At 39.1% G+C, this 59283-nt stretch overlaps 1 protein-coding gene across 1 annotated transcript; it reads left to right on the top strand.

Annotated features, from left to right (window-relative positions):
- Positions 1-3648: 3648 nt before the first annotated feature.
- LOC132094856 (dynein, cytoplasmic 1, intermediate chain 2a-like) lies at positions 3649-46419 on the top strand. The gene is made up of 16 exons (XM_059499487.1): positions 3649-3772; positions 9895-10006; positions 10473-10587; positions 11425-11515; positions 16893-17008; positions 31813-31899; positions 32400-32562; positions 32648-32747; positions 38544-38669; positions 41360-41506; positions 41613-41726; positions 42052-42185; positions 43499-43643; positions 43728-43868; positions 45430-45555; positions 46041-46419. Exons 2-16 carry the CDS (start codon positions 9899-9901, stop codon positions 46152-46154), a joined length of 1827 nt encoding a protein of 608 aa, XP_059355470.1. The 5' UTR covers positions 3649-3772; positions 9895-9898; the 3' UTR covers positions 46155-46419.
- Positions 46420-59283: the final 12864 nt, after the last annotated feature.

Below are 59283 nucleotides of genomic sequence, written 5' to 3'. Positions count from 1 at the left end.
CTAGTATAAAACTGGTCAAAAGAAGACAATTCATATGAGTTTGTTCCTCTTTTTTATCCTTTAAGTGCCAGTTAGTTGAAGCTGAACATTTTCTAGTGGTGTGAAGCATTTAACACTCTCAAACCCTTCACACTACATTCTCACACTTCATTAAAGTAAGAAAAAAGATGTAACACATGGGACTTCACAAGGATATTATATCCCACACAAGCTTGATTTCCAAATCAAAATGTGCAAGTTTAAACAAAAATTATTAATACAAATAAACATACTGCAGACTGACTTACACATTCAAATGTAAGATGAAAAAAAGTCATGAAACACATACTGGATCGCATTTAAAAATAATACACACTCAAAATACACCAGAATAACAAAAGCGCTAGCTTTTTTTAGATATGTTTAAGGCACTAGCTACACCTGTGCTAACTTACAATACTGGTGGCACACATTGTAAAGGGCAAAACTTTTCCAGTAGAACAAACTAGAAACATGCAGTGTTCCAGCATGCCCTGTTATGTATTTCCAGTCTCTCTCGTTACTCTTCTGTCCTCTGTCCTGATCTACACGGGGCGGACAAATGAAGGTGAGATGTTGTTTGGGGTCTGCAGAAGCAGGTGCGCTGGTCATGTCCTTGGGCTCTTTGCTGGGGACACACAGTCATCTGCTTCATGGACAGTGTTATAATGCTTCCAGGTGGATTTGTTTTAAACGGGAAGCCTCTCGAAGGACTCAGTGGGCAAAGCCTTCAGGGATTAAAATACATTATTAGAAATGGAATCCAGAAATGAGAAAGAATATAAATCAAGCATTATTTCCATAAATAAAATAAAAATATTATTATTCTAATAGTTTTACTGCTGTCAAACGATCAATCAGAATTAATCCCATCCAAAAGAAACGGTTTTGTTTACATAATATGTGTATATAAACACAGGTGCGTCTCAATAAATTGGAATATTGTGGAAAATATTGTGTTTTTTTCAGAAATTCAACTCAAATTGTGAAACTCATGTATTAAATTAATTCAATGCACACAGTCTGAAGTAGGTTAAGTCTTTGGTTCTTTTAATTTGGTTCGTTTATCATATGTAGCCCAGTGATCTATATACATACTTTTTTTTAAGGAGGATTTACAATGCCGAGGATGTGTAAAGGGTTCATTAGTTACTAGTTAGTTACACCTCTGACTGCCTTAGCTTTTTGATTGGTAGTGGGGACTTTAATTCATCAGTGATCTTTTGAATCTGTTCACTTAAAATATTGTTTAATTTTGTCAAGCACCCCATCATCTAAACATAATAATATTGAGATATAATCACAATTTTAATTTTTTAAACATAACAAAGAACAAGTGCAAATTTTGCATGAAAGTTTTAAGTTTGCAAACGGCTGTTGATTCATTACTGATTTATGTTTTCTATCTGTGAATTTGCACAAAATAGTGAGTCACAGCATAACAGGGTTGGAAAGTCTAGTGTTCTGAAGAGGCAGCTCCTTAAAATTAAATTAATAAATTAAAGAAGATCAACAGAAGGACTCCAATGAGCTGGTTCTTTTTAGTGAATTAGTAAAACTGGTTACTGAGTTATTCTGACTAAGCCAACTAGACATGAACCAAGAACTGTTACAGTAAACAAGTATCACTATAACAATGGTATTTTATAAATAATAAAAGAATAAAGATATATGTTTAATGTTGTTGAGTGTTTTTATCTAAATCCAATTGGATTTATTTAATGTCACCTCTAAAAAGTGTAAAGTCATTAAAAAGTCAGCCTAAAACAACACAAATTTGCCTCACATTTTTATATTTATTTGTTTTGTTTTGTTTCATCAAGTCTCATTAAGCAGCTGGGACTAGAGTAGTTAAATTCTTTGTACTTCCCATTTTAGACACACCTATTTTGCACAAGTATCTTTGACCGGGAAACTGTTTCAGTTGTTCAGAGAAAGTGGAACTTCAGTGCTGTTGTGCTAAAGTTTGTTTTTCTATCTGAATGTACATGCACTTAAATGGCAGAAACCATTTTTTCTCAGGATCAGTTCAGATGTCCAGTGTGTCTACTGAAGGAGTCAGTGGCTATTCCCTGTGGACACAGTTACTGTATAAGCTGTATTACAAGCTACTGGGATCATGAGGATCTTAAGTGAGACTACAGCTGTCCTAAGTGCAGACAGACCATTACTCCAAAACCTTTATATAAAAATACCATGCTGACAGAAGTGGTGGAGCAACTGAAGAAGACTAAGATCCAGGCTTCTGTTCCTGCTGGACCTGAAGTTGTGGAGTGTGACGTCTGTACAGTGAGAAAACACACAGCTGTCAAGTCCTGTCTGGTGTGCCTGAACTCTTACTGTCAAAATCACCTCCAACAACATGAGAGTTTCTTTAAAGGTAAGAGACACAATCTGATAGATGCCACTGGACGACTTCAGGAGAAAATCTGTTCAACACATAATAAACAACTGGAAATCTACTGTCATACTGAGCAGCAGTGCATTTGTTATCTGTGCACGATGGATAATCACAAAAATCACGATACTACTACAGCAGCTGTAAAAGAAACATTTATGTATTTACAGAATATACCGTCTTTCTACAGTGTCTGTATTTAATGCACTAATTGGAAAGTCACTCTCAAGATACTAATTACTTTCTAAAGCTGAATAACTGTAAAAGCCTGTTCAGACCAAGGATCATAGGTTTCAATGGCAACAACATAACGTTACTGCGCATGTGTGCTTTTGTGGCCAAACTTAACTTCTGGTAGACATCCACAAAGAATCAATAACAACAGCAAAGTCCCTCCTAAAGATATGTTTAAAAACCATGCTGTGTATTGTAAATAACAATGTTTTATAGTTTTAATAATTGTGTAAGTGGTAAAACAACACAAATGGGGCAAAAATGCATTTTAAGTTTAGAAACATTTTGAGTTTCCCCCTCCCTTGCCTCACAGTGCTTTGGTTCAAATGCCTGCTTTCCTCTATTGCATCACCTACACACACACACACACACACACACACACACACACACACACACACACACACACACACACACACACACACAGACAGACAGATGCAAGTCCAGTGAGAAAGAAAAAATGTCAATAGTTGTGAAGCTTTATTCACTTAAACATCAGATGAAGTGATTATTTTCTATTGAAGAGACAAGATATGAGCTACTCCTACCACTCTGTGTAACAGGAGCTTTGAGTGGGTCTTGAATCAAGTGCAGAATTATTCTTTTCAGCGGGTATTTAATTTTTTACATTTTAATTATTTATTGCAAAATCTGCACCTTTTTTTAACTAATATTAATTTCAGAATTATCCTTACTCCGCGAAGTCAAACAGCAGACCCATTTTGGGGTGAACTAAATATGCAAGAATAGTCTTAAGTCACTAAAGATAAACCACTGCATAGGCTATAATGCATAATATGGAAATGAATACTATAATATATTGTCCTTGTCCTTTGCTGTAGCATTGCTGAGACTGAAAGAGCAAGGATGTTCACAGGGAAGCTATAATAATCGAGAGGATACAACTAAAACATAAAGTTTACAGATACAATATATGTGTAATTTTGCCAACTTTATCATCAACGTTCCTTATTTGATGTATTTGAGAGAAAACAAAATCGCGTTTTTGACATTGGGTTGTTTGGTCCTCCTCGGCACCCGTCGGACGCGCCTCTGCATTCGCGCACCCGGAAACTGAGCAGAGCAACAAAAGCAGCGCTTTCCGCAGGCAGCAAACACCCTCAGGTCTGTTCACAACATGCTTTCACATTACAGAAAACATTCTAGTCGTGTGTTCATGACACGAGTCAACTGTTCATCCGTCAGTCTGTCACTCTTTATGTGTTGGTGGAGTCCAGCAGTAGATTTCTACTGATCTGCTAATGCGTGAAGTCATCAAATAGCAATGATACACATCACACTCTTCTGTTTCTATATGTGTGTGTATACACAGTTCTGCTGTGTGTTGTGCCGTGAGAGGGCAAAAGTTAATCTCATTCAGATAAAGTCCGTTAAATCCGATTTGAGGAGCTCTACAGTGACTGTTTTCAGCTGATCTGCTCTTATAGACAGAGAAGAGAGAAGTAACGTTTAGTTATACACACAGACCTGAAATAGAGGATTGGACTGAATGTTTGTGCTGTGTGTTACCACTGTGTGTGTGTGTGCGCGCGCGTGCATAGCATCTGATGATGATCCCATGAGCTGCTGAAAGACGGCTCTGTGTCTGTATTTTGTTTATTTTTCTGAAAATGCCCTCGGAATCTGCAGAAATATTTCTAAGTCTGTTTTGGAACCAATCAGATTCTGATTAAATCTTTATTTTGGCACAATAAAAGAAAGATTCTCATTGCACTAGTAGGCTAACAGAATACAGACTGTCACACTTGAGCATTAAATTACATTTACATTACATTTTACATTTATTCATTTAGCAGACGCTTTTATCCAAAGCGACTTACAGATGAGGACAGTGTAAGCAATCAAAAACAACAAAAGAACAATGATATATAAGTGCTATAACAAGTCTCAGTTAGGTTAACACAGTACACATAGCAAGGGCTTTTAAATAATATAATAAATAAAAACGAAATAAAAATAGAATAGAGCAAGGTAGTGTTAGAGTTCTTTATACACACACACACACACACACACACACACACAAACACATACACACAATTGCATAATAAATTAAAAGAAAATAGAAAATTAAATTAAACAAAATATCTCAAACGGTCTTTGATCAGTTGTCTTTGAGTGACGTACAGTAAAACAATCCATTAAATTACACATTTTAGGTAAGCTAATGTAATCAGACTACTTTTTGATTACTTTTAGAAGACTTTTGACCTAACTTCCTACAATCTTGTACCATTTTGATAAAAAAAATAAAAAGAATAAGAAAATGCGTTCAATTTGTCAAACAGAAGTTGGTAAATGAACTGCAGGGGTTTGTGAGTTTAATGAAAATGTAATTAAATCATGAAAATGTAAAACTAAAATAAACCATTTTAAAAATAAAAACCAACATCAGAAAACGTACTCGGTTACTAAACGTAACCTCGGTTCTCTCTAGAAGAGCGAATGAGTACTGCGTCTTAGCTAAGACGCTACGGGAAAAGTCTCTTTTCACGAAATACTGAAGCAAAAAATTATCCTTAATTTTGTATTTTTGTAAAGCGCATTTACAAAGTGCACAGTCACCTGAGGGACTCACAGAGAGTCCAGGACAGGAAGGGGGGAAGCCCTCCGTCCCATATCTAGCAGCATCCGTAGATGCAGCAATATGACATCACACAGCCGAGGCAAGGCCTGACCAATGTGGCAATGCGGGTCTTACACAATACTGCCCATATAACAGTCAGCAGCGCATAACGCTCACGAACTCAGAGTTCCCTTCAGGGCCCTGATTCGACTATACCGACAGCAGCCTTGCTTGCAAGGCGGGAACCTCCAGGTTATAGAACCTGATAAATGTAGACGGCGAGGCCCAACCTGCCGCTATACATATATCCTGCAAGGAGATCCCAGTAGACCACGCCCGCGACGAGGCGACGCCCCTTGTGGAGTGTGCTCTGATGCCCAGCGGGCACTGAAGGCCCCTGGAAGCGTAAGCTAACGCTATAGCGTCAACTATCCATCTGGATAGAGTCTGTCTCGAAACAGCCATTCCCTTTGAACGTCCACCGAACGAGACAAACAGCTGCTCCGTCTGCCGAAAGGCAGCAGAGCGAGAGACATAAGCTCTTAAAACCCTGACAGGGCAAAGAAAACTCGAGTCTCCATCCTCCCCTGACACCGGCAGGGCAGACAGGGCAATAACCTGAGCCCGACACGGCATGTTGAGGGATTTCGGCACATAACCGTGCCTAGGTTCGAGTATGACCTTTGAGTCATTAGGCCCAAACTCCAAGCACGACTGGCTCACCGAGAGCGCGTGCAGATCACCCACACGCTTCACTGAAGCGAGAGCCAACACGAATACTGTCTTGAAGGACAGATGCTGAAGGCTAATTGATTGGATAGGCTCAAAAGGGGAACCCTTCATGGCCTCCAAAACCGCCGCGAGGTCCCACATAGGGACTGACGGAGGTCTGGGAGGATTCAGCCTCCTAGCTCCTCTAAGGAAGCGGATGACCAAATCGTTCCTTCCTATTGACTGACCGAGCGCTGTTTCAGAAAACGCCCCGATGGCCGCCACATAAACTTTGAGCGTGGATGGGGCTCTGCCCTTATCCAACAGCTCCTGTAGGAAGGAGAGAACCTCCGTCACCTCACAACTAAGGGGTGAACATCCTCGAGCTGTGCACCAGCTGGAGAACACCGACCACTTTGAGGCATACAGACGTCGTGTCGACGGAGCTCTAGCCTGAGTGATGGTATTTAGCACTCCCACTGCGAGATCAGCGGGTAACCGTTGAGCGCCCACACATGGAGGGACCACCACTCCGGTTGAGGGTGCCAAATCGAACCCCTGGCCTGCGAGAGGAGGTCCCTCCTCAACGGTACTGGCCACGGGGCGTCATCTGCTAACTGCATCAAATCTGGGAACCATGGTTGGTTCTTCCAAAGAGGTGCTACAAGCAGTATTGAACATCTCGTTTCTCTCACCCGTTCCATCACCTGCGGAAGGAGGGAGACGGGAGGGAAAGCACAAAGCGGGCAGCACGGCCATCTCCGTGACAGCGCGCCTTCGTTCTTGGAAAAGAAACGTGGGGCAGTGAGCGTTTTCATGGGACGCGAAGAGGTCCACCTCCGCCCTGCCAAATCTCTCCCACAACAGCCGGACTGTTTGCGGGTGTAGAGACCATTCGCCCGTAGGAACATTGCCTCTGGACAGCCCGTCTGGACCCAGATTCTGCAGTCCAGGCACATGCATTGCTCTCAGCGAGCGCACGTTGCGCTGAGCCCAAACCAGGAGGCGTTCCGCCAGCCTGTAAAGGTTTCGGCGCCCGAGACCGCCCTGGCGATTTATGTAGGACGCCACAGACATGTTGTCCGAACGGACTAAGACGTGGTGGTCCTTGATTTGGGGACAAAATCGCATCAGCGCGTTCTCCACTGCCAGCATTTCCAGACAGTTGATATGATGGAGCTTTTCCCGTTCTGACCACAGGCCAAAGGACGATCTGCCCTCGAGCAGCGCTCCCCATCCCGAAGTGGAGGCGTCCGTCGACACCATCTTCACATTCGGGGAAGTCCCCAGGCTTACACCTGATTGGTACCAGCCGTATGCTGTCCAGGGTTTCAGGGCTGTGACACAGCTCTGATTGACCTTGAGACGCAGTCGGCCAGACACCCACGCTCTGCGCGGCACCCGCGCCTTCAGCCAGAGCTGCAGGGGGCGCATGCAGAGCAGGCCCAGCTGCAGAGCCGGAGATGCTGAGGCCATGAGGCCATTGAGTGAAACGGACGCGCCGCAGTGGAAAGAACTCGCTGCGCGCTGAATGCCCAACGCACGCTGTGGTGACAGCCGCGCCGTCATGGAACACGAGTTCAGAACTATACCCAAAAACAGAATCGTCTGACTGGGATTCAGCGAACTCTTCGCCCAATTGACACTGAGACCGAGTTTCTCGAGGTGATCGAGTAAAACGGCAGCTCCGCTCGTGATCGAGCCAGAATCAGCCAGTCGTCCAAATAATTCAGCACTCGCATGCCTCTGAGTCTAAGAGGAGCGAGCGCTGCATCCATGCACCCCGTAAACGTACGAGGAGCCCGGACAAGCCGAACGGCAGGACTGTAAACTGGTATGCCTGGCCCCCGAAGGCGAATCTCAAATATTGCCTGTGACTTGACGCTATATGTATTTGAAAATACGCGTCCTTCAGATCTATTGACATGAACCAGTCCCCTCTGCGAAACTAGGCGAGGAGCTTCCTGGTCGTAAGCATTCTGAAACTGCGTTTCATCAATGCCTTGTTCAGCTGTCTTAGATCCAGTATGGGCCTGAGACCCCCGTCTCTCTTGGGCACCAGAAAGTATCTGATGTACAGCCCCCCCTCGCTTTGAGCTCGAGACACAGGCTCTACAGCCCCTTTGCTCAACAGTTTTGATATTTCGGCCCGAAGTATGTGTGCTACTTCTGTTTTGACCGTAGTTTCGACGCGCGCTAAAAAACGCGGAGGACGTTGAAAAAAAACTGTAGCGAGTAGCCTCTCTTTATAATGCCTAGCACCCAATCCAAAACCCCTGGAAGCGCTGACCATGCATCTGCATGAATGGCTGAAGGCTGGATGCGAAGCGCTCTCTGCCAACGTAAGCGCTAGTCCCGGCTCCTTCTCGATGTCAGCTCGTCTGCTGGGCTTCTGAGCAGAAGGCGCGAGATCCTCGGAGCTCGCCCAGCCCTCACTGCCCGAAGCTAGCAGAGAGCGCGTGTCCTCTTCCCCCGACGCGGCCCTGAGATCGACTTCCTCGGACGACGCGCCGGCAAACAGCGGGCGCTGCCCACCGGGAAGCGATGCAGGGGGGGCCGGTGAAGCAGGGCGAACCGGCGAGCTCGGTTGAGCTGAAGACGGTTCCGGAATCCGCTGGAAGCGACGCTTTTACGGCGCCTCAGCGCAGCGGAGAATGCAGGCTCAGAGAAAAAGGCCAGGGGAGTCCTCAGAGTCACCATGGCAACAGCTCGCAGTGGGGGCATCCGCCGTCAGCGAGCGCGAGCGCTGCATGATCTTCACCCAGGCAGGAGACACAGATGACGTACCGGTCTCCCTCGCTGAGTGGGGCTCTGACGAGGTGATGCATCAGGACTCCTCGGTGAGAGATCAGTTTTTTCAAGTGCATGTTTTGATGTGGTCATTAAGTCTGTAGTGGCAGACAGATTCGAGGAGGACTCTTGGACTGATCCTGTAGCTCTGTCTGAAGAGACTGGGACGGGCGACAGTGAAGGGGTCCTGGGACAAGGTGAAGGGGCGCTCTCTCTCCCTCCGGGGTTTATGGTCCTCTCTGAATGTGTTTTACTATCAGCTGAGGATGTTAACAGAAGTAAGACACTCAAGGTTGTGTGCTCCAGTAATTGTGGTGTTGATAGAAGAGCCCAGTAAGCAGTCCTTGGCTAGATATGTGTATGTAAGTCAAATATCTGTTCTGCAGATTTTTTTGTAGATCTGTTTTGAATCATTTTATGATTCAGCAGTCGCTTTGATACAAATCAAGTTATAAATGAGCAACAACACTAACACAAGTTTTGTCATAATGAGATGCAATGAATAACTCAGATTATGCGGATCAGCTGAGTAATGTTTATTGTATGAGCTGGGATATTATTTACGACAGGTGCTTCTCACTTACTGTATCATATTTGATATTTGCTATATTGTTTGTGAATTTTAAGATGAAAACTTGATGAACTGAAGCAACTTTGGTACACTTAATTATACATACATCATTTGGAAAAAAAAAATATTTGGAGGGTTTATTGGTTAGTCTCTCAGTTATTATTGAATTGTATTACATTATATGTTTAGCCCCGATAATAAAAACTACAGATCATAAAACTAAGCATTTGATTATCTTAATACAAGGGAGATGTATTATGTATAAAGTACTGTTATATTGTTATTAAGATCATTGATTTAGCTTACATACCTACTACAACTTACTTTTTGGCCATATCAATAACATCTGCACCAAATTGATTTATTTTGCTCAGTTTAGGCTTTTGATTTTTGTGTTTTTCTCCTTGAGTATGAGCCCCATATTTCTCATTTAATCAAGTTTAGTTACATTTATTTCTGTAGCTCTTTAGGAAATACAGATTGTGAAAGCAGCGTCACAAAAAAACATACAGAGAAAATAAATACAGGAAGATCCTACATGATGAAGTCTTCCTGACATTAACTTGAGTTTTGTCTGTGTGTTTTGTGAAGCATAATGTCGGATAAAAGTGAGCTGAAAGCTGAGCTTGAGCGAAAGAAACAGCGCCTGGCTCAGATAAGAGAGGAGAAGAAGAGAAAGGAGGAGGAACGCAAGAAAAAAGAGGTGAAAACACACAATACTCCACTTTTTTTTTTACTTATATTAATAATGTTTAAGTAATCAATCCACCAGAAACTTCAGCTCTGTCTGCAGATTTCATGAATGGAGTACAAAAGAGCCTGAAATTATGGTTTTTTTTAAGTTCTGTCAAATAACCTATTAGCTTTTATGATTCAAGCTTATATAATATTAGCTATGTTTTGATTGTTTTCTATTCTTTTCATATGAGGTTAGGTATTTTTTTACTCATTTGACATGTGCAAAGGTCCTGATAGTTAGACAGTAATTGATAAACTTGCTTTTCCTATTATATTTATTATATATGTTCAGTCATGCAGTCAGCACTACAGTTTGTGTCAGCACTGAGTAAATGCAGTAGGAACTAAACGGAGTCAGATTGCTGGTTTTTGTTCTTTGTGAACAATAGAAAGTTAGTTTTTTGGTGAAGTGTTTGTTCTGTTTGTGTCAGGCTGAGCTGAAGAAGGAGGCCGTCCCGCCGCAGGATGATTCAGACCTGGAGAAAAAGCGCAGGGAGGCTGACGCTCTGCTGCAGAGTATGGGCATCACACCAGACACACCTGTGGGTAAGACATTACACACTCGATCCACGTCCAATGTAGTGTCAGTCAGACAGCTAATATAACACATCCCTGGAACATGAGATGCCTTTATACATCCGCAAGACGACCCCTTGCAGTCAGAGTCAGTCATGTGCTATGTGGACCAGATCTGAAGCTGATATTTAACAGCTCTAGTTCCTTTGAGAGTGCTACCAACCAATGGAGAAACCCAGTGTAGTGTCCTATACTGATTGAACACAAGGGGGCAGAAGTGCACCACTGTAGATTTGATGGTGGGATCTAGTATTTATGACATATTTTACATCTGAATGCTGTACATATAAATTCTATGTACAGCATTGTTTATTATTGCTAATTCATTGTGTTATTTAGTGTTGCATTAGTGGTTACAAATTTGGAATAATTTAAATTCTTAGAATATTTTTTAAAGAAGTGTCTTTAATAATTAATGAGCAGTGATTTAGAATATTAGAATGATTTGTGAAGGTTCGTGTGACACTGAAGACTGGGGTAAAGTCAGCTTTTCCATCACAAAAATAAAATTTTAAAATAGAAAAATGGTCTGAAATTGTAGTAATATTTCTCAATGTTACTGTTGTTATAATCAGATTATAAAAGAAATATATTATTTATAAATTTTGACCGGTAATGTGCGTACATCTGCTGATAATCATCGAAACACAAGTTCATCTGACAAAATGTGTCAGAAAAGTGAAGTTAGTGAAGAGAAAAGCTCTAGAAACATTTGAGTGCACATGTATTAAGTGTGGTTGAATTGTCCAGATGTTTTGGAGGGCGCTGCGTGTAGATAAAAGTATGTTTATGTCTTTCTTTCTTCAGGTCCTACACCCATGTCTCCCACGGCCAAATCTGCAGGCTCTCCAAGTGAAGCAGGGAGCCAGGACTCAGGAGACAGTGCCCCCGGGCCACGGTACTCTCTCTGTTTCTCTGTCTCTCTCTCTCTCAGTCTCTCTCCCTCCCTCCCTCTCTCTCTCTCAGACTCTCTCTCTCCCTCCTTCCCTCTCTCACTCTCTCTCTCTTTGTCTCTCTGTTTCTCTGTCTCTCTCTCTCTCAGTCTCTCTCTCTCCCTCCCTCTCTCTCTCTCTCTCAGTCTCTCTATCTCCCTCCTTCCCTCTCTCACTCTCTCTCTGTCTCTCTGTTTCTCTCTCTCTCTCTCTCTCTCTCTCTCAGTCTCTCTCCCTCCCTCCCTCTCTCTCTCTCAATCTCTCTCTCTCCCTCCTTCCCTCTCTCACTCTCTCTCTCTCTCTCTCTCTCTCTCTCAGTCTCTCTCCCTTCCTCTCTCTCTCTCTCTCTTTCGAGAGAGAGTTAAATAATATTGTCACTGTATTATTGACAGTCAGTCAGAAAATAGAGAGGAAACTGGACAATGTTCTGTAGGGACACAGGCTAGAATTGAACCTCCGTTACCTGCATGAGCCCCAGGGCTCAACTTTTTTTTTCTGGAGCACATGAGCTAAGCACTAGGCTCCAACTAGTAAAACAATAAGAATATAGAAAGCCTATAGAATAGGAGTGAGTTTTAGCTCACAATAAGACCTGTGGGAGCAGTGTAGAGGGAGTGTTTAACCTCTGATTACAGCAGAGACACACACACAGACTGTGTCCACTCATATCCGCACTGCTTCATCACTTCCTGCACACACACACACACACACACACACACAGGTCATGCTACCGGCTGCACACACACACACACACATTCTCCCTCATCACAATCACACTCTCATGTAATGCACTCATGACCACACACAGCGGTTCAGTGTCATCAACTGTAAGGGTTTCATTGCTATTTTAATATATGCCAGCAGTCGTCTTTTATTTATATTTAAAATACATTTTCTTTTATTTGGTAGATAAATATTCCACTCCATAGAATGAGAAGACTGGAAATATTTTAACGATGCATTTGGCTTTGAAACTAGATTGCTTTGTTTCATCAGTTTTCGCTTGTTGTTTGTTATTATTATTTGGAGTATTTGAGCGATTGAAAAAAGACATCCCCCTGGTATCACAGACAAGGCTTAAAACTAATCCCAGACTAAAATCTAGTCTGGACTGTTTCAGCTGAAAGAAACTTGCTCTGACTGTATATCAGTTCCTTTATTTTGTCTCAAAATGCACACCAGTAATGTTTTTTCTTTTTTCAAAGCACGTTTATAATACTTAAATGTCCTAATTGATCCTTGGATTAATCCTGACGTAGTCTAAACCCTGTCTGTGAAACCAGGCCAGTTACATTAATTTAGCCTCCATGTTAAATCTGTCACCCGTCCCCTATGTGGTTACTTTACTATTTTACAATTTAATCCTAATCTAATCAAAACAAACTATATATCGTTGGAAAGGTCTAAGACTCCTAATTAGATATTTTAACACCTTTTTTTGTTAAAATATTATGCAGGAAAAGTAATAGATTAATTTATGACAAGAGTGCACCTAAAAAAAAAGATCTACATCAGTTCTGACCTTTGTCAAAGAAAGTTTTCTTAGTTGCCTTTTTTTTTATCACACTTTAGAAATCATCAGAAATGATATATAAGTTAAAATCGTACAATTCATCCTTTGAAACCCATGTAAAAATCAGACATTGCATTACCATGAAAATGGTACATCATAATCATGTTACAAAATGAAGAAAAAAATTACCTAAGCACCTAAGTATAAGTCGCATCAGTCCAAAAATATTTCATGATGAGGAAAAAAACATATATAAGTCGCACTGGACTATAAGTCGCATTTATTTAGACCCAAGCACCAAGAGAAAACATTACCGTCTACAGCCGCGAGAGGGCACTCTATGTCCTCAGTGTAGACTACAGGAGTTGTTGAATGTTTTCTCTTGGTTCATTTCTCTCGGTTCATGTCAAATTAATTTTGATAAATAAGTCGCACCTGACTATAAGTCGCAGGACCAGCCAAACTATGAAAAAAAGTGCGACTTATAGTCCGTAAAAAATACGGTAGATGACTAACTTTTTAAGACTAGTCTGAACAGTTTATGCACCGGCCCTCAAGCATTAGTGTACTAAAGTTGAGGGGACCTTTCTCATTAGAACAGTTTTAATGGTTGGGAATCTGACTCCACCCCAGGCCACCTCTGTTGCTGCAGTCACCACCCAATTGAATTGGGTTATACTTAAAAAATGAATCAAAATCCTTAGACTGTGGATGGGCAAAATAATCAAATGAAGTATAAGGAAATATCAAGGCATTCGCTGTCTCTATCATCTTTCCATTAATCCCCCTCTCTCTCACTCTGCACATTGAGTTTCTCTGCAATGTGAAATAAGCACTTTCAATAATCTATATTAATTATGCAGCCATCAGTTGTATGTCCCAATGATCACAGTCCTACTACTGATGACCTTATAAATCATAAAAGCACATATACTTAAGAGTATAGCCAGCATGTTTAGTTTTGCTTATAGCTTAAACTTTAGCTGAAGGTTTCCTGCTCTGACTCAAAAGCTGAACTGTCCACCCTCTCTTGTTCAAAGCAGGAGCACTAACAGCACTAGTACTACTGTTGCTTCCTTCGTCACCTTCAACATAAATAAGCATTGTACCTAGGCTACATAGATGGAAAATCAATTTCTGGTCAATTAATTTTTTTTGGCACTTAAAAAAATACTGTATCTTCAAATGTAAAACAGTGTGCTAGTTTGTCATTAAGATGCTCTTTTAAAACATCTATCATTATATACATGTTTTATATATATATATATATATTTTTAAATAGATTTTATCTATTGTAAGTTGTAAGTTACAAATGATTATGTAAATATTAGGATGGAACAGTTCAACTTTTTCACAGTTCGGTTTGTTTCACGGTTTTAGAGTCACGGTTTCGGTACTGTTGTATGTGCTATGTTTATGGAAAAACTATACTTTCAAAATATATATATATAAATTATCATATTACTAAGAATATTCTAACTACAAGCAACAGCACAAATAAATACAACAGAGTAAAGAAGATACAAATAAATTAACTCACTTCCAGGTTTTTTTTTAGATCGGTCTTGCATTAGTTTTTAGGTGCAGAAATTAAATCAAATGTAAATCTCCCGTTATGCTATATTATCAACAACAAATCTTGGATTCAGTCTTTTTATGCACTTGTTTTCTTTCAGTTAGCACAGGATTTATATTTCTCTTTGGAACTGATTGGTCATAGGCCTCATTGATCTGAGCTTATAATGCACTCAAATGATTAAATATGCGTACAATATTTGACAGTAAGAACTTTTTGGTAGGCTCGTCATTCTGAACAATTAAAGAATTTTCATCTAACAGTTTTTTGGGGGAAGTTGCTATTTCCTATATGAGAGAAGTCAGTATATGTTTCAGCCCGGTGCGATAACATTAACTAGTATTTTTGGGGAAAAGAAAATCCTCTCTGGGTCAAAACGGTCAGAACACAACATGAGGGTTAATGAAGTGTGGAAATCGCAAAACAATGTCTTTTTGTATCAGAAATGGTGAAAAAGTGCATCAGTCTGTGGTTCTCTCCACAGATGAAGGCTGTTTCATGCTCCACTAGAGTCTTCACAGAAGACAGCAGACCTCAGTGTCTGGAGAAACAGACAGCACATTGCTGCTCAGCTAGTATTACACACCAGCAAAACTGATTCTCTATTTTTATAAATATAGAGTGTGTAACAAATTGTAGAAATTTGTGTTTTAAACTAAAAAAGAAAAAAAGAATTCTAAAAAACCCCTAGTGGCTGATGCACTCTTATTTTTACCTGCAAATAGATGTTTATACCTTCAAATTCCCAATGAAGCCCAGCCATCCTTTTTTTTTTTTTAAACACCCTGTTTGACCCAAAAGATAAAAAGGTTGCGAATGAACCGTATTTAAGTTGGCATGAGCTTGGTTCACTTTAGGGAGGTCTCAGACACTTAAAACTAACCAACTGTGACAAACCCCTTGTAACTGTAGCTCACTGGTACGTTTTTAACCACTGTGTAGAGCTTACTTGTTTATGTGGCAGGCAAAAACATTTCCACAATTTAGTGACTAAATAATACGCAGCACTGTATCTGTTGATATATATATAACGCATGCTTTCCATGTCACTTCTAGTGTTCAGTTAAAGTTAAATCTGTGATGGTGTGATTTAAAGTATGTGTGGTCTTCTTAAGCAGCAGTGATCAGGTGATTATGTCTGGTCCTGTACTGGAGAAGATCAGAGCAGATAATTTCCTTTAGGAAACGGAGCACCACATGGACATCTGGTTCTGTTTCTGACTGCGTTGTGTTTGTCTCATGTCTGTCAGAAGAGGCTTTTCTGCTGCTCTCTGACTGCTCTGAAGAGCTATAACACTGTTTTTAACCATCTTTTATATAACAGCAGCCTCTCTGTCTCGCTGTGTGTGTGTGTGTGTGTGTGTAACCGTGTCTCGTGGCTGTGACACTAACAGGACTCTGCACTGGGACTGTGACCCCTCCACTCTTCTGCTTCACTCTGAGCCGGGGTACTGCACACTTTCTGCTCCTTCTCCTTAACTTCTGCTCTTTCAGACCTCCAGAGAACGAAGTCATGAGTGATTGTTGTCGATCATGAGAAGGGATTCATACTGTGATTCATGCTGAATCAAGTGCACTGCTAGACAGCAAGGCATATGGGTTTGCAAAAATAGACTCGGTACGTAAACGATCGCTCTTTGAACGCACTGACGGACCGCAACCTCATGCAGTGTGAACGCTGGAATCCGTTAACATGGGTGCGTAAAAAAATATGCACCGCATACGCACTGCAGGCGGAGTATGTGTGAAACAGGCGTTATATATATATATAATATCGTTATATATCCGTTTGAAACAGAGTCGCGTGGCCGCGGCGCAGCATAACGTTCGTTCCGAACGCTGAGTAATTAAATACACCGGTATGGCGGTATATTAAAAATTAATATCGTAACGAAAATATACACCGGTTTTCGGTATGAACCGGTTTACCGCCCAACAATAGGTTTTTGTTTAAAATTCATTTATCGCAATTTATATGCATCTACAAACTACTCGGGCACTTCCTGGCAAACGTGTCCTTTTTCTGACCAGCTGTGAATGTGGTTTGATTGATTGGATCACAGTGTGTTTCTAAGACTTGTGACTGTGTTTAGTGCGGTCCTCTTGTGATCAGCTGATAGACATGTTACCAGAAGTGACTGTGGCCTCCGTTTGTTATCTGCTAAAGAAAGATGCAGCATGTGTGTAAACGTTTAGATGGTTTTAGGAACATCGTTTCTCCGTATGATTTGTGTGTGTGTGTATGCTCTTTCAGACGGGGTCCTCTGAAGTTGGCCATGGTGAAGGTGACCCAGGTGGATTTCCCTCCCAAAGAGGTGGTGTCCTACACGAAGGAGACACAGACGCCCACCGTGACAGAGCAGAAAGAGGGTAGGTGGTCATCAGACCCATACAGAAATACTGACTGATACCATTTACAAGATTATTTTCACGTTATGGAGCGCAATCAAAGAAACACACACACACACACTTACAACCTCCCGAATTTTAAGTGCTGTAGGATCAGAGTTACAGATGCATGATATATCCATGACCGTATCAGTAATGGCAAATATTGGTGCTTGCTTTATTTCTTATCTTATTTTATGTAAACCGCAGCTCAGTAAGATTTTTTTTTTATTGTTCTTCTGCTCAAAGCTACATTTATTTGATAAAAAATATACAAATAAAAAACTGTAAAATTGTGAAATATTATTGCAATTTAAAATAACATTTTTCTATATTAATATCCTTTAAAATGCAATTTATTCCTGTGATCAAAGCTGTATTTTCAGCAGCATTACTCCAGTCTTCAGTGTCACATGATCTTCAGAAATCATTCTAATATGCAGCTTCATAATCAGTTATTAAAACAGTTGTGCTGCTTAATATATATATATATATATATATATATATATATTTTTTTTTTTTTTTTTTGGAACCTGTGATACGTTTTTCAGTTTTATTTGATGAATATAAAGTTAAAAAGAACAGATTTATTTAAAATATAAATCTTCTGTAAAAATAAGTATTTTCTATCAGTTTGTATCAATTTATCACATCCTTGCTGAATAAAAAACATTTACTGAGCCCTAACTTTTGAACAGTGTATATTGTTACAAAATATTTCTATTTTAAATAAATGCTGTTCTTTTTAACTTTTTATTCTTCAAAGAATCCTGAAACAGTATCACAGGTTCCAATAGAATATTAAGCAGTTTTAATCAATGATTATGAATCATCATATCTGAATGATTTCTGAAGGATCATGTGTATCAGGATCACTGGAGTAATGCTGCTGAAAATACAGATTTGATCACAGAAATAAAATCTTTAAAAAACAATAAAAATCGTACTGATCCCAAACTTTTGAGCAGCGGTGTATGTATGTATATACATTTTCTATAAAATTTTAATGTTCTTTTTCAAAATTTCATAGATTATTTCTTTCTGATTCTCTGTTAAATGCTGTTAAATGTAAAAAAAAATTAAACGGCAAAAAAACTGTATTGGTTAAAATTATCTTTTATCAACAACAGCATAAAAACTAGCATTGGCTAATTATATTGCAGAGCAGCCAGTGACTGTTTTTAGAATTAGAATTCTAGAAATAGAATTGAATTGAATTTGCAAAAGGTTATTATTTTACAAAGGTGGTTTGGCTTATTGCAAAAAAAATCTCCCAAACTAGTAGAAACCAATTTTTTTGACGCTGAAGATGCAGGTCAGGGTAGAAAGGAGCGTGACTGACACATGTCAATCATCAGGGAAGGAGGCAGGTGAGTGCATCTGCATCAGAGCTGTTCAGATGTGTGTGTGTGTGTGTGTGTGTGTAACCCTTATTAGAAATGATCTGAGTGTAGTAAACATGGAGATGAAAGCAGAGGGAAAATTGCAGAGACTCGAGAAACATAAGACGTCGAGCCAAGATTAAACTCTCTCTCTCACACACACACACACACACACACACACACACACACACACTCTCTCACATCCGATTACAGAGACGGAGCGAGGGGGCACAGGAAATGAGCATCAGGTAAGTGAAGATATGAGAGTGTGTGTCCAAAGGCAGGTCAGGATTTGTGTGATTGCAGTTGAGGACAATCACTGCTTTACTGTGTGTGTGTGTGTGTGTGTGTGTCTGTGATGTCTATTCTGTTGATGTTTGTGCAGGGATCGTTGTAATGAAAGCTTTTTAGGGATCTATTTTTAGGGATATCATGACTATATCAGTACTGGACAGTTTGGTCTGAGTGTTGTAGATATTATCACAGCCTGTCTTTAAAATCCTTACTGTAAACTTCTTTCTCTTACAAAACACATTTTTAAAGAGGGAAAACAGTATAGATCTTATAGAATGTGATGTTAGTGATTATCCATAACAATATAATAATATTAGCTTTTTATTCATAAATAATTGGGACTAAAGAGTAGAAGTGTGTAAGACGCTACGATCTAAACTGTGGTCACTGGACTGATTTTTATCACACAAATAAAGTTCAGAGAGATGTCTTCCAGTGTCCCCCATCATCTCTCTGTTCTCTTACTTCCTCTTCGTCTTCCTGATCTTTCAAGGGAATCAGTCTCCAGTGATGTTTCTGTATTGTAACAACTGAAAAACAGGATTACGAAACCAAAGATGAGCAATTAAACGAATTAAAAACCATTTGAAGCAGAAAAGTATGTGGACTCATCCCACATTAGGATTGAGAAATAATCATAATTTATTTAAAACTGTGTCATTTATAAGTCCCTTGTCTTGTGTGTATCAGCATCAAGTTATCACATTTGATTGGAGTAACACAAAAACGTTGTCTCGGTTGTGTGTTTCAATGAATTCATTTCAGCTATCAAATATTCACTGATATCCCCACATCACGTTTCATCTTGCAGTATTTAAAATAATCGCTAATGCTAATGATGTTAAGTGTTAATGTAGTATTTTACATTAATAATCAGAAATGTTTCTTGAGCAGTAAATCATCATATCTGAATGATTTCTGAAGGATCATGTGACACAGAAGACTGGAGGAATGATGCTGAAAATACAGCTGCACATCACAGAAATAAAATACAGTCTAAATATATGTAAAAATAATTATATTATTATTATTTTATTTTTTTGTAAATTTTACTAATATTTCGCTGTGTTTGTTTTAATGTGACTTAGTTAAGGTTTAACCCCTTAACTGTCACCCCGTCCCGAATACAGGACGCCTAGGTTTACTTCACTATATTACAATCAAATCTAATCTAATCTTGACAAACTATATATCGTTGGAAAGGTCTAAGACTCCCAAATATATATTTATATATGTATCTCCCAAATATATATATATCTCTTTCCATTCCTGCCACTGTATAATCATTTCATAAACTCTCACCCGCTCTCCTCCAGCACATGTCAAATCCCTCTGGGTGACATTGGGAGGTTTCCCATCTCCCTCGCTCTCTTTCTCACTGATGGAGTGGTTTGTGGTGAAGAGGCTTGTTGAAGGCTCAGCCCTGTGTTGGTCATGAGGTGTATGCAGCAGGACACACAGGTGTCAGTGCTGTAGCTGAGGGCCAGATACGGTTACATTCAATGCATTCTATAAATAAAGTGACGCCCTTAAATTTTCAAGATACATATTTGCATCAGTGATGTGTAAACAGAACCACACCATACAGTCACGTCATACAGTGCAATTGCTGCTGTGCATTGCTTGAATTGTGTTGCATTTTTTAATGTGGCATTCTGACCTGATATGACCGTGTGTCTGAAGGTTTTTAGATTTAGATGCTGTTGTCTTGTGCTTCTTCCATTAGGTTTATAGTGTGCTTTGAAAACATTCAAAAAGACGTGCGATGTGCGGATGGGAATCACTTGTGTTACTGCCCGATCCACAGCTCTGCTTGCTGGAGCACCAGGGGTTGTGAGAGTGTGAAATTGAATTAAAAGTGATTGTTTTAATTGCCCTTGTGCTCTTCGCAGGGTTAATATCCCATGCTAATCACAAGAAACCTCTCGTATGGAGAGCATTTCTCTTAAAGTGAGGAACCCTCAGCACAGCTCTTCACACATCCAAGCATTTCTAAATGAATACTATTGTCCGTCATCTCCTAAACACACTTATTTCATCATTCATCAGCTATCAGTCAATTACACACATTATATATATATATATATATATATATACACAGTACAGTACAGACCAAAAGTTTGGACACACCTTCTCATTCAAAGAGTTTTCTTTATTTTCATGACAATGAAAATTGTAGATTCACACTGAAGGCATCAAAACTATGAATTAAAACATGTGGAATTATATATGGAATTATATACATAACAAAAAAGTGTGAAACAACTGAAAATATGTCATATTGTAGGTTCTTCAAAGTAGCCACCTTTTGCTTTGATTACTGCTTTGCACACTCTTGGCATTCTCTTGATGAGCTTCAAGAGGTAGTCACCTGAAATGGTCTTCCAACAGTCTTGAAGGAGTTCCCCGAGAGATGCTTAGCACTTGATGGTCCTTTTGCCTTCTGTGCGGTCCAGCTCACCCCTAAACCATCTCGATTGGGTTCAGGTCCGGTGACTGTGGAGGCCAGGTCATCTGGCGCAGCACCCCATCACTCTCCTTCTTGGTCAAACAGCCCTTGATGCCTTCAGTGTGACTCTACAATTTTCATAGTCATGAAAATAAAGAAAACTCTTTGAATGAGAAGGTGTGTCCAAACTTTTGGTCTGTACTGTGTGTGTGTATATATATATATATATATATATACATATATAAAATGTAGTTATCTATTTGCTTGTTAAAGGTCCAGTCATATTAGCAACATTTATGCTGGGTACACACCAAAAGATTATCGGGCTGATTTTGGGCTGATTTCCCCTCTTCTGAAAATCCTAGCTATGCCCCGATTATCTTGATGGTTCTACAGATTATTTTATCAGATTTTCTCTTGGTGTGAGGTGTGTTAAGAGTGTACGAACCTGATCGCGAATCGTAAATATTCAACATGTTTAATATTTATGATCAGAAATCCTGATGTTTGGGGGGAACCCCGAGGACAAACGCTTGCACGCTCTGGAGATTATCACGTGAAACAAAACAATATTACATTTACATTTAGCTGATGCTTTTATCCAAAGCGACTTACAATTGCTATATATGTCAGAGGTCACACGCCTCTGGAGCAACTAGGGGTTAAGTGTCTTGCTCAGGGACACATTGGTGTCTCACAGTGGATTCGAACCCGGGTCTCTCACACCAAAGCCATGTCTTATCCACTGCGCTAACACCACCCCTATATCCAGTTAGAAAGTGAGATGATGGAAGATGGAAGAAGTCATGGCGCAGCAAAAAGGGAAATTGATGTGGACAGCAGAGATGGAGGATCAGCTTGTTGATTTGTGGCAATAGCACGAATGTTTATATAACGTGTCATGTATAAAATCATTCCAAACACTATCATTGCTATTTCTTCCTGCATATCGTCTGCCATGCTTATTCTGAAGTCTCACGAGATTTTGCGAGATTTCCTGTGTTCACAGTCGAGACTGGTTGAAAATCTGTTCGTGTGTGGTGTGCTGTCTTTGTCACATCATGCCACACCATACACTATAGGAGTAAAACGGTTAAATCTAGGATTTTTTATCCTTATGTTTGTGGTCTATCACATTTTTTAAACCTTATAAGATAAGTTATATTCGTGGCACGAACTCGGATCTGTTGCAAAATCTACAATGAATTTGGAAAAATCTTCCCGATCTTGTAGATTGTCATAGATTCATATTGAGCCTGTTGTGAAATCTTTTGCCCATACAGTATGCAAAATTCCCATAGACTCCAATTGACTGGAATTTGACTGTGAGCATTAACCAGACAATAGTAAATTTAACCACACTTTAAGACCGCATTTTGATAACTTGTGTAAATTTCTTCACTAAAAATAATGGGACATAAACTGACTTAATCTGATCAATTGCTTGTTAAATGTGCAGTCACATTACCAAATGTTGGCAAAATTTCCTAGGCAGAACGTATGTAATGTATGCAATGAATGAAACACTGAAGTCACATTTAAAATAACCAACTATCTGTTGGTCAGCTGGCTGATTTCATGTGACCAACTGAACCTTTTGCAAAATCTGCAGGAAGTTTTTCGCCTGTACGCAGAACTGAAATATCTGGATGTTAACTGCCGCACCTGAAGACAGTGTTTTTGGGCATTAGAGGTGTATTTGTTTATAATGCCTTCACAGAAAACAATGGGGCATAAATTGTCTCAATCTGCTCAGTTGCTTGCGAAATGTACATTTCACATTAGCTAAGTTTTGGCAAAATATAATGTATGCAATGTAAGAAAGACCAGAAGTTACATTTAAAACAAGCAACTATCTTGCAACTCTCAACCTGCCGATTTCGTGAAACCAACTAATCTGCCTGTACGTGGAACACCAAATCTTGGGGACTCCTATTGAAATAAATGGATTTTGGCATTGAAAATATGCTGAATAGCAGTGGTTACAACTTTATGCTTTAGAGGTATATTCAATTAATCAAATCCAGTGTCTAAATGTGCCTCTGAAGCTCAGAAGCGCTGTTGAACATTGATCTTTATTGATCTGTTCAACTGAACTTCCTCTCTGGATGAGGATGCAACTGGAGGAGAGCTGCGCACATCTCTTTGTTTTGTTTTCCAGCTCTAAAGCCCATCACGAAACCATGGGCTTTAGGTTGCTCTGGAGTACCGGACTGTTATTCACAGAGCCGAGGTTCGCCTGGGCCTCTTTCACAAGCACAAACATGGAAGTCAGCGTTCAGAGGTCTCTCTGCGTCTCCTTTTCTGTGGGCGTCCGACGGACTCTGTGCACCTGCAGAGGACATCAAAGAGCATTAGTCTTGTTCTCGAACAACCTCTGACCCCATGTGGTGCTTGCATTAATACATTGTCCTTTGACAAAGCCTGCCGATTACCGGCCGCTCTCTTTCTTTCTCTGCTTATGCCCTCCCCCGCAAAAAGCTTTTATTTCTTGAGGGATACAAAAGCTATAATTGCTGCTGGTTTGAGATGAGGTGTGATGGGAAGGGGATCTGCCATCAGGGTGAATTCTGTTAAATGTTTTTCTCCTTCTCTTTCTCTCTCTCTCCTCCCCTCAGCGGGGTCACCAGGATCACTTGCTTTTTTCCAAATGGGCATTTTTGCTGGCAGGTGCATTACACCCCTTATTTTCAGATTGTCTTTCCGTTGCTAATGCCTGGCAGGTTGATTGTTCGGGTCTGGCTGGCGGAGAAAGGGCTGCGTTGCGTTCGGTCCCTGGACTGAAAGACACTGATTACTGTTTTCCTCCGAGCCTGATTGAGGCCCTTGAAAGGAGAGATTTTAACCTTCTCTCCTCTGTCCTTGCTGAGTACGGGCCCGGCACGGCGAGATGGCCCGTGTCATCAGAACGACTCCATAAACTCATCAGAGCGAACCCCCACCACCCGCTTCTCCCTCCTTCTCTCTCTCTCTCTCTCTCTCTCTCTCTTTCTTTCTCTCTCTCTCTTTCTTCAAACCCGGCCCTTCCTGAGAGAGCCGTGGACATGTTTCTGATGTAAAATCTGACAGATGACATTATCATTTTGATTATTGCAGGAAAGGGCAATTTTACTCTCTATTAAAACAAGTTTTTTTCTGGTCATGCTAAAAGCTGCCATTAGTATGGACGAACCACATTTTGATTATCGAATAGGACTGCTTGTTGGGAAATTAAAGGAATAATTTTAACAAAAATTTAAATTGATTTCATTATTTACTTATCCTCATGTCATTGGACGAGATCTTTGATGAAAATCCTAGATGCTTTTTTTCTGTATAGTATGATGTATAAAAGTCTTCAACTGTAGCATTAAATTCAAAGTGTCCTGAGGTCAGTTTTGTGTGAAGAAAATATTGAAGATGTGTCTGATACTTTGCCCATTTGAAATAGACTACAGAAGTTACATTAAAGGGTTAGTTCACCCAAAAATATGAAATGTTTTACTCACCCTCAAGGCATCCTAGGTGTGTATGACTATCTTCTTTCTGACGAATTGCTCTTCCAAGCTTTATAATGGCATGGTTTTTTTGTTCAACAGTCCAAAAGTAGTTAAAAAAAGTGCATCCATATTAAAAAACGCATCACACGGCTGTAGCAAAGGCCTCCAATGATGTCCAAAAATATCCATATTTAAAAGGATATAAACTATCTTCTCTCACTTCGAGGTCCCCTCGAAAACGAGATGTTACATCTCAAGGGGTTTTCCTCTTCACAATAAATTTGACAGATTTGACTTCCGCTAACTGTCATAGGTGTAATCCATTCTAGCGGATGACATAGGACGTCTGTGTAACATAAGCACGATGATTAGTGACGAATGCAGAAGCACAGAGGACAGACAGCAAAACAAAACGCCTGTCACAAATTAGAAGTACAAAACAAGGATTTTTAAAGAAAATTAACAGAAGATTTATATAGGATTTATATTAATATTTGTATAAGCCAAGAGGTTTTCCTTTGGTAAATGAATGAGCGCGTGCATGATAGTTAGCGGAAGTTACACAAAACTGTTTAAATTGGTTTAAATATGGACGTTTTTTTTTTTTTACAAAAACACATCAATTTGCTACAAGATGCATTTATTCACCCCCGGGAGCCATGTGTGATGCACATTTTAATATGGAAGGATGCTTTATTTGACTACTTTTCGACTGTTTAACAAAAACACCTAACCATGCAATTATAAAGCTTAGAGGATCAAGGACAATTGTTAATATAACTCTAATTGGATTTGTCTAGTCATATACTTGATAGTCATATACACCTAGGATGCCTTGAGGGTGAGTAAAGCATGGGCGAACTAGCCTTTTAACTACAAAATGGTTCAAGTAATTCTATCATGACAACTCAAGTTGATGTATATGACAATGTTAATGTATTTAGTCTTGGTGGGATAGATCTGCTATGCTGCTGTTGGTTATTGCTGCTGCTGCAAAGCAAGTACAGGAACTTGCTCCTGCCAATAGATAAGGTGATATGGTGCTGTGAGTATATAAGACATACTGCTGCTGCACAAAAAGCATATATAATAACCCGTAGCAGATCTACACAGGTGGAGCTGGGGAAGGTGGAGGGTTTCAGAGGAACTCTGAAAGTGCGTTGCAAAATGCCATAGTGAACGCTACCCAGCCATTTAAATGTAAAGCGGTAAGCTTATTGGGTACATATGAAAAATGAATCGGCTTGTGCCAAGTAGTTATGAATATCATCAGTTTGCGTTAATGACCTATCAATCTGTGCCATCTAGAGTTTCATGACCGAAGTTGGATTTCTCTCGGTCAAACGGGATTTTCGCCAGTGCTGCGGTACTTGATTTGTTTGTCAGTTTCAAACAGATGAGCTAATATATAATAGGGATAGTTCACCAAAAAATGAAAATTTCTGTTAATTTACTCTTTTTAAGTTAATTTACGCTCAGGCCATCCAAGATGTTGGTGACTTTCTTTTCTTGATTAGAACAATAAATACGATTTTAGCTGAAACTGTGGTCCTTGGTAATTCATAAAATGCAGGTCAATGGCTAATCAAAAATAAATCCGAAATCAGGTTATGTATTAGTTGCACTAAGAATGCAATTTAATGATGAACATGAACTGCATATTTCAGAGTAAAGCATGGGAGTGTATTGTTTTACGCCTAAGCAGCTCATGACCTGTTGCTTTCAGTGTCTCCGTTTGCAGTAAATGCTGCTCCACATGCATTTGTGTGCTGTGAGTTGTGTGCATAGATAGAAAATGCATTTGGAAACACAACATGTGCCGATCATCTTCCAAAACTTGTCATGAGAAGTGCTTATAAACCAGCTGTTGTCAATGTCAATGTCACCTTTATTTATATAGCGCTTTAAACAAAATACATTGCTTCAAAGCAACTGAACAACATTCATTAGGAAAACAGTGTCAATAATGCAAAAATGATAGTTAAAGGCAGTTCATCATTGGATTCAGTTATATCATCTCTGTTCAGTTAAATAGTGTCTGTGCATTTATTTGTAATCAAGTAAACGATATCGCTGTAGATGAAGTGTCCCCAACTAAGCAAGCCAGAGGCGACAGCGGCAAGGAACCGAAACTCCATCGGTGACAGAATGGAGAAAAAAACCTTGGGAGAAACCAGGCTCAGTTGGGGGGCCAGTTCTCCTCTGACCAGACGAAACCAGTAGTTCAATTCCAGGCTGCAGCAAAGTCAGATTGTGCAGAAGAATCATCTGTTTCCTGTGGTCTTGTCCTGGTGCTCCTCTGAGACAAGGTCTTTACAGGGGATCTGTATATGGGGCTCTAGTTGTCCTGGTCTCCGCTGTCTTTCAGGGATGTAGAGGTCCTTTCTAGGTGCTGATCCAGCATCTGGTCTGGATACGTACTGGATCCGGGTGACTGCAGTGACCCTCTGATCTGGACACAGACTGGATCTGGTGGCCACGGTGACCTCGGAACAAGAGAGAAACAGACAAATATTAGCGTAGATGCCATTCTTCTAATGATGTAGCAAGTACATAGGTTGTTATGGGAAGTGTTTCCGGTTCCGGTTTACCTAATTAATGCAGCCTAAAAATCCTTTAACGGATTTGGATAATAAAAGCATATTAGTATGTTATGTGTATGCCAGGTTAAAGAGATGGGTCTTTAATCTAGATTTAAACTGCAAGAGTGTGTCTGCCTCCCGAACAATGTTAGGTAGGTTATTCCAGAGTTTGGGCGCCAAATAGGAAAAGGATCTGCCACCTGCAGTTGATTTTGATATTCTAGGTATTATCAAATTGCCTGAGTTTTGAGAACGTAGCGGACGTAGAGGATTATAATGTAAAAGGAGCTCATTCAAATACTGAGGTGCTAAACCATTCAGGGCTTTATAAGTAATAAGCAATATTTTAAAATCTATGCGATGCTTGATAGGGAGCCAGTGCAGTGTTGACAGGACCGGGCTAATATGGTCATACTTCCTGGTTCTAGTAAGAACTCTTGCTGCTGCATTTTGGACTAGCTGTAGTTTGTTTACTAAGCGTGCAGAACAACCACCCAATAAAGCATTACAATAATCTAACCTTGAGGTCATAAATGCATGGATTAACATTTCTGCATTTGAAATTGAGAGCATAGGCCGTAATTTAGATATATTTTTGAGATGGAAAAATGCAGTTTTACAAATGCTAGAAAGGTGGCTTTCTAAGGAAAGATTGCGATCAAGTAGCACACCTAGGTTCCTAACTGATGACGAAGAATTGACAGAGCAACCATCAAGTCTTAGACAGTGTTCTAGGTTATTACAAGCAGAGTTTTTAGGTCCTATAATTAACACCTCTGTTTTTTCAGAATTTAGCAGTAAGAAATTACTCGTCATCCAGTTTTTTATATCGACTATGCAATCCATTAGTTTTTCAAATTGGTGTGTTTCACCGGGCTGCGAAGAAATATAGAGCTGAGTATCATCAGCATAACAGTGAAAGCTAACACCATGTTTCCTGATGATATCTCCCAAGGGTAACATATAAAGCGTGAAGAGTAGCGGCCCTAGTACTGAGCCTTGAGGTACTCCATACTGCACTTGTGATCGATAGGATACATCTTCATTCACTGCTACGAACTGATGGCGGTCATATAAGTACGATTTAAACCATGCTAATGCACTTCCACTGATGCCAACAAAGTATTCAAGTCTATGCAAAAGAATGTTGTGGTCAATTGTGTCAAACGCAGCACTAAGATCCAATAAAACTAATAGAGAGATACACCCACGATCAGATGGTAAGAGCAGGTCATTTGTAACTCTAAGGAGAGCAGTATCAGTACTATGATACGGTCTAAATCCTGACTGGAAATCCTCACATATACCATTTTTCTCTAAGAAGGAATATAATTGTGTGGATACCACCTTTTCTAGTATCTTGGACAGAAAAGGGAGATTCGAGATTGGTCTATAATTAACTAGTTCTTTGGGGTCAAGTTGTGGTTTTTTGATGAGAGGCTTAATAACAGCCAGTTTGAAGGTTTTGGGGACATGTCCTAATGACAATGAGGAATTAATAATAGTCAGAAGAGGATCTATGCCTCCTTGTCAACAAAAGCTTTAAGGTGGTGATTTAAATAAAAGTTTGGTGTTTTAAACTTTTAATAATTAAGAAATTAAGATAAATATTAGTATTAGAATTTTTTAGTTGTTCTTTAAATTACAATTATTTTTATTATTATTAAATTATTTTTTTTGTATTTTTTTATGTTGCGATTTTTATTTTACATTTACTACACTCAAACAAAAAAGTAGAAAACTGTAACTGGGGCGTTACTTCTTAAAAGGTACACCTTTACGCCTGTTAGGTATTTATTTTGTTTCATATTTTAAGTTATTATTATTAGTGGTCGACCTATATATATATATATATATATATATAATATTCCAAATTATCAGTTACCAAAAAAAAAAAAAATATAATAATATATATATATATATATATATATATATATATATATATATATATATATATTATTATTATTATTATTATTATTATTATTATTATTATTATTATTATTTATTATTATTTTTTTTGATAACTGATAATTTGGAAAACAAGGGGCTGATAGCCGATATGATGCCAATATAATGTGACAATGGATTAAAAAAATAAATTTGTAAAATAAACATACCTATACTTTAGATGACAAAGTATTTTTTCACAAATATTTAATACAAATATAATTAAAAAGGAAGTAAACACTGTAACCAACAGGGCACTGAGTATTCTGGGAAGTTTGTGTGCATTGGAAATCATATTTTTCAAATAAAGCCAGAGTAACCCTCATTTTACATACAGCACACTGAGAAAATGACATGAATACGTGCAGCATAATTTGAAATTATGAAGTTTCAATCCAGTTTACTCAAACCGACAGTCATGCAGAGAACATGCGATCATGCTTGATACACATGCACACTTCACAAGATCTCACAGCTGGATTCGACTGAGTTTCCAAGGTTTGTGAAATTAAATGTTCATTAGTCATTCGTTGATTTGTTCAAATGAATCCAAACTAATAATATAAAAGCAATCGTTATAACACTTTTTGTATACATTAATTCCTTTGTTTAATCATTCTATCTGATTGTTAGACAGACTTCTATCCATAATAGACAGAACTGTTAACGATGATGACGAGCAAGAGGGGAAGGTTAGCACTGTTTGCTCAAGAGCTGCCGCTCTCAGCCACCGTCAAAATAAAAGTCCCATCTCGAACACCTCACCCAAGCAGAAAAACCTATTGGCCGATATGATATTTGCAAAATGCCAAATATCGGTTAATATATTGGTCTTGCCGATATATCGGTCGGCCACTAATTATTATTATTAGTAAAGCTCCAAACCTGTACATTTTTCAAAAATTTTACTTTTTCCCAAAAGTGCCATTTTCACACCGGGTCCCTTTTTCTTTTTTTGTTATACTGAAGAGAGGGGCTAGAATTTTTTTCAGTCGTTCTCCTATTCTGTTCCTCTGAGAAAAGAAAGTCATACGGATTCAGAACGGTATGAATGCAAATAAATAGAAACATTCCATTTTGGGACCTATTCTTGTAACATCCTTTTAAAAAAATGTTTCCCTGAGCCTTACATTTGTTCAGGCCTCATTGGTAGAGCATTGTCAGAGATGAGCCGTGTGTGGCTTACAGCTGGTCAGGGCAGCAGCTTCATTTAGCTGCTCATGTTTGGGGGTGAATAGAGGTCCCTGGACCCCCTGCCGACTCTCTAATTGCATAGACTTGTGTATCCGGAGAGAGTCTTGACTAAGAGCAGTCAGGCAGAAACCCCTGTGCCATCCCTGTGCCACCACACACACAAACGCAGCAAAACCATCTGCCTAACACACACACACACAGCCGTCATCTGTCTCAGCCGCTGGCACCTGCTGCCCTGCGTGTGTGTGGGATGCGCTGCTCAATAGTCCCTCTCTCAGTTACACCAGGAGTCTGTTGGACGGGCTGTAGGTTAAGACCTCGGTGACAGTGTAGCCCCATGTAGATTAGAGAAAGGACGGACTCTGGGATGTAGATATGTCCACACACACACACACACACACACACACACACACACACACACACACACACACACACACACACACACACACACACACACTCACACTCCAGGCTGTTCTTGGGCATTTGAACAGACTAAACAGGTTGTTAGCAGTCATTGACTTGTCACTTATTCACTGGGTTTCAGGAATTTGTTGGCTGGTTTAATTCAATTTTGTTCCCCCACTTATTCTATTTATATTAATCAGATCCAGTGAGATGAAGCAATTCCTTCCACAGTCCTGATTATTTTATGTTAATGGGGATTCAGGGTGAAATTAACACCTTTTACCTGCTATAAGGTTGGTTCTTTTAACACAATGATGGTCATTTTTTTTATCTTACAATCAGATATATTGTGTTTGTTCGGTTTCAGGTACAGATGCTCTTATAAGAATCAGTCACATTTTAAAAATGCACATTGCATGTTTTTTGATACACTTCATATAGTAAGATATTTTATATATATTTTTTATTTAGAGAAAATGGCAGGTAAATGTTAGCTTTAATTTAACCTCTATGGTTGATAAGTAAAATGAGAGTAAATTTCCCACCCTTTAGATTACAGTGACTTCATCAAAAAAAAACCTCTCTTTTAAATGTTTCTTTTAATCAAAAACTACATAATTATTGTTTTTGATGACGTGTATTAGAGATAAACGCCATGAAAATCTAATTCTGACCCTTAGAATTAAAAAGACTGCTTTTGCTACTGTACCTTTAAGAGGTTATTTACATATGTTAATGATTTCTATTTCTATTGGCTGACTTCATGCAGAATAGTTGGTATTGTGCTCAGGCCACGTTGCTGAACACTGAATAGGTGTGGATGCGTAAATGTGGATTATACTAACAATAAATTCTGGATCCAAATTGTAAAATTAGAAGGAATGCAGTGCTGTGATGTTACAAAGAGTCGTTTAATATCAGTTAACCCACAGTTAACAAATAAATCTTGAAAATACTATTAACCCATTGATAGCCCGAGTAACATGGGCCCTATAATAAGAGTTCAGCAGCTCTGGTGTGAATTATGTTGATGTTTGTGATCTTCCTCTTGCAGAGGAAGATGAGGAGGAAGAGACCGCCCCCCCGCAGCCCGAGGTCGAGGCAGAGAAAGAGAAACCAGCAGAGAAACAAGACGAGGAAGGTACTGAACACACCTCATGTACAGCATTCTGCCGACTCCAGTGTAATTCATCACTGTTACTTTAGTGTCATCTTAATATTTTCTAATACTGTCTATTTGAAACGTTTCAAATAGACTACTCAATACTCAATACCTAAACTTAACTATTACCTTATTATTGATGAGCAGCAAATTAGGAGTTTATTGAGGCAAAAGTCATAGTTAATGGTTTTTAATAGGACCTTAAAATAAAGTGTGTCCGTTTTTAGTGTAATGTTAGGAATATATGCAAGGAAGAACAGACCACTGAAATATTGACAGTTTAATACTAGATAGACTGGAACATACCTGGAACTGCTTCACAGCCATGCAGTTATGGAGAAATAATCACTGTTTAATGAAACGCTTTGGAACATTTGTCAACCACTAGAATCAAGAGTGTAATAACTCTGATGCATGAATGCAGTTAGTTTGATCCAGTGACACACCTGGGGTTGTTTCCTGTCTGTCTGTGAGTGTAGCGCCCCCTCATGAGCTAACAGAGGAGGAGAAGCTGCAGATCCTGCACTCGGAGGAGTTCATGGAGTTCTTCGATCACAGCACACGGATCATGGAGCGCGCTCTCTCCGAACACGTGGATGTTCTCTTCGACTACAGCGGCCGAGACGTGGAGGAGAAGGAGGGGTAACAGTCAGCTCTATTCACCTAAACGAAACCACAAACCAGCTCATGTGCACTGCTTGATGTTTGTGTGTGTGTGTGTCTCTAGTGAGATGCAGGCTGGGACCAAACTGTCTCTAAACAGGAAGTTTGTTGATGATCGCTGGTCCAAACAGCGAGTGGTGACCTGTCTGGATTGGTCCCCACAGGTACGTGACCAAACAAAATTTCAAATATAAATATTGATTCTCATGAAATATTTTAGCGTGGTTTAATTTATTCTATTAATTTTTTTGAAAAATTTGAAGCTTTATATTAATTGCATTTGTGACGGGAGGAGCACAAGACAGACACAGTGGGCGTGGCGTCAGGCCTCGGAGAGGCTTTTATTAACAGAAAATCAAATAAAACGGGATAAAGGTGGCCAAAGGGGAAGAGTGTCCAAAATAAACAGGGAATCTGGTGTCCTCGTCGTGCTGCGGGGTTCGTGTGGGTCGGGCAGTGTTCATGGAGGCTGGCTGCCGCACGCGCTCCCCTCTTCGGTCCGGGGCGCGAGGGGCGGCAGCTTCCTCTAGCGGCTGCATCACTCTCGTTGGCCGCGGCTCTGGCAGGGGATGGACAGCCCGGCATCTTGGCCCGACGGCCGTGTAAACGGGTGCGGTTCCCATCCGGATCGCGGGTCCGGCAGCTCACGTCTCTGGTGGCGCGGGAGTCCCTCAACGCACCCTTCCTGGACCCACGAGGACACCAGTGTGCATGCACGGGGAAGAGACCGGTCTCCCGAGGAGAGGCACGTTGGGCTTTTAAACAGCGGCGGTGATGAGGCTTCATTTCCTTCAGGTGTGCCCCATCACACGCCGCCAGCCCTGACTCGTCCAGCGCTCCTCCTCTCACACACCCACTGCAGTCGGGAGCCTGGTGAAGGGCGGCAATTTAGGACGTGGTGCCGTTGACAATCAGGGAGGAGGCAGCTGACTCGTCACTTTGTAACATATACAATAGCGTTCAAAATTGGGACCAGTTACATGTATATATATATATATTTTTTAGTGATGCACCGAAATGAAAATTCTTGGCCGAAACCGAAAAAGAGAAAACCAAGGCCGAAAACCGAAACCGAAACACCGAAAGAAATTATGCCAATTATTCCATTGCATTTATTGCTATGACCATGTACTAACTTTACTAAAATTAAGACATTGCAATTGCATAAATTAATATTAAAGTTTCAAAGATAATTACAATTACATAAATTATAAAAAACATAAAAATACATAATTACAATTTATGCAAATATTTATTAAGCACATTGCAACAATGCACAGTATAAAATAAAATTCAAACTAAAAATGTATCCCACTCATGTGAATATTAAATAATAATGTACAGGCCTACTGGCCTGCAGAAAGGTTTTAAAATGAACTGTTCTCTCATAAAAACAAAGTGCATTTAGGTCAAGTGCATTTGAAATTGTTCTCTGTAGGACTAGAAAGTGCATTACTTCTCCAGTAGGCAAGAGGGTTATCACTTCTGGGGATGGGGACTTCAGACAGATAACCATCTAGCTGTTGAGCAGTTGAGCTTGTCATCTGCCTGACATTTGAGAAATATTTGAGAGAGTGTATTTAAATAGGGCCAGGGCATAAATAAACATTTTTTATCAAATTAAAGCAGAAATCTAGCAGAAAATCTAGCAGAAATATGGCTACAATCTGATATTATGTATGTATATATATATATATATATATGTGTGTGTGTGTGTGTGTGTGTGTGTGTGTGTATATATATTATATATATATATATATATTATATATATATAAAACTATATATAGGCTACTGTAAATAAAATGTCACATATATAGTAGCCTAAGAACTAGAACAATAGCCAATGTATTATTATTTGAGGCACTTTCTTGCAGAATTTCACTGAAAATATCAGACAACGAGGGTGAATGCCCAGAGACGAGTCTTTTTTCTGCGCTCTGATCTCAGTCTCCTTCGCTTGGCGCTTCTCCGTCTCCACGTGGGTTCTCCACATCCAGCACGGCCTGGATCATTTCTCGTGCGCGCTGCCTTATTTCCGGATCCAAGTAATGATCTTTATAACGCGGATCAAGCACATTCGCGATGAAGTGCAGAGGATCCGAAAAGATCTCAGTGAGACGTGTGCTAACAGACTCTATAAGACTGTACTTTTCTTTGTTTTCACTTCGTGGTCCGTCTCAATCTCTTTGTTAGGAGACGCTTTAGTGCTGCGAATAAAGGAATAAGAAGAGAGAGAATGTTCTCACTGGTGTGAAGTGAATGTCGCGGGGAGCTCGTGGTCTGCGCTATGCAGGTGCACGTGCAGGTCACGGTTTCTGTTAGCGTCATCATCACAACATTTCGGCCGTGTTGCAGTGGCGCCCCCAGAAAATGTTAACAGGGGTGGCCAAATGAGGCCACAGTAAATTTTGGGGTGGCACATTAAAATAAAGAAAAAAAAATTAAGGGTTTGCAATATAGACAAAAAGTTATATCTGTGAGTTCTAGGATTTTATTGATAACGATAATTACACTATTGTGCTGAGTGTAATTGTGCTGATATCTTATTTTTAATTGTGCTGACACCTGATTTTTTTTTATTTATTTTTTTTTACCTTTCCAACATTATTTCTAAAAGTGTGCACCATATTTTAGGTCAAATACTTGCATTTGGGCTGTTACCAAGCAAATGCAATCAGTATCAACAAAATTGATCTTTGCAATGTAGATAAAACAGAAGCTGCATCTGAAGTGCCATTTAGATGTTTTTACACACTGTTTAATGCAGCTCCGTGGAACATGGAATACTTTAACCTGCAGTTACAAATGAATAAATTTGGATATTTTAAAGATAAAACATTGAAAACTGATGTTTGAAATTATTTAAAAAATGAAAAGGTTCCATAAAATGTGAAATTAAAACCGCCAATAGGTGGCAGCGAGTCACTGTTAATAAGTGAGTCATTGCGATTGAACCGAATCATTTAAACGGTTGATTCATTCAGGAACGAAACACTTTAGTTTTGCTCAGAGACGCAAAACTCTGGCTGCTGCAGCTGCTGCACTTTTTTTCACTTCTTAAACTATTGTGAATTTACTTTCTGCATTTAAATTAATAGGTCCCACAGCAAATAATCCTAGGGGTGGCCACAGGGGTGGCCGTGGCCACCCCTGGCCACCCCTTGGGGGCGCCCCTGCCGTGTTGTTTCGGTGATAAAAGTCTTTCGGCCGAAAACCGAAAATGCTCTTTTGGGCCATTTTCGGCCGAAAATTTTCGGTGGCCGAATATTCGGTGCATCCCTAATATTTTTTTTTTTTATGAGACTTTTGAGCAGTGACACAATAAATGAGTCAAAAGTACCATATAAGACATTTGTAATTTGTAAAGGCAAAAAATTCTGAAATGCTGTTCAAAATCATTCTTAGGCAGCAAATCAGCATATGAGAATGATTTCTGAAGGATCATGTGACACTAATGATGCTGAAAATTCTTTCAAGCCTTGTCTATTAAAAATAATTTTAGTCAGCCACCAGTTGTGCAAATTCTCTCATTTAAAAAGATGAGAGGCCTGTAATTTTCATCATAGGTACACTTCAACTATGAGAGACAAAATATTAAAAAAAAATCCAGAAAATCACATTTTAGGATTTTTAATGAATTTATTTGCAAATTATGGTGGAAAATAAGTATTTGGTCACCTACAAACAAGCAAGATTTCTGGCTCTCACAGACCTGTAACAAGTTCTTTAAGAGGCTCCTCTGTCCTCCACTTGTTATCAGTATAAAAAACACCTGTCCACAACCTCAAACAGTCACACTCCAAACTCCACTATGGCCGAGACCAAAGAGCTCTCAAAGGACACCAGAAACAAAATTGTAGACCTGCACCAGGCTGGGAAGACTGAATCTGCAATAGCTAAGCAGCTTGGTGTGAAGAAATCAACTGTGGGAGCAATTATTAGGAAATGGAAGACATACAAGACCAATGATAATCTCCCTCGATCTGGGGCTCCACACAAGATCTCACCCCGTGGGGTCAAAATGAACGGTGAGCAAAAATCTCAGAACCACACGGGGACCTAGTGAATGACCCGCAGAGAGCTGGGACCAAAGTGACAAAGGCTACCATCAGTAACACACTACGCTGCCAGGGACTCAAATCCTGCAGTGCCAGACGTGTCCCCCTGCTTGAGCCAGTAAATGTCTGAAGTTTGCTAGAGAGCATTAGGAAGAACCAGAAGAGGATTGGGACAATGTCATACGGTCAGATGAAACCAAAATATAACTTTTTTGGTAAAAACTCAACTTGTCGTGTTTGGAGGCGAAAGAATGCTGAGTTGCATCCAAAGAACACCATCCCTACTGTGAAGCATGAGGGTGGAAACATCATGCTTTGGGGCTGTTTTTCTGCAGAGGGACCTGGACGACTGATCCGTGTAAAGGAAAGAATGAATGGCGCAATGTATCGTGAGAATTTGAGTGGAAACCTCCTTCCATCAGCAAGACAATCAGCATGACAATGATCCCAAACACACCGCCTGGGTAACGAAGAAGTGGCTTCGTAAGAAGCATTTCAAGGTCCTGGAGTGGCCTAGCCAGTATCCAGATCTCAACCCCATAGAAAATCTTTGGAGGGAGTTGAATGTCTGTGTTGCCCAAAAACATCACTGCTCTAGAGGAGATCTGCATGGAGGAATGGGCCAAAATACCAGCAACAGTGTGTGAAAACCTTGTGAAGACTTACAGAAAATGTTTAACCTCTGTCATCACCAACAAAGGGATAAAATATAAGGGATTAAATACATTTTGTCTCTCATAGTTGAAGTGTACCTATGATGAAAATTACAGACCTCTCATCTTTTTAAATGGGAGAACTTGCACAACTGGTGGCTGACTAAATACTTATTTTCCCCTCTGTATACACATTTAACTTTAAATTAGCTTCCCTAGATTTCAAAACTACCCATTTTTTTTCTTTGCTACCCATGATATTCTTGAACATCTGCTTGTTGATGATAGTAATAGAAAGAAATAATAAGAGGAATTTGTCTGAAACCGACAGGGATGTGAAGATATTTAACATTGGCCGTATGCTTGCAAGTGTTTTTCAAAGGTGATTTCTTTGGCTGTTTTAAACAGAAGCTCATACAGACGATGTCTTGGAGTCGCTGTGTCTAGATTGATGTAATAGATCTAGAGTATAAACCCTCTTGAACGCACTGCACCTCATGTGTGTCCACAGCACAAACAGATGTGTGTGATTGGAGACAAAACACACACTCACACAATGCTGTCAGTGTGAGTTTACTAGAGAAACCTCCTGGCGTCATGCATTTACTCAAGCAGTTAGTGGCTCATCAGGTACTTCATGACTTTGTTGGTTTATTAACTGTCCATGCATATAAGAAAGTATATAAATTAACCAAAAAAAAGTTACACACTTGCATTGACAGTATTTAAAATGCAGTCAGATTCCCCTTTTGAAGAAGCGGTTAGCTACTCTATTTACTAAAAAACTTTTCATTTGTTTCAGTATTGCTGTATATTGAACAACAGCTTAAATAAGGGTCTCAGTGGATTACAGCATCAACCCCAAATGCATACATTTACACTAAATACCACAAACGAAACAGCTTTCTTTCTGGAAAAGCTATTCTTTTTTTTTTACCAAAAATGTCATCATTTATTCACCAACATGTCATTTCAAACATGTAAGACTTACATCTCAGTCTGAATATAGCACAGGGGTTGTCTAATGCTTTTTTTCTTTTTGAGTCATAGGTTTAGAACAATGTAAGGGTAAAATATGAGTAAATGATTTTATGTAGCATTTAGTTTGCATTTTGAATGATCAGTATTAAAAAATAATACATACAAGTGGATGCTTGTCGGTCAGACTCTGTCAGACTTGATGCTGGAAGGCAAACGTTTTTGTTATGTAGTATAAAGTCTAGTTCTTGACCTGTACATGTGTTGACAGTATCCAGAGTTGCTGGTCGCCTCTTACAACAACAACGAGGAAGCCCCGCATGAGCCTGATGGAGTGGCTTTGGTCTGGAACATGAAATACAAGAAGACCACACCGGAGTATGTCTTCCACTGTCAGGTACACACACACACACACACACACACGCCTGTCTTTAATCAGCAACGACTGACTTCTCACTCCTCCTCGTGCACACACCTCCTGAAAGCCATCCCACGTAACATGACTGTCATATACAAACACCTACACACCGGCCCTAGATCTCACGGGTGGCCTGCAGACGGATTTCCTTCCATCCTCTCTTCCGCTCGGTATCTTTCTGTCCCCCTCACATTCCCCTGCACACTGTGATTCACTGACACACACAACCATGTTAAAATATATTATATATTAAAGGTCCCGTTTTTCATGCTTTTTTGAAGCTTTGATTGTGTTTACAGTGTGCAGTATAACATGTGTTCATGTTTCGCTTGTAAAAAAACACAGTATTTTTCACACAATTGACCTATCTGTATACCGCTGTTTTCACTGTCATAAAAACGGGCTGACGACTTCCTTGTTCTATGAAGTCCCTCCTTCAGAAATACGTAAGGAGTTGTGATTGTGCCAGCGGTTCCTGTGTTGTGATTCGACATCAGCTGAGCACGCGCTGTCCTCCTGGAAATGTGATTGGGCTAGTTTTGAGAAGCAAGTGGGCAGGATTTGTTTTGAAAACCTGGCAATCCTGATCTGAACGCACGTGCTGGAGATGTACTTATAATCACAGGAGTGTTTTTACTGACGAGATGCGCATGAAAATAGCATTAGACTTTTTTGCACAGCCCTAACATCTAGTTAACAAAGCTAATAAGCATTGCCCTTTGTGTAATAAGTTACAGAAACCGTTAAACGCACCAACTTAAATAATAAAATACACTTACCGGTTGTGGTCCATAAACAACGCCTTCTCCAGACAAAGAGGGAACTGCTCCATCTTTCAGGAATAATCTTTGTGTGAATCCAGCATTAAACTGATTGAGATTGAGGAAGCTGTCCTCAGCAAAATGTGCTGCACATAGTTTTACATGTGGATTATAATTTTCGGGAACCGAGTTAAACATAAATTGTAACCATTAATCTCCAAGTACAGCGTCCCTGGGAAAGCCAAACAAAGATGATTGGACTCCGAGATGAAAATAACAACGTTTCGACGACATGTGACAAACACAGCTCTTCCTCTTCTCCGTCAGAGCGCAACAAGACCACGCCCCCTTTTTGTGTATTCATGTAGGCGGAGCTTAGTCAAAAAACTGTTTTAGTGACGTCATTACTGCAGGAACTAGAGGGATGTAGTCCAAACGGGTCGTTCGTTGTAGGCGAATTCTGTTAAATAAAATATCTCGCTTGGCATTGAACTTTGAGCTTTAGAATTTTACAGATATTATTTATACTCTAACAACAACATTACACACTAACTAAAGTTTGAAACATGGGATCACGAAGAACGGGACCTTTAATAAAAAGTTATCGTGTTAGTATTTATTTATTTATTTATTTATTTTTGCATAATTTTGTTTATAAATGAGAAGAGATTTGTTTAAATCTTACATTACACATGCAGGAAAGCTAGTGTGATCCACATTATTATCTTTATATATATATATATACACAGAAGCAAATTCTAGCATTTCGTTTTCCACTGATCAGTTGTGTGTGTGTGTGTGTGTGTGTGTGTGTGTGTGTGTGATGAGTGTTGCTGTATGTTCAGTGTTGGCTGTGTGTTTGGCCTGAGGTGATCTGCTTGGGACGGCCTGAGTAGAACCACATGTGCCACCCTTTGCAACTGATCCGCACACACACACACACACACACACACGCACATGGAAAAACTTCAACAGTATTCACACACACACTCAAAGAGGTGTGAAGTTGTTACTTTTTCCATGTTTTTGCTGAGTGTGTTTGGGCTGGTTAACTCTTATTTGAGGTAAGTGTAAATACTTAAAGGGTTAATTCACCTAAAAATGAAAACTCATCATTTGCTCACTTTCATATGATTTCATCCAAACCCTTAAGACTTTAATTTAAAGTTCAAGTTTGTCAAGTTACAAGTTCCTTTATTGGCATGACATTTGTATATATATTTTTGATATATATCTACATTTTTTTATTATAATTTTAATTTGTGCATTATTTGTGGGTTTTGTAATTTATCTACAAACACACATTAAGAGATTTTTAACACAACTTGACAGATTTCTGTTCCTCCAAGCATCAGAACTTGAAATTAACTTTTAAGTTGCAAAAATCTCTCAGGTTTCATTAAAATATCTTTGTGCTTTGCAGTTGAATGAAAATTAAAAGTTAAAATCACTTGTATCCTACTTAGTTAATAGATTTGAACTATACTGACACATTGCTCAAGACTTTTTTTTAAGATTTAATAATTATAATTAAACTTTATTAGGAGTACTAGTGCACAATGCACATTTCTTAATATTAGGCCTAACATGTGTTTTAATGTCACTATTGATGATGGTTATATGATCTTTAGACAATATCGGTCAATGTATGCATATATATTATATATGCATACATATGCATACTTCAGCATATATTTAGTTGGACTTTAGCACTACTTCTGCACAATTAAAGCATAAAATGAGTTACTTCAAATTAGCAGACTTACCGGTTTAGTATGCAAAGGGTATTTTATATTAAGTACTTAAATATGTCAAATGTATTTGTAGAATAATTAGCATGAAATAATTAGTTTTGTCCAGTAGGACTGAAGGACTGTGTAATTATCTCTGTCTCTCTCGCTCCTCTAGTCTGCTGTAATGTCTGCAACGTTTGCAAAGTTTCATCCCAACCTGGTTGTGGGTGGCACTTACTCAGGACAGATCGTCCTGTGGGACAACAGAAGTAACAGACGCACCCCTGTCCAGAGGACGCCTCTCTCTGCCGCGGCGCACACGGTACGTGACGTTCACACGCCGAACTGGAAACTGCAGTCCAAGAGCCTAAAACTAAATATTGCACATTTTTTCTGATTTGTTTCATTTCTGTTTCTCCTCCACGCAGCACCCAGTGTACTGTGTGAATGTGGTCGGCACACAGAACGCTCATAACCTCATCAGCATCTCCACTGATGGAAAGATGTGCTCCTGGAGTCTGGACATGCTGTCTCAACCACAGGTGCCCACAATGCCCTTCAAATATGCCTTCATGGTTCCAGAGTTTAAATATCACGCTCAAAGACAGCGACTTGCTTACTCAACCAGTCAAAGCAGTGAATGTTGTGCACAAATCTTGCTGAGGTGAATCCGTTGGCATCTGAAGTGCTGTAAAAGGCTCACTGAGGAGCACAAGCTCTTCCATGCTGCGAGTTTCCACAAACATTTGCCGAACCGCAGTGTCAGATGTTAGTGATTGGTAAAGGGCTGGCTGGATTTAAATTGCCCATTTCTAATCTGTGGAAGAGGCTGATGCTGTGGTGTTATTGATTTGTGTGTGTCTTCAGGACAGTATGGAGCTGGTGTTCAAGCAGTCTAAATCAGCTGCGGTCACCTCCATGTCCTTCCCTCTGGGTGACGTTAATAACTTCGTGGTGGGGAGTGAGGATGGATCGGTCTACACAGCCTGTCGGCATGGCAGGTAATGCACACACAACACACTCACAATGCTGTTATTGCAAAACAATTGCTACATTTTAATAGTGAAGCTGGATATTGTGTATGTAACATATTCAGTGTATTAGTGCTATTACAAAAAATTAGTAAACACTTTAGTATAGGGTCCAGTTCTCACTATTAACTAGCTGCTTATTAGCATGCATATTATTAAAATATTAAGCAGATATTCTGCATTTCTAATCCTATTCAATAAACTTAACAACTACCTTACGAACTATTACTAAGCAGCAAATTAAGAGTGTATTGAGGCAGAAGTCGTAGTTAATGGTTTGTTAATAGTGAGAATTTGTCCTTTTGGCCCAAAAATCTTACCCGTGTCATCTATGTTGGGCAAACATGCTTTACATCAAGTTAGTTTATGTTAGAACTGGTGAATAAAAAAAAAGGTTTTGGAAAGATTATTTATTGTATACTAATAAAAATATCTGATAAATCTAATATAAAATTATAAAAAATATATTTTACGTATTTATAGAAAAATATATACTTATCTTTTTTATATTATTTTATTTATTAATATATAGTAATTGTTTGCGTATACTACCCTTCAATAGTCGAGGGTTACTAAGATTTTTTTTTTGTAAGAAATTTTAGTTTTATTAATTTAGGATGCATTAAATATATCAAAAGTGACAGTACAAACATTTGTAATCTTACTACTGAAAACTCAGTTTTGCCATCAAAGGAATAAATTACTTTTCAAAGGAAAAAAGTTTATATTTGAGAAGAAAACAGTTCTTTATATTTCACAATTTTTTTTTAATCAAATAAATACAGCCTTGGTTAGAATAAGATCCTTAATTTTACGTGCCTCAAACTTTTGAATGCTGGTGTTTAGTTAAAGTAAATAGTTAATAAATATTTAATTAGGAAATTATTATTGGATTTCTACTAATAATAAATGTATGCTGTTCTCTGTGACCACAGAGCTTTACTGAAACAGTTATAACATCATCATATAATTCATTGTCTCTAAACTTTGGAAGATCCTGAACGTTCGAGCACAAGTTGTCATATCAGAAATATGAAAAGTGGTTTGTTTTTCTGAATGAGATGTAGTCAGTGTGTTTGTGTGTGCTGTGATGAGCTGAGCTAAAAGAGTCAATGTTTCTTCTTCATTGGTGATGCTGTGAGCGTCTGCTCCTCTACACACACACACACATTCAGCGTCTCTCAGCAGTGTGTGTGTGTGTGTGTGTTAACTGACTGATGGAGACATGCTGAGATGCTGATCATTCTCTGTGTGTGTGTGTGTGTGTGTGTGTGTGTGAGCAGTCGAGCAGGTATCAGTGAGATGTTTGAGGGGCATCACGGTCCAATCACAGGCATTCACTGTCACACAGCTGCAGGACCTGTAGACTTCTCTCATCTCTTCCTGACCGCCTCATTTGATTGGACTGTTAAACTCTGGAGCACCAAGGTAGCACAGCATCCATAAACACTTACACCATAACCCTGTCAGTCACGAGTCTCTGAGCTGACTGTGTTCCTCTCTCTGCTGTAGAGTAACAAGCCGCTGTACTCGTTTGAGGACAACTCTGATTATGTGTATGACGTCATGTGGTCTCCGGTGCATCCCACTCTCTTCGCCTGTGTGGACGGACTCGGACGCGTCGACCTGTGGAACCTCAACAACGACACCGAGGTCAAGCAAAAAAAATATCACTGAATAAATGATGCACATGTTCACTGACATATTTAGTGTTGACAATAATGGTCTGAACCCATAATCAAGCTTTGATCCAGCACTTAACTGACTGAGAGCCAGAATCGCTTTATGAGAAATGTAGTTAGAACAGTAACAAAAAACATTTTTCAATCTCTTGACAATATTCAGTGTATCTGGATATTTATGCATTCGCTCTGAAACCATCTCATGAAAGATTTTTTGCAGTCAGTTTTATAAAACAAACAGTGTACCCAATTAGATTTAAATAGTTTGAAATACAACTCATTTGCATGAAAATAATATAATGTAAATCAATTCAAAAATAGTTTTTTTTGTTTGTTTGTTTTTCTAAATAAAAATTATATTTTATTTAGCCTTGATGAGCAGAAGATAGTTATTACAAAATCATTAATACCGTATTTTCCGAACTATAAGTCGCACTTTTTTTTTCATAGTTTGGCTAGACCTGTGACTTATAGTCAGATACGACTTATTTATCAAAATTAATTTGACATGAACCAAGAGAAATGAACCAAGAGAAAACATTACCGTCTCCAGCCGCGATGGGGCGCTCTATGCTGCTCAGTGCTCCTGTAGTCTACACTGAAAACATAGAGCGCCCTCTCGCGGCTGGAGACGGTACTGTTTTCTCTTGGTTATAAATTAATGCGACTTATAGTCCAGTGCGACTTATATATGTTTTTTTTCCTCATCATGACGTATTTTTGGACTGATGCGACTTATACTCAGGTGCGACTTATAGTCCGAAAAATACGCTAATTGTAATGTTTTCCAAACAGTACTTTAATAATAATAACAATTCTATATACCTTTATCATAATATATTATAGTACTTTATTATAACATATTATTATATTGTTGTCATGATTATTAAATGCTGCTTTTTATTTTTTACAGGACAGTATGTAATTTTACAATATGAGATATATCTTTTAAAGCGCTAAAATATAGATTTTTAATAACGAGTGCTGGGGGCGTGGCTTGGGCTGTGGTCAAATTTTCCTTCTTTTTTGTCTCTAGCTGATCACGTGCCTGAAAGTTGTCCAAATGAAGTTCTTAGCAATGCATATTACTGATAACAAAGACGTTTTGATATATTTATATTTATGACATTTACAAAATATCTTCATGGAACATGATCTATACTATAAAATCTATAATTTTGACCCATGCACAATGTACTGTTGGTTATTGCTACAAATATCCCTGTGCCACTTATGACTGCTTTTGTGCTGCAGGGTTATTTTGCATGTTTTACTCATTGATAGTTTGAGTCCATATTTGCAACAAGGCATCATACTTCAACATGTTTGACAACCAGTTACTTTCAAATCTCAGCTTGGAAGTGATGAATCCGCTTCTCCTGTGTGTTACATAAACTCTCTCTGTATAATGCGGATGTGTCAGATACTGACTGAACAAAGAGATCAGATCTCATCGCTTGCAACCTCTCATACACTCAGTCTTTATGATCAGATGGAGAAAATCAATTGAATGTGTGTGTGTGTGTGTGCAGGTGCCCACTGCCAGCGTGTCAGTGGAAGGCAGTCCCGCTCTGAACAGACTGCACTGGTCTCAATCGGGCAGAGAGATCGCTGTGGGTGACTCCGAGGGACAGATACACATTTACGACGTCGGCGAGGTAAGACAGTAGAGTTTACTTAAAGGGACAGTTCACCCAAAAATAAAAATCCTGTCATTACTTAACTCACTTAATTAACTGTGGATCCTTGATGTCTATTGGTGCTTCAGAGAGCTCTCGGATTTCATCAAAAATATCTAAATGGGTTTAGAACCACATTAGGGTGAGTAATCAATGACAGAATTTTAATTTTTGGGTGGACTGTCCCTTTAAGACACATCACAGACCTGCCACACTGTAAAACACCTTCTCCCTCACTCCTGTCATGTAAAAAGCCCACTCCGATCCTCTAAATATGACACACACTACAATTACATGTCTGTCAGAGAGGGGCCCTAACAGCACGGCCCTTCAGGGGCCACTGAGGTCACTCAGCAGATAGAGTAGAAGACGAGATGGGGTCAGTTCACTATGACAATCCACAACAGACTTACACCTCTTTACAAAACGCTCTGTATTATGTTTCTCTCTCTGTTTCACCAAAGCAAATCGCAGTCCCGCGGGGCGAGGAATGGACCCGCTTCGTGCGGACACTGGCGGACATCCACGAGAACCGTGACGATGCAGAGGAACTGGCCGCTCAACGCCTGGCCGCTTAAACCAGCAGATCTCAGGAAGCTGTTATCACATCTGTCTCTGGACATGAAATGATTTCTGTGTGCAAACCTTTGATTCTGCCTTTCGTTTGGAGTAAAGATACACAACATTGACTGTAGGTGCGACTCATAGTGCGAGGCCCACGACCGGAAGCCTTAATTAACACTTGCATGCAAAAAACAAAACCATAATGAATGTTTCTTTTTCTATCCAGGTGTGTCTGAGCGTGCTCAACTCTCAGCTTATTATGCACAGCCAAATATGAAATATTAAACCATAAAGGAAGGGAAACCATAATTTTTTTAATAAAGAAAGTGAAGCTGTTTTTGTATTTATTTTATGACAGTTGAGCACATTTTAAAGTAAACCACAAAGTTTAAAGGAATACATTTGCTCCCTCAAATAACACAGATGTAGTATAACACATTCTGTATTACAGGTTTTTAGTGTAATGCTGTAAAAGAGACTTGGGGGTGAGGGACTGTTCTCAAGTGCTAGATGTCATTAATAATAGAAAATACCTACAAAATAGGCTTCATTTTCTTTCACGTAATTGATTTCATTTGATTTTGGGGTGAAATGTTTTGAGATGTTTTGTCAGATTCACCCTAACATCTGAACTATTCGCGTCATATCTTTTTTTATTTCACTTGATCACAGACCTAGAGAATCATAGAGCTCTACCTCTTTCAGATCTTGTCAGCGGGTCATACTCAGCATCACGTATTGAGTTTGGTGAAACTAGCTATGGACCAAATGCTGGAATAAATAGACTTTTTGTTCCTGTTAACGATCGATCTTGTTCCTCTTCACCTCAGCAGAGCCACAATCACGTATTTGTGATACATATCAATATAGCAGGTTCATTTTTAGACTATCTGAACTGTTTAAAGTGTCTCTCTTAGAGATCAAGGTCTTCCTCTTCCAGTGTTTCAAACACTAATAGTAAGTTTTGCAGAACCTCTTTGAATGTCTTTGTATTTCTGAATTCATTTTCTAAGCCAAATCTCCGGTTTGAAGTCATCTGTAGTATTTTGCAAGGAGAAAGTAGGTTTGCGAAGATTTCAAAACGTTGCTTCCAGCTGTATTCTTCCTGTTTAATGGAATGTCCAATAAATTCTGCATTTGAAATGTAACAATTGTAATTTATTTCAATAAACACAATACACTAATCAAATGCATTTAAACCAAATTGCATCATCATCAAATATTCCAAATCTGTTAATGTGTTGTTTTTTCCCACATATTAAATAAAACATAAAATTTTATTGGAATTTTAATTGTATTTCCTCTTAGATCCCATGTTCCCATAGGCATAATCTTTAAAAAAATACTTTGACCTTAATACTTTGGACATTGCTTGACAATTCCACAGATTTACTATCAATGACTTGGTTAGTAAATTATAATAGTAGTATCAGTAGTGTATTGTACTAATGTCCAGCAGAATAAAATATTGGAGGGATTGTCCTCCAAAGTGAGTGTGAAACAATCTATGCAGAAGGTCCATAGAGTTAAAGCAGACTGTGGAGATGTGTAAACATGTGGTGAGTGAAGATACAGTCCAGCCTTTACTGCACGCTCCTTCAAATACAATCTCACTCACATCTTCCAGACCTGTGAAACCTCTCCTTTTACCTTAGTGAGACATAGTGCCTGTGTGTGTGTGTGTGTGTGTGTGTGTGTGTGTGTGTGTCTTGCTCTGAAGCAGTCAATCACACGGTGTTCGGTGTCCCGTGTGCACGGTTGACATCAGCGGGGGGTCACCAGCGAACGGGAACACAACAAATCTATTACAATGCAAAGAAGCTCTGTCATAATGCTGCAGAAAAACCTTGAATCCTGCTATTCATGATTCAAAAGGGTGTGAAGCATAACATAAAAAAAGAAGAAGAGCTTTTTCATTACAGCTGCTGAAGCTTCGGCTTTGAATAAATTACATTTTAAAATCAATTTTAGATTACAGATTTTTGAAGCTAAAAAATCGGCAGAAGTAAAAATCTAAATGTAGACTATAAACTAACTACATCATGCTTGATAAATCAATGCAATAAAATGAGTTGAATTTACCTCTTCAGAGTCATGATGTTTAATGACAACATCTGTACTCCATTTTGCCACTTGCTAGGAACCATCTTTTTTCAAGGCAAGTAAAAGCTTTTTGGGCCTATTTAAAATTGTAAAATAAATAGTTATCTTAGTTTGTGTTAACCACAGACTTATTGTCAGGCATTTGACCACCCATTGACTTCACGAGCGAAGGATTCAGAATATCAAACTGATACTACTTCAGTACTACATACTACAATCAGCCATATATGCAAAATTTAAGCAAATAAATTCCACTTTACTGTGACGTGGATGAAATAATGTTGCACTATAGCAGCAAATAACTATTGGTATTAGATTCTTTGTTAGGCTAAATCTTTGTATTTACTGTTGGTGGTAATAGTTTAAGAGGTTGAGCCCTCCTCTGAATATTAAGAGAATGTGTCCTTTTATTGTGGTGCCACATTATCTGTCATAGTAAAGGGAAATGTATGTATTGTTGTATGATGAATGGTATTTGTACTGTTGGCCTCTGAAGCAAAACAAGCTGAGATCCACTGTATAATGTAACATTTTTAAATGCCGAATGTTTGTTTAAAACAAATGTTTGATTTTCCACTCTAGTCCAAAAAGAGGGACTCCTGATACACACACCTGTTGAAATCAACTCTGTACTCTCACAGGGAAACTCCAGACTTGCTTTGGAAACCCCTCTAATGATCTTTGTCCAGAAGTTCCCATTTGTTTTCAGTTCTACTGAATTCTTTTTTATGAACGCATTAATTCCCGAAACCTCAAGTCTGGTCATCTGCGAATGCTAATGCAATCCAGGCATCTGATTCACATGAAGACCACATCCGAAACAGAGAGAAGAGCCGCCACGCTGATCTAGACTCAGACCACTCCGTCTGAACTGTTTTTAAAGCATTGTGCTTCAGATGGCACAGCTGATCCAGGAACAGCACTGAGAGGCTTCATGTGGCTGATTGTAGGAGGGCAGTGGAATAATCCTGTGGTTAGACTCAGAATGAAGCCAAACCACAGCAGAATAAGTCATGCAGAGATACATGCAAACACATACAGTACATGCACACACTGAAAAACATATGGCCGGAACAACACTGAGACCCACACACACACACACACACTTAGCTCTACTTCCGTTTCTAAACCACAGACTCACATACAAGCATCATGATGTGGAAAAGGCACATATTTTAACTTTGAGAGTATTTTAAATAATGACATTACAATACACACTTGTGGAAAAGAAGTGTGTATTGATGTGCACATTCAAAAAACTAAAGTTCCTCTAATTCACGAGTTCACCCTTACATCTAATCTGAAGGCGAATTGTAGGCATATTTTGGCGTGCTGTCCTGGGGGAGGGGTCCGGGCCCGGAGCATAGCCCGAACCCAAATAACTCCCCCTATCCCTAATTTGGGATAAATAGATTAGAAGTGAGGAGTTGGGGTGGAGGAGGGATGCCGATTACTTTACTTCACACTTATTTTATTTCAATTATATAACATTTTGTAAATTAGTAATGTTATATATTTACTTTAATAATAAGTACTCTTTTTATCTTCTTTATTTGTTTCCCAAAGAGATATGCTCCCATCCTCTGTGGAATACAACTTCTATCCAAAAATACAAGACAAAAAAAAAGAAAAAAACATTCTATTTGGAATATCATTCAAAAATTCCCTAGCCACCCCTGAATGCTATAGTATGTAACCGCATAACAACACACTATTGACCTGTTTTGCATGGACAAGCAACAGATTTTTTAAATCCTGAAATAGATGATTTACAAATGTGGCTCTATACTCAAGCACTATGAATAATGGCGATAATAAAGAAACATTCCTCAATTCACTCAAAGGCATCTGCACTTTCTTTAGGTATTTATAGATGCACTGTAAATCACCGGATTGTTTCCTTCATGCTAACTGAACGAAAACAACCATATTCTGGCTCCTTTAAGAGCTGAATCTGCAGGGTTGTGTGGGCTAATCAGATAGGAGGGGGGTGTTTGAGGCCCCTAATTGTTGTCACATCAGGATTGTGCACCCAAGTAAGTGTTTCTAAATCCGCTACATAAACCCTAAAACAAAGGTCTCTTTAAGGCGTGATGTCGCTGTGTCAGAGTGACAGAGCGGGTTGAACAAGTGTCCATTCAGAGCAGGAACACAAAGGTCAGTCCAGATCAGGGTCGGTGTGAGTCTGGCGGGTCTTGACCTCCAGCAGCACCCTCTCTTCTCTTCACGTCTTCCCCTTCAGGGCCTCTCCTCACTGGACCCGTGAGTCCAGCTCGCCCCTGCTGTCCCCAGAGAGAGCATCCCCTCCGAGTCCTGCCTGGGGCGCCACGGCCTCTGACTCAGGAGCATCTATCACTGCTCCAGGACCCTAATCAGGGCCAAAGAGGGATAAACCTGACACCCGGGGTCAAGTCCCACTCTGTAAATATCCAAACGGTTTCCTTAGAAAGGCTGTAAGACTGTCCGTCAGGATCCGACAGGGATATCCGCTGTTCTAAAAAAAGATCCTATCCGTCATTTTTTTCATTAATTACTCCTCTTAATTACCCCAGTGATCTATCAATAGCTCTAACTACTCTGTTAGCGTAACTGTGATGGATGCTACAGCACGTGGCGGGGCAACAAAGTTTGGAATAATGCTGCCTTGTTAACAGTTTTTAGCTTTTATTATTTTAGTTTCATTAATAATTTATTATACGGCCAAATGCCATCCGTAGCAATGCTGATATAAAGCAGCTATGAGTGTGATCTTGCTCATATATATATATATATATACATACATTTGCATTTAGTCATTCAGCAGACACTTTTATTCACAGCGACTTACAAATGAGGACAGTGGAAGCAGTCAAAATCAACAAAAGAGCAATGATGTGTAAATGCTATAACAAGTCTCAGTTAGCTTCAGTGTACGTAGCAAGTTTTTTTATTATTATATAATAAATAAAAAGAAAACAGAATAGAAAAAGAACAGAGCAAGATAGTGTTGGAGGCCTTTTTTTTTGCTTCTGGTAATTGATAAATAAAAAGAAAACAAATAGAATACAAAAAGATTAGAGAAGCTACTGTTAGTTTTTTTATTTATTTATTTACTAAAGAAGCAGTAAATTAACAGAGTGCAAGTCTAAAAGGGACAAGTGTTTTTTTTTAAAGAATAGAATTAGAATAGAGAGTTCTAGAGTTAAAGGGTTAAATAAAGATGGTAGAGATGTACAGTAGATGTATATATCTGTGATGAGGGATTGGCATACTAAAGTACTGTACATCGCAATGTTCATGTATTTGGTCTTGGCAGAATAGATCTGCTGCTGCCGCAATACGTCCACAACATGCTCCTGTGAGCATGTAAGGAATATCACATATAACATAAATGAATAACCATAGCAGATCAATACAGGTGGATCTGGGGAAGGTGGAGGGTTTCTGAAGTGTGCTGCTACTGCTACAGCTAGCACTGCCAGGTTGAGCAGCGAGCTCATAGGTTGGACAGTGTTTTCTCTACTTCCTGTTGGCCTTCTGTAGCAAATTGTAGCTCCGTGTAGCTGTTTTTATTTTATTTTTTTCTCTAGAATCTTTATCTTACTATCACTCTCTGTTTTTTAAAGTGGTAAAATATAACTTAATCCACACCATATTTCTGATATTATCGATCAATCTTATCAGATTAACTTTGATCGTTCACTTTTATTTTATTTCCGTGAGTGCAGTACACCTGCAAATCGTTAGCACTCGTTAGCTTGTCATTAGCGTCTTCATTCGAACCTATCGCTGTTTTCTTTTCTCCTCTCCCTCGCTCCAGTTTTTCACAAGTTCATCAAACAACCGCAGTAAGAATTTTCATCAAGCACGGTGAGTAATGGCTTCTCCTATCATTGTTTCTTGCACCTCTTGCCACATGTACAGTTTATCTATCTCTGTCGCTTATGAGGGATTCACATGTGATAAATGCAGGGAAATAGTTAGGCTGACAGAGAAGATTTCAGAATTAGAGACACGCATCCAAACTTTAATTGAGGATAGTAAAAATGTTAGGGCTCTAGATACGGCTTTGGATGCGTCTAGCTCAGGGATTCCTGTACATTGTTCGGTTCCGGAAACAGAGCCCCAGCAGCAGGGCAACTGGGTGACGGTGAGGCAGCGTAGTCGTGGGTCAAAACACCGCTCTTCTGTTCCGATCAAAACATTAAACAGGTTCTCCCCACTCAGTGATGCACCCACTGAGAAACCTGATGAAAGTGCTCTAGTTATTGGTGATTCTATTGTACGGAACGTGAATATAGAGACAACAGCCACCATAGTCAAATGTTTACCGGGAGCCAGAGCGCCTGACATCTTGGCAAATTTAAAAGTGCTGGCTAATGCTAAACGTAAATACAGTAAGATTGTTATTCATGCCGGCGCTAATGATGTTCGACTTCGCCAGTCGGAGATCACTAAAAATAACATTAAAGAGGTGTGTGAACTTGCAAGCACGATGTCAGACACTGTAATATGCTCTGGTCCCCTCCCTGCTTACCGTGGTGATGAGATGCATAGCAGATTGTCATCACTCAATGGCTGGATGTCTAAGTGGTGCCCACAGAATAACATAGGTTTCATAGACAATTGGACGAGCTTTTGGGGCAGACCTGACCTGTTTAAAAGAGATGGTCTTCATCCCTCCTGGGGTGGCGCCACTCTTCTCTCTAGAAATATGGCAAATAGTCTTAGTGTTTATACTTGACTAACTGGGGCCCAGGTCAGGAAGCAGACAGACTGGCTAAACCGACCGTCTGCTAGCTGCCTCCCGTCACAGAGGTCAGTTAATTCTCAGCACATAGAGACTCTTTCACCTAGATATCACACTATAGAGACTGTGTCTGTTCCCCGAACTAGAAAATACAAAAAACGTCCAAACCAAGTTAAGATTAACAATTTAATTGAGGTTCAACAAATAGTAAAAAAAGAAGCAATATGGATAAACAAATGATAAAGCTTGGCTTATTGAATATCAGATCCCTTTCTACGAAAACACTTTTTGTAAATAATATGATCACTGATCATAATATAGATGTACTCTGTTTGACAGAAACCCTGCTAAAACCTGATGATTACATTATTTTAAATGAGTACACCCCCCAAGATTACTGTTATAAACATGAGCCACGTCTAAAAGGCAAAGGTGGAGGTGTTGCTTCAATTTATAACAACGTTTTCAGGATTTCTCAGAGGGCAGGCTACAAGTATAACTCGTTTGAAGTAATGGTACTTCATATAACATTATCCAAAGAAACAAATGTTAATGATAAATCCCCTGTTATGTTTGTACTGGCTACTGTATACAGGCCACCAGGGCACCATACAGACTTTATTAAAGAGTTTGGTGATTTTACATCTGAGTTAGTTCTGGCTGCAGATAAAGTTTTAATAGTTGGTGATTTTAATATCCATGTTGATAATGAAAAAGATGCATTGGGATCAGCATTTATAGATATTCTGAACTCTATTGGTGTTAGACAACACATTTCAGGACTTACTCGTTGTCGAAATCATACTCTAGATTTAATACTGTCACATGGAATTGATGTTGATGGTGTTGAAATTATTCAGCCAAGTGATGATATCTCAGATCATTATTTAGTTCTTTGCAAAATTCATATAGCCAAATCTGTAAATTCTACTTCTTGTTACAAGTATGGAAGAACCATCACTTCTAACACAAAAGACTGCTTTTTAAGTTATCTTCCTGATGTATCCAAATTCCTTAGCATATCCAAAACCTCAGAACAACTTGATGATGTAACAGAAACTATGGACTCTCTCTTTTCTAGCACTTTAAATAAAGTTGCTCCTTTACGCTTAAGGAAGGTTAAGGAAAACAGTTTGACACCATGGTATAATGAGCATACTCGCACCCTAAAGAGAGCAGCCCGAAAAATGGAGCGCAGCTGGAGGAAAACAAAACTAGAGGTATTTCGTATTGCTTGGCGGGAAAGTAACATATCCTACAGAAAAGCATTAAAAACTGCTAGATCCGATTACTTTTCTTCTCTTTTAGAAGAAAACAAACATAACCCCAGGTATTTATTCAATACAGTGGCTAAATTAACGAAAAATAAAGCCTCAACAAGTCTTGACATTTCCCAACACCACAGCAGTAATGAGTTTATGAACTACTTTACTTCTAAAATCGATACTATTAGAGATAAAATTGCAACCATTCAGCCGTCAGCTACAGTATCACATCAGACAGTGCACTATAGACCCCCTGAGGAACAGTTCCACTCATTCTCTACCATAGAAGAGGAAGAATTGTATAAACTTGTTAAATCATCTAAACCAACAACATGTATGTTAGACCCTATACCATCTAAGCTCCTGAAAGAGGTGCTTCCAGAAGTCATAGATCCTCTTCTGACTATTATTAATTCCTCATTGTCATTAGGACATGTCCCCAAAACCTTCAAACTGGCTGTTATTAAGCCTCTCATCAAAAAACCACAACTTGACCCCAAAGAACTAGTTAATTATAGACCAATCTCGAATCTCCCTTTTCTGTCCAAGATACTAGAAAAGGTGGTATCCACACAATTATATTCCTTCTTAGAGAAAAATGGTATATGTGAGGATTTCCAGTCAGGATTTAGACCGTATCATAGTACTGAGACTGTTCTTCTTAGAGTTACAAATGATCTGCTCTTATCATCTGATCGTGGGTGTATCTCTCTATTAGTTTTATTGGATCTTAGTGCTGCGTTTGACACAATTGACCACAACATTCTTTTGCATAGACTTGAATACTTTGTTGGCATCAGTGGAAGTGCATTAGCATGGTTTAAATCGTACTTATATGACCGCCATCAGTTCGTAGCAGTGAATGAAGATGTATCCTATCGATCACAAGTGCAGTATGGAGTTACTCAAGGCTCAGTACTAGGGCCGCTACTCTTCACGCTTTATATGTTACCCTTGGGAGATATCATCAGGAAACATGGTGTTAGCTTTCACTGTTATGCTGATGATACTCAGCTCTATATTTCTTCGCAGCCCGGTGAAACACACCAATTTGAAAAACTAATGGATTGCATAGTCGATATAAAAAACTGGATGACGAGTAATTTCTTACTGCTAAATTCTGAAAAAACAGAGGTGTTAATTATAGGACCTAAAAACTCTGCTTGTAATAACCTAGAACACTGTCTAAGACTTGATGGTTGCTCTGTCAATTCTTCGTCATCAGTTAGGAACCTAGGTGTGCTACTTGATCGCAATCTTTCCTTAGAAAGCCACGTTTCTAGCATTTGTAGAACTGCATTTTTCCATCTCAAAAATATATCTAAATTACGGCCTATGCTCTCAATGTCAAATGCAGAAATGTTAATCCATGCATTTATGACCTCAAGGTTAGATTATTGTAATGCTTTATTGGGTGGTTGTTCTGCACGCTTAGTAAACAAACTACAGCTAGTCCAAAATGCAGCAGCAAGAGTTCTTACTAGAACCAGGAAGTATGACCATATTAGCCTGGTCCTGTCAACACTGCACTGGCTCCCTATCAAGCATCGCATAGATTTTAAAATATTGCTTATTACTTATAAAGCCCTGAATGGTTTAGCACCTCAGTATTTGAATGAGCTCCTTTTACATTATAATCCTTTACGTCCGTTACGTTCTCAAAACTCAGGCAATTTGATAATACCTAGAATATCAAAATCAACTGCAGGCGGCAGATCCTTTTCCTATTTGGCGCCCAAACTCTGGAATAACCTACCTAACATTGTTCGGGAGGCAGACACACTCTTGCAGTTTAAATCTAGATTAAAGACCCATCTCTTTAACCTGGCATACACATAACATACTAATATGCTTTTATTATCCAAATCCGTTAAAGGATTTTTAGGCTGCATTAATTAGGTAAACCGGAACCGGAAACACTTCCCATAACAACCTATGTACTTGCTACATCATTAGAAGAATGGCATCTACGCTAATATTTGTCTCTTTCTCTCTTGTTCCGAGGTCACCGTGGCCACCAGATCCAGTCTGTGTCCAGATCAGAGGGTCACTGCAGTCACCCGGATCCATTAAGTATCCAGACCAGATGGTGGATCAGCACCCAGAAAGGACCTCTACATCCCTGAAAGACAGCGGAGACCAGGACAACTAGAGCCCCAGATACAGATCCCCTGTAAAGACCTTGTCTCAGAGGAGCACCAGGACAAGACCACAGGAAACAGATGATTCTTCTGCACAATCTGACTTTGCTGCAGCCTGGAATTGAACTACTGGTTTCGTCTGGTCAGAGGAGAACTGGCCCCCCAACTGAGCCTGGTTTCTCCCAAGGTTTTTTTCTCCATTCTGTCACCGATGGAGTTTCGGTTCCTTGCCGCTGTCGCCTCTGGCTTGCTTAGTTGGGGACACTTCATCTACAGCGATATCGTTGACTTGATTGCAAATAAATGCACAGACACTATTTAACTGAACAGAGATGACATAACTGAATCCAATGATGAACTGCCTTTAACTATCATTTTTGCATTATTGACATTGTTTTCCTAATGAATGTTGTTCAGTTGCTTTGACGCAATGTATTTTGTTTAAAGCGCTATATAAATAAAGGTGACATTGACATTGACATTGACATTGACATAGACTACTGACACAGGAGAGAACCAATCAGCTGTGCCATGTGATAATGATGTCATCATGTCATAACGAGTTAGATCTATCGGACTGTGCATCTAGAGTTTCATGACTGAACTCTGTGTGATATGTATAGTTTTGCATTATGATTCTTCCATCAATCCATGCTAAATCCATATGTCCTAAATTCTATTTGAAAATAGAATTAGAGTGTCCCATATTATAGTGTGTTAAGATGAGTATCCTAAATGTACCCTGATGGTCTTTTAAATTCTAGTTTATTTGTATAGTGCTTCAAAAGTATTTTCGTTTCTATAGAACTGTATAATACAGTTAAAGTAAAAAATGTACAAATGATAACATTAAAAAAAGTGTTTGTCACTTGAAATAAAATAATTAAAAGAATAAATTACCTGAAATTAAATTCAACCCCCAGTAAACTTACTGTGTTTCATATAACTGTCAGGGCAACATTTCGAAATATTTATAAAAAACTTTATATGCTATCATTATGTGCTGAATATTTAGAGTTTATGGTATTTAGGTTTTTGTTTCAAATCACTAACTCTTTAGCAGGGTCAGTATTAATAGTGATTAAAAATGCCTGGACAGTTATACTGTATTCAGCAGAAGCATGTTTAATGGTCTCATGCATGTGTGTTGGCGGTCTCCACATGTCATAACAGTGAAGTTCCCAGGTATACACACAGCTGTCAAACTCAATAGAGTCACGCTGCAGTCAGTGGGCTGCGGTCCTGCAGGGCATCTCGCCCCAATTACTGCCTGACAGAGGTCAGCGCCCCGCAGACCTGACCCTCCTCTCTCTCTGACACACCTACCAGCCTGCATGAGCACAATTAACATCTGATGAAAATATTTTGGAGTTATGCAGCAGTCTTTTTTTTCAATACACTCTCAGAAAAAAAGGTACAAAAGCTGTCACCTGAGCAGTACCTTTCCAAAACTTTAGGTGCCAATATGTACCTTTGAGACACCATTGTGGACTCTTTAGGTACAAAGGTGTGCCTTTTAAAAAAGTTACTGCCCCAGTTTTCCAGGAACAACATCCAGGAGACTGGCTGTCAGCTTTTGTACCTTTTTTTCTGAGAGTGTAGCTGGTGGCAGGATGGCTGAAATAACATCAAAACATTACTGTATGAGAAATGGTACAAATCGAATTCTATGTATATTGTCTGAGTTAGAACAACAAGTAAATGTGTCAGTTAACACATTAGAATAAGTTGAAACTATAGTAGAGCTATTCAGCTTTCACACACAGGAAAACTAATTTAAACTTTACTGGGGGAAAATGTGTGTGATGCTGCTTTTGCAAAACTTGCTGCTTGATGTTAGGGAGTTGTGGGGGATTGCCATGGCTATGTGGTTGCTATGATGCTCTGAGTGTTTCTCGCCATGTTGCTATGCTGTTGCTAGGACATTGTTATGTGGTTGTTTACTGCAACAACTGAAAACAGCCCTCCCCATTGATGAGGGTTCTGGGTGATTTTTCTGGATTTCGAGTCTTTACTTCAACGTCTATCTTTGTCTGTTTTATTGTCCAGTAAGTAAAATGATTATAACATGAACATGAAGATTAATAAGGGTCAGGAAAAAAAATACACTCATAAGTCACACTTTAACTTCTGACAGTAGTGGGATAGCTACAGTAGTTTCTAAAAAGTGAGTGAAAGTGAAGTGTGACTGTGAATTTATGTCAAAAGTTTTACTGCGAGAATGAACCACTTGTCGCATCACAACTAAGGCAATTATACTGCTGCTGCAATAACTTAAAGCAGGATGTGACCTTTTTTCTTCTTCTATATATATATATATATATATATATATATATATATATAAAATAAATTAAATTAAATTAAATAAATTTATGCATTAAGCAGTCGCTTTTTATAAGTGACTTACAGTGCATTCAGGCTAACATTTTTTTTTACCTAACACATTGGGCATGAGTTTGATGGCCTTTCCTAGGATGCAAAATCACTATAAAAGAACCAAGAATGTGGTCCGTGTGCACTATATACCAAGTCTCTGGAAGCCATACAACACTTCTGTGTAAAAACACAGTGAAAGTATTGACTGTATACATTTTTAGGCATAAAAAAAATTAATTATCACTATTAAGAAGCTTTTGTGGAATGGAAGAGTCCTTGGATGTTAAATGTTCTTCATGGAACCATCAATGCCAGTAAATAACCATTGTTTTTAAGAGTATATAGTCAAATAGGCCCTTTTTATGATTTTTTTGAAAGTCTTCAAAATGTAATTTAATTTTTTTCTGTCTTATATAAGAATATTTTAAATGACGGATTGTATTTGCATAACTGAGCTTGTAGTGCTGACCCCTATCTAATAATGAAAAGCAAGACCATAATTCAAACAGAGAGAGAGAGAGAGAGAGAG

The sequence above is a fragment of the Carassius carassius genome, chromosome 19, assembly GCF_963082965.1.
Source record: "Carassius carassius chromosome 19, fCarCar2.1, whole genome shotgun sequence".
In the NCBI taxonomy this organism is placed as follows: Eukaryota; Metazoa; Chordata; class Actinopteri; order Cypriniformes; family Cyprinidae; genus Carassius; species Carassius carassius.
This window is presented reverse-complemented; position numbering and strand designations above follow the sequence as displayed.

What these genes read in the sequence shown, in the direction of transcription:
- LOC132094856 (XM_059499487.1), top strand. Translation starts at nt 9,899, where the DNA reads ATGTCGGATAAAAGTGAGCTGAAAGCTGAGCTTGAGCGAAAGAAACAG. An exon ending in GACAGTGCCCCCGGGCCACG is followed by an intron (nt 11,516 to 16,892) that starts GTACTCTCTCTG and finishes ATGCTCTTTCAG; the next exon opens with ACGGGGTCCTCTGAAGTTGG. An exon ending in CGTGACAGAGCAGAAAGAGG is followed by an intron (nt 17,009 to 31,812) that starts GTAGGTGGTCAT and finishes TTCCTCTTGCAG; the next exon opens with AGGAAGATGAGGAGGAAGAG.